The 71023-nt window shown below is 40.3% G+C and overlaps 6 protein-coding genes and 1 long non-coding RNA gene across 7 annotated transcripts in view; 2 read left to right on the top strand and 5 right to left on the bottom strand.

Annotated features, from left to right (window-relative positions):
- Positions 1–19121: 19121 nt before the first annotated feature.
- socs9 (suppressor of cytokine signaling 9) lies at positions 19122–22952 on the bottom strand. Its single transcript, XM_079353756.1, has 2 exons — positions 22769–22952; positions 19122–21162 (listed from the first exon to the last, which is right to left on the bottom strand). The coding sequence occupies exon 2, from the start codon at positions 20999–21001 to the stop codon at positions 19370–19372; it is 1632 nt and encodes a 543-aa protein (XP_079209882.1). The 5' UTR covers positions 21002–21162; positions 22769–22952; the 3' UTR covers positions 19122–19369.
- A 97-nt stretch (positions 22953–23049) lies between these two features.
- Positions 23050–37209, bottom strand: samd4b (sterile alpha motif domain containing 4B). The gene is made up of 13 exons (XM_079353755.1): positions 36886–37209; positions 34975–35500; positions 34361–34831; positions 33949–34191; positions 33686–33795; positions 33272–33358; positions 31975–32266; positions 31669–31754; positions 31350–31465; positions 30923–31121; positions 30326–30452; positions 27022–27105; positions 23050–25957 (listed from the first exon to the last, which is right to left on the bottom strand). Exons 2-13 carry the CDS (start codon positions 35168–35170, stop codon positions 25929–25931), a joined length of 2040 nt encoding a protein of 679 aa, XP_079209881.1. The 5' UTR covers positions 35171–35500; positions 36886–37209; the 3' UTR covers positions 23050–25928.
- On the top strand, positions 36126–41609 carry gmfg (glia maturation factor, gamma). Its single transcript, XM_079353758.1, has 8 exons — positions 36126–36872; positions 39426–39580; positions 40045–40141; positions 40263–40312; positions 40393–40444; positions 40586–40666; positions 40845–40918; positions 41301–41609. The coding sequence occupies exons 2-8, from the start codon at positions 39578–39580 to the stop codon at positions 41370–41372; spliced, it is 429 nt and encodes a 142-aa protein (XP_079209884.1). The 5' UTR covers positions 36126–36872; positions 39426–39577; the 3' UTR covers positions 41373–41609.
- Positions 41610–41623: 14 nt separating this feature from the next.
- On the bottom strand, positions 41624–46630 carry paf1 (PAF1 homolog, Paf1/RNA polymerase II complex component). Its single transcript, XM_079353757.1, has 14 exons — positions 46379–46630; positions 45774–45806; positions 45555–45647; positions 45352–45473; positions 45187–45253; positions 45005–45106; positions 44741–44846; positions 44420–44488; positions 44212–44315; positions 43999–44115; positions 43749–43877; positions 43420–43525; positions 42436–42514; positions 41624–42336 (listed from the first exon to the last, which is right to left on the bottom strand). Exons 1-14 carry the CDS (start codon positions 46423–46425, stop codon positions 41912–41914), a joined length of 1599 nt encoding a protein of 532 aa, XP_079209883.1. The 5' UTR covers positions 46426–46630; the 3' UTR covers positions 41624–41911.
- A 6183-nt stretch (positions 46631–52813) lies between these two features.
- On the bottom strand, positions 52814–65692 carry taok1a (TAO kinase 1a). The gene is made up of 21 exons (XM_079353385.1): positions 65572–65692; positions 65157–65442; positions 62447–62697; positions 61213–61284; positions 60997–61098; positions 60854–60899; positions 59395–59491; positions 59196–59309; positions 59013–59104; positions 58765–58858; positions 58536–58617; positions 58254–58418; positions 57905–58105; positions 57596–57724; positions 57035–57271; positions 56811–56939; positions 56512–56715; positions 56141–56380; positions 55733–55945; positions 55420–55602; positions 52814–55174 (listed from the first exon to the last, which is right to left on the bottom strand). The coding sequence occupies exons 3-21, from the start codon at positions 62576–62578 to the stop codon at positions 54641–54643; spliced, it is 3066 nt and encodes a 1021-aa protein (XP_079209511.1). The 5' UTR covers positions 62579–62697; positions 65157–65442; positions 65572–65692; the 3' UTR covers positions 52814–54640.
- Positions 65693–65813: 121 nt separating this feature from the next.
- Positions 65814–68910, bottom strand: LOC306830122. Its single transcript, XR_013779929.1, has 3 exons — positions 68626–68910; positions 67522–67615; positions 65814–67363 (listed from the first exon to the last, which is right to left on the bottom strand). It is a non-coding gene; the product is annotated as an uncharacterized lncRNA (long non-coding RNA).
- Positions 68911–70640: 1730 nt separating this feature from the next.
- Positions 70641–71023, top strand: part of tsr1 (TSR1 ribosome maturation factor) — an 8365-nt gene continuing 7982 nt past the window's right edge. Inside the window, exon 1 of the mRNA XM_079354503.1 lies at positions 70641–70855. Within this exon, the coding sequence (XP_079210629.1) occupies positions 70729–70855 (127 nt within the window). The 5' untranslated portion in view covers positions 70641–70728. The remainder of the gene's footprint in view (positions 70856–71023) is intronic.

Below are 71023 nucleotides of genomic sequence, written 5' to 3'. Positions count from 1 at the left end.
AATATTCAAGCTGACTATATTCTCATTGAAAACAATTATTACTTTTTAAAACTATGATTTAATTGAGATAAAGCTTTTTCTGCCTGCATGCTCCAACTAGCAGCAGCTTGAACAAAGAACCTTAATCCCAACTGAGACATCTACAAAATATATTGAGTCACAATTTGGCTGGTTTGAAAATGTGACAATGAACTCAGGGTTAGCATTAAAGAACGATAACTCACAGCCCCTCTTGATGACTAAGTATGCAGAATCTTTTGTTTGATTAACATGGGAATTATTTTTAGACCTGGTTTGTAAAGTTTACAACCTGCCATGGTGGTGCGTCTGTTTTCTATCAACAATGAAGCAGCTAAAAAGGTACAAGGCGAAGAGATAGTAGTAGTAGTAGGCTTGTTGTGTTAAACATACATCACAGATGAAATTACATTCCCCTCAACCCACAGTGCAAACCTGCAGTGCCTTTTAAAAAAAACACTAAAAAATAGCAATAGAAAACAGCAATACTATAAAAATAACATTCTCAGCTGCAAAACTTAACTGAAGACATTGGACATGAGATTGGACATAATGAATTCAAATAATCTTTGTCTTCTGATTAAAATTGTCAACTTTAACAGAGCAGCTCAGAAGGTTTAGTTTCACTATTGAAGCACACATTAAGTATGAATAATCTTTTTCATTGTCTTTGAGGATAGGAGTGTCCTCATGAGAAAGAAGTATCTCCCAAGCTGGAGATTTATCTTTATCACACCAAAGGTTAACATCACCAAATTCATATCCTGGAGGCAGAGAGTTAAATCTGCTACAACAATGACAGGAGTTTTGCGTAGAAAGCGTTCTGTGTGTAATCACTTTAATGAAAATATTAAATAGGAACGACATGAGGTCTAAGACTGGAGGCTCTGAAGACTCTGACTCACCCATGTAGACCAGGGCTTGGAATCCCTGCAGCCGTTTGACTTCTTTCAAAGTACAAAGTTTGCAAATCAAATACTTTTTTTTGGTTTTTGCATCTTGAATACTTTAAAACTGTATCTCTGGCTATCTCAGGAGAGCATTTACCAAAACATTGCAATTCAGAAAATAAACCCACAGTGCTATATTATGGATATTATTCTATTTCTAACATTGAATAATAGATGAGTTGAATTTGATGATGGAGCACTGAAGTCTATTCAAAACTATCAGGAGCCAAACATTCTTTAAAGCTGACAAGTGCACGGATTTGGTAAATAGTGCAAAATCTCCATAAGAATTGTATCTGTGATTTGTTTACCCAGCAGGAAATCTTTATAACATTGGCATGTCATTGATGCCCACACTGAAAGGGCTAAAGTGATATAATAATCAGGTATGAGCTTCAGCTGGAAACAAGTTTTTCCGCTGATTCAGGCAGATTAGATGACAGTTTTTGACTACTCAGCTGATCCAATGAAATTCTGAATATTTTGAATATTTCCTCAAGTCGAGTTCTAATATGAAAATAATTCCTGCATTTACAGTGATGAGACAGATGTACTGTTTGCACTGTATCAGCATACAATATCAGTATTGGCAGTGGACCTTATAAAGATGCTAGCATAACAGAAATCTGCATATATCCAATAAAGTGGATTTCTATTATTCATGTTATGTAACTACATTCTGATGATCAGCCGCATGATATGTATACCAACAACAGTTCACAGCCTACTTCCTTCACTCTCTCCAGTACCAAAGCATTACTTTGAAAAGAAAATGTGGATTCTACTTGTCTTGCAAAAAATACCTCCATAAAACATTTGTCAAGTCATTTTAATGCAATGCTGCACATTATACCTTTAAGTCTCACAGATAATGAATTCTTCCCTACTTGAGAGTGCCCGTGGATATTTAGTGAGTTGATAATTATTCTAGCAGACATCAAGCGACAGGTGCAGGAATTAAATGCAAGCCAGGAGTAAAAAGAAGAAAAACATCCTAAATCGGTAATCTAGTTCTGTGCTGGTGTCAGGTGCTTTATTTGAGCACTGTGTAGTTATGAATTTAAATACTATGAATATTCACTCATAGAGAATACTAATCAGTGCAAACACTGATTGTGAGGGATTAGCAGCACGCCATCATGAGTTATTTCCCTCTGACAGCAAGCTGATCAAAGCAAAGGAGTGTGAATATTAAGTCAGAAGGAATAGAAAAACATTTCTGGAGGTTCTGCAGGATGATGGGGGAGAGGTTTGAGCTTTATGAGGCATTCATCATCCATTCAATTGATAATGCATGTATTTCCAGGAAATCTGAAGTATTAATTAATGCATTAACTTTTTGAGAAAACAACAGCCTAGCAGACAGCAAGATAACGGCTGTATGCGGTGCAACATCCTGAACGTCACTCTCAGTGAGAACTCAAAAGAAAGACTGATGCCTTCAAGATGTTTCGCTGCACAAAGTGACTTCACAGAATCAATATGCTAACTGAGATAAGGCTTGACCTTGCACTGTAGGAGATTGCTGGACCAAATCCATGCCTAGAAAGAGCTCCACACTGTGAGAGACCGTCTTCTCAGTGTGTGTCTATATATGTGCTATATGTTATAGATTGGCAGAACGAAATCTTACTTTAGAGTTGAGGGTTTTGTGTGAGAGGCCCTCAGATTGCTGTGATCACATCTCTTCTCTGCACAAAACCGTACAATGGAAATGCTGAGACAAGGATGAATGACCTAATCTCATTTCATTTTAAAAGGTTGGCCCTTCTTTTTTTTCCCCTCCATCTCTTGGGCCCCTGGCCATCTCCGGACCAGCAGGTGTCCCATCTTTCCTTTCAAAGTGAGCCAATGTGCCCCATTTTACAAGACATTTGGAAATGTCACAGTCATTAGCGGTCTAAAATCTTACCTAACCTATCTTCTTCAGGAGGGGGGAAATGATAAAGACAAGCACACATGAAGTGATAGAGAAGATACTACAGCATATTACTTGACTTAATCCGGAATCCACTCATTCATCTATAACAGCCCCTATTAGCCATCTTTACACAGCATAAGCCATAGCAAATCCAGCTAGGACGATAATGTCATTTGGCATAAGCAAGATAAACCAAGTGTGTTGGCAGAGATCCAGCTTAAACTTGTTTTTTTTTTTTTTTGCTGAGGAATTCAATTTGGCATTATGCCACATGTGAACACTGGCCGTGATTTATGCAGTCCTCCCCCTTGACGCATGTATGAACACAATCATTTACGCCTGCAAACTGGTGGTTGGTGACACATTTCTGAACATAAATTTGCGCTTTGATGCTGCAGTCCAACACTGGGCTTTTGTATGGAAGGCAAAAAAATAAAAAATAAGCACCGCTACTACAACTTTCCACTCTAAAACTATGATATATAACGGATAAGGCTTGGAATATTATTTCATGCTCGATGATGCAGGACTGCGGTTGCGGTGTGACAGCTGTAAGAATTCTGGGACTTGCCACAACAAATAAAGACGGGAAGTGACATATCCATTACGTCTGTCTGAGCCTGGGAAGTGACCTTTGTAACTCGTACTGGTCCTGCACACGGATAAGAAAAAGGAATGCAAATTCCTCCATCCATCAATCCAATGTCCTTTATGTGCCCGAGTAATTAGCAAACAGGATTCATATCAAACAAAATGCAAAAAAAAAAAAAAAAGCATTTTTTCCTTTTACCTATTCCATGTTCACCCTGCCAGTTACTGCAGGAGAATTCAGGGACATGCTACAGTCTAAATCGTATTGTATCTGGAGGATATTTGGGGACAGAGACTCGATGTGCATGCCAGAAAGAGTAAAACCAGTCAAAGTGAAACGGTCAAATCCCTCTATGGGGCTGCAGAGAGGATATGCTAACTCAGATGAATGTAAGAGAGCTGTTGCTCTGCCATGAAATCAGTTTACCTTCTATAGTTGCAACTGTCTTTCAAAAATTCCTTTCTCCTCCAAGAGTTTCTGGATGCATAAGATCCCTGCGGAGGTCGAATGTAGAGCACATTGAATGGGAATCTATGAGTGATATTTTTAGTGTGAACTTGGTTTAATGTTTCACTGCCAATTAGGAGAAAAAGCAGCCAAAGCTAGGATTTGCTGCATTTAATCAGCTGACTTGAAGGGCTGGTTGTTTTGAGTTGCAGCAGCAAGGCCAAGAGGTAATTTGACTAGACGCACATAGGGCATGCTAATGACAGCCTGTGCTTCATTACCCCAGCCTGTGACTGCACGGCAGAACAGAGTAATACTGAATAGATCTCTCTATCATCCTACCTTTTTGTACGGCTTAAGCGCCCTCCTGCATCAACTTCCTCTCCAGTTTGGTGCCTAACGTTGTTTGCATATCTGAGACCAACTGAGAATGCCATTGCAATGTCATTACGACTGCCGTGCCACTTCATTTACCAAGCCTTGACTCGACAGCGATACACTGGAATGAGAGGCCCTGCTGCTGAGGAGATCGAGATAACAGGATGATTCATAGTCTTTCAAAAGAGGTCAAAGCTTCCTGTGCTTTCTACGACGAGAATTTGGGATTCCCTCAGTGCATGCGGCGAGGGCGGGATGCCAAGCGTCCCTGTTGGCATACAAAATTAGCTGTGGTGAGGATGAGGAAATCTTGCATGATCCTGCATTGCAAGTGAAACGTCTTTTTGATCCGCATAATTTGAACGAGGTGCGAAGACTCAAAGCCATAATATCAGTTCAATAATCAACAACAAACAATACATTTTCAGTAAGAGTGTCACAACAGAAAAAAAGACTTGCATGAAGTGAGACACATGTTGTGCAGGAGGATTCTAATAAAACAAGGGGATGTGAAGGTTAACTGTGAGTGCGTCCCCCATCCTTTCTGTTTCTAATTACTGTGCGAGAGCGTGAGAGAGCGGCGCTCCTGATTGCAGCTGCCTGGTGACTGCAGCAGAAACCAAATCTTCTCCGCTGTCTACGATAATGAAAGTGACCGGACCTGCAGGCACCATGTCAGTATTTCTTCAAGGGGAAAATCGGGCTCTGCGACAGCTTCCAAGTTTGACCTACCCACTCCTAATAATCTAAACACCGTCTTTATTTCGAGATCATAACTGAAGATAGCCACTGGGGCATAATGCTGTGTTAACAATGTCGCGTGTGCAGGGGTTGCATTCATGCACATCGCAACACTTGTAATAAACAATCGGGAACATTAATTAAAGCTCAGTTTTAATGAGACTGTCACTGGCAACTTGCTAACAACGTACACATCAATGTACGGCTCGTAGATACCTTATCAGTGGAAGCTGGAAGCCGTGGGAAACAGGATTTTTTTCATGTTTTTTCACAACACATCAATTGGTCTTATTCAGAACATTCTGCAACCGATTTATACTTTAAAACACAAATATATATTTTTTATCTTTATGTAATTTACATATAAAACAATGCATTCTCCACAGTGTTAGAGAAAAAATGGCATCACATAGCAGCTGCATATATTGTCTTGCCCTGAATGAAAATGAAACTTGTTATTAAAGGATGGATTTCAAAGGCTGATGCAAATCAAAAGCTCCCAGCTACAGGAATGAAACCACTGCGTTCAAATGTAATCTTATCAGATAAACTGAGTGGTGGGTTCAAGCATCAGAAAGTTTTTCTCTGTAGATTTAATCAGTTTGTAACTCTTCAAATTGTCATCCTACCAGGGCATGTTTGGGAATTGAGACGCCACACTCGCATAACAATAGTTTCTTATATGACACAAAGTTTGAGTTGAGTTTGAGGGGATTCTCTCTGTTTAAAGTGTTTTGGGTTTTTTTAATTAAAAAAAAGGTAAACCGCTCACTTTAGTGTATATCAAATGGTAAAATCACAAGACAAAAGATAAGAAGATTTAATTAAAGCTCCACCTTATATCTTGAGGTTCGGGTTTGGCTTCAATTTCTTACATATAACCAACTGGTAAATAGCAAATGTTTGGCAATTTTACTTGAAAACCCACTGAAAGATTCAGGGCTTCTTTGCAACCTATTGTCTGCAGTGAAAGTGAAAAGACAAAACTGTGGCATCGTGTCACATAAACACATAAGACAGCGTGAATCTCAGCTTCTGTTAAATTGCAATGGGTTATAGAGGATAAGCTCTGAATCAATCAATTTCCTGTTCGCATTAAACCATTAAACCAAGTGTATGTTCAAGAGAAGCTGGACACCCTGCAAGACGAAAAAAAAAAAAACATTTTCTGTGGCGCTGAGACACAGCAGATTGTCATTCAAACATTTAAATCTGTTGGGCAATTTAATCCAATCCACAATAACAACTGTTGTTTGGACACGATGACATGTGTATTCTACACACAACAAGTCCAAGATAAGCACCACACCTGCCCAGAGGCGGCTCAATATTGAGTCACACTGCCACACTACCCCATTAAATGTTACCTTTTATCTGTAGAAGAGCCTGCCCCCGTAATCTATGGTAGTTTAAAGAGCAGAATCTGAATAATAACCACTGACGGAAACTCCTTTGTTTCAGTCATGTGTTAACAATGTTTGAGACAATCATTCAATCATTCATGTAACTCTGAGCTAAGAGAGAAGTATGCTCGTACGGAATTTTTTTCACAGAAACCACACTGGATATTTTACTCAGTACGCTTAATTTAACACATTATCCAACTGTACTGCCAAAGAAATGTGTTTTTACATTAATACTAAACCTTGTCTGATATTGGCAGTAAAATAAGTGAATCCCTGATTTGGTGATTTACAACACTAAAGTACAAAAGTTTAGAAGAAAACGTGCTGTTTTCAATCAAGCTAATAAAACCCGCCCTTTTTCCAAAGTTGTCTCATATTTCGTCGCAGAATGGACTTGTGTTCTCTGACACTATCCTCACTAAACGTGCAGCAGTATAGGCTACAGTATAGAATACTTTCTGAGGGTGTTCAGGGCAATTATTAAAAGAGCATGTATGTAATTCTGACACGCAGCGTTTAAAATTGGTACTGCAGCCCAAATTCAAAACATTTAATAAAGCTGTCTCCCCCCGTCCCCTAACTTCCTCTATGTGCAAGCAGGTTGCCATGTCACGAAAACAAAAGCTTCAGTGTTTAGCCAGTTCAACCGCGAGGGGACCTCTGTATTAGCCTTGAAACCTTTCTGATCTCTAAACGCTCTCGTTCTTTCAAAAGCATCTCTAATATTTATCCACGCTTTTGAGTATTTTACCACGTTTCTGTTCTTGGAGCTTGCTAAAGGAATTCAGAGGCTTTCAAGGTCGGGTAGAATCCGTTATATCTGAACCAGTTCATCTCCCATCTTCCTTTGCTACCTACAACACCTGTTGGTTTGCTGTGTTAACTGGTGTCTGGTAAACCGAGGGGTGTCCAAAGCGGCTGTGTGGGGGGGTGCCTGAAAACCACCTCTGGTCCAAACACAGACCATTCTGGACCGGAAATTGAAGCTTAGAAGAAGGACAAACTGGCGGCTGCATTGTTGTCAGAGAAGTGACCACTGAGCCTGTCGCTTTACAACTTCGCAAAGTTTACACTTTATTCAATATTTTATAGACTATTCACGTCAGCAGGCCCGCAGACATAGCTGTATGCTATCATCTTAAACACATGCACATAGTGTTAGTCCTATATTCCTCAAGGATCTAATCACATAGAGTATGTTGATGAAAAAAACAACAACAATTGAGCCAATTTCAATTCATGCCAGCACTGGAATACAACTAAAGAGGACACCACTACATACTTGTTGCCATCTCTTTACTCTGTCCAGGTTTGGAGTCTCCTGCATCAAGGTCTACTTGTCTGTTTTTGCAATACACATCCACATTATCTGAAACTCTTATCTGTTGAATCCAGATCAAAGAGAAAGTTAGACTCCAGTATCCCACATAATTCCTCATGACTTGTTTAATTCAGCCAACAGCTGGCTTTTTCCTTTGATACACAAAAGAACACAAACGTTCCCCTCTCTCACGCACATACACTCATGCAAACACAAAACACATGCACACAAATGTGGTGTAACAATTTGGCACATTAATTGTATTGTTAATTCATTGTTTGTTACATCATCAAGCATGTTTTTTGGTGCTGTGCGAGAACATAACGTGGTTTTCTAGAGCAGAGTTGCTGAGTGGAGTGAGCCTTCGTGCATCCTTACTATCTCTGCTGAGAGGAGAGTATGCAAAACAGTCACTAAACTGGGAAGTAACAGGACAAACAAAAGCATAATGGGGGCTGCAGATGTAACACCACCTGTCAGCAGCAAGCAGCACGTACAGCTTAAATAAATTCAACAAATGATTTATTGCAGCTTTTGATGAGCTGTTCCGGTCATGACAACTTAAGTATCACACACATCCTCACTGATGGTCAAAAAGGCCCTGTTCATGCCTGTCAAAAGATGACATTGAGGTTGGTGGGAAATCATGGGAGTGTTTCAACTTGCTAGAATTACAGATTTCTCTATCTTCGATAACTAATGTAAGTACTCGATAACAAAAAAAAAATATATAGGTTTAGTCATTTTTTAATTAATTTAGATATTTTAGTGAAAAATTTTGACATCTTGTACTTTTACACCAAGAAATGTGTCCGTCAGCCGCAGCTGTTTATGCTGTCTAAAAAGTTGAGTAGTTGCGGGTTATGCAAACTGGAATCAATGTCACTATGTTGTCAAGAATACGTTTCTGGGGCCGCTGATGGCTCGCTCGCCTCCAAAAATGAATCTTGGGACATGCTTCTCATGATAAGTCGCTGTGCCTGACATGAGACAGGAAGTGATCAACTCCCCTCCGCGAATTTGCCTTGCGGTCAATTTGCATGCCCTATGTACAGAGGCCTGGAAACAGAAGGGCCAGGTTCAAGTCCAACTTTTGGCTCCTTCTTTCTTCCTGTATCTCTTTCTCTCTCCCTGTTAACTATGACTGAATACTTTTGGCTAGTAACTTAATCAGTACAGTTTAATCAGCGATGTTGCCGTGAATTAGTTTACAGAACACAAGGGGTAAAACCGTCACACTTGGATTCAATTACTGTGAGAAGTTTCAGGGGACAATTTGCAGTTTCTTAATGAATGCCAACATTCTGCTCAAACAGCAGAAGCTCTCGGTCTGGCTTACCAGAAAACAGGGGATGATTTATTGATGATAACATTTGGTAGAAGTAATCCCTTTAGTTCAACAGACACATAACTAAAACTGCAGGCTACAGGTGTACTGTGGGACTTGGATTCATTAAAATCAACATAACTTCTACAAATAGCTTGTATTTATCATACTAAAAACAGCATTATAACTAATCGCCGAATATACATTTAGAAGCAGATGGAAAAGATCATTTGCAGATATCTTTCAAGTGATGTAGCACATCTAAATGTTTAAACACTACGGGGCATTAAGTCGTATGCTTAAAGCTAGATCATAGTCTGATAAATACAAGACCGAAGAGATAAAATTATAGGATTTTCTCTCCATTGCTGAAAAAGAGGTTGCCTTATGACATTAATACTTCCTACAACTGTTAATCATGTTCTTATTTTTCTCCACATACACATTATTCAATCAAGCCTAAGTATCCATTAAAAACTCACTGACTAAAATCACTTTTATAATGTTGTCATATCACCATGTTAAGCCTATCATCTGCCGAAATTTCCCTCTAACTTGAAAAGATGTTGTGCATTATTGGCAAAGTCCGAGTTCAGTGCCATAATCAAGATGTCAGGGTGTCATAACTCAACTTCCCCAGAGATTTACCCTCTGAGTTTTTTTACGGAATGTTAAAATAAGAGACCCAATGATCTGAAGTTGTAAGCTGCACATTAAATCATAAAGGCACTACACATGTAATTCTGTAACTATCCTGGAATTCAACAACTCTCAGCTTCATTAAGATTTTATTGCCATATCTGCGGCTGTCAGTGAATCATGGAAAGTGTGCAGTTTGGTTAAAACATGCCTGACAGGCTCGAACAAATTGATTCGATTAACTGAATCCTGTGGACTCTACACCAGCTTCCAATTAAATATTGCACAAAATGCAACTGCTCCTTGCTATAAATCACAGCATGGCCTTGCATATGCACTTTCACAGTTAATATGATGCAGCCCTAAACGCCTGCATGCTCTTCATGGTCTTATATTATTGATCTATTTGTAATTCTAATAACAAAAAAAAAAAGACTATAAACCAGTCTCCCCCAAGCCCCCTTTGAGAAACCGTCTGTCTTCTCAGCTCAGCATATCAGAGTTTTTTCTTTATTTTATGGAGGTATAAAGATGTTTTACTGTATTCCCCAGTCTCCGTCATGAATTTCAGACCGCAGCCTTCACTTTTCCCACACATTCAAAGTAATATGTTAATTCTTGACTTCATGTTGTTTTTACTCTATTAGACCATTGAAGTATACTGAGATCACCATGGTAACTAATACTGAACACCTGGTTCTTGCAGTTTTTGTTCAGGACTAGAGATCTACATTTAAAAATATCCCCTCAGTGACCAATCAGATGTCTTCGTCATGCAGCTCTGTGGGTCGAATGTGAGAGGGAAGGAGGTAGAGAGAAATACTTTGTCATTCCAATGTGATTTTGCATAAACCATATAAATATAATAATAATATAAATATGTATAAAATCATCAGTTAAGATCATCAGCACAAAATTAGCCTCAATAGCATTTTTTTGTGCCGGTTCTTCCTGTATTTGTCGCTGCAGCTGTATTGATTTTAGTCTGTAGTTTAGTATGGGTTTATAGTATAGTATAGTTTGCTCAGTTTAATAAGATGAATAAGAGAAGAAAACTGCACTGGCCAGAGAGCAGTTTTGTCTTGGTTGCAGTAACCTGTATTTATCCGTGAGGAACTGCAGTTCAAAAAAAAGCCCAAGTGTGCACACCCTTGCTCACATGAATGACAGCACAAAACAAACATCGAAAGTGCAATCAAAGACCACTGAGTGAGTGAAGCGTGTAAGCCATAACAAATGATGCATGACAGATCGGCAATGATTCAAACGTCAATAACTGGTCAAACTCGACGCACAGCAAGGCGCTCTCTCTCTCTGTCGCCGTTACAGCGTCCTTATTATCCTTGTAAATAGCACAGCTTTTGCAAGATTACTATTAAAAAGATTAAGTTATCACAAAATATAAAGTGTTTGAATGATATATTGTTTTTCAAATCCCCACGAGCTTCTCTGTGAACAACTGTACATCTACAGAGGACTTTCTTTACACTGGCAGGGTGGAACAACTATCCATTAGAGTTGTTATTCATCTGCAAAATTTCCTATATAGCACCACCAACTCTTAACCCACCAGGTCTAATCAGTTGGTGTAATTAAAAACACCTGTGTGGGTACACTGGCCCTTTGACTGATTAGGGTCTCATACTTTACTTGACAGTAATGGGATGACTTTTACCTTACACTTTTTCCTTTAAGTAGTCTTTCATTTGTGGCTGTAGCAAAGGCACAAGTGCTACATTAATGATGCCCCTGTTATGTTCCAGCGTTTCAATATGCACGTCATGAACTCTCACACCAGAGCAGGTAAATAAAATTCAGCCACTATTTGCTTTTTAAATCTACGACAGTGTTTCTACTTATGTAACATGTCAAGATGTCTTCAGTTGAAAAGGCCTACAAAGACTTAAACCCCCCCTGAATCATCTTAGCTTTGGTAGCTAAGCTTCCCTCAAGCTCAGGAAGGATGGATTGATGATTTATTAAAGGGAATTTCAAAGAAAAAATACATGTAAAATGGGGGCCAGCAGAACACAAGCTTATTCACTTAATCCTTTTTTTCTTTACCACAAGGGAACTGTGACATTGAGGCGATGTGTAGTAACAATAGTAGCTTATAAAAATCCTGCCCCTATATATAGCCATGCATGTGAAACCTCATCCTCGTCAAAAGCGTGAACATGTCATACACTTCTTTTTGATTAACCAATAAACATTGCCAAGCTTTACCTCTAGATGAAAATCAATGTTTTGTTATGCCTATTATACATTTTCAGTGACTGAGTGTTTTCGGAAAGTATGGCAACAGTGAATGAGTTATTTTAGACAATGCCAGAGTCCTTTGCCAGTTTGAAATGTAGAAATAATTAGAGAGGTTTTCACACCTCCTGTGTCTGGTGGAATTGATTTTAAAAACTCTGATCAACATATTTAGGCTGTCACATTTAGAGGAAAATCTGTTTGGAGGGCTGAATCTTAGTGTGTGGACACACATTAAGTCAACTAAGTGTAGAAGAAGTCAGAAAAGTGCGAGACAAATCCCATGTCAGTATGACCATCTGCTGTCCAGCTATAGTGTTTACTGAGCCATTCTGTCCCTGTGTGTCTGTCTTTCCCACTTCAGTGAAATTGAAAGTAGTTGGGTCTGCAAATTGGTCTCCTCAGTTCAGCCAATATGTTGCCTGCAGTGCTGTATATTTTTCAGGTTTGATTCATCAACCAACCTGGATTCAGAGGTGGAATGAAACAATGCTTGTCAGAGTGATATGTGTGAAATAAAAAAGCAAAACAACCAAACATGCATGGCACACAGTGTTAATTATAAGGCTGCAAATCACAGTTACTTCTGTGCAACTTTTAGCTTTTAGACACATCGTAGTCCGCCCTTATTTGAAATGCATCGCTCAAAGTGACGCACCTCTCAGAAAGAAGCCTGGTTTGAAGATACCTCTGCCTTAAGCTACCACATGCACCGAAGGAGCAAGAAATCTACATTTAACAGCACTGCTGAGATTTACATGTGCAATACAGTATTCAGGCATGTCTGCGTGTGTGTGTTTTGTGTACACTGGACATAGATGATTGTGCCTTTAAGGTTAATCGGAGAGCTCAGATTTAAATTTTACATCAGTCTAGTAGAGATTATCACATCAATAACTATAAGCTCTCATGAAGTAGAACAATAAAAACCTCAATAAGCAAAACTAATTGAAAACAACAACCAAACAAGCTGTAGCACACTCCCAAAAACAACAGTAACCACATCAACAATGCTGATCAACAAAGCAAAGCAAACACCACCCACACACACGTGCAAAAGACAAGAGCATAAAAACAGCATACAGTACAAAGCTCATACTCAGTACAAAATGTTATGCAATATGAAATTTAACAATTATTTCTTACTGTGTCCCAAGGCGTTCAGGAGGACCTGGGCGGGTTTCACTTCATCTCTTCTCATAGCACACCTTCATTATCGCATTATAGAAATTGTCCATTATGTGGGGCTTTCAGAGGCATTAGTGTATTCTTCTCTTTATTCTCCATTGTACATAGCTCCTATGAACATGCGCCATTTATCGAGCACTCTTGTCCATTTTGACTCAGGGATGGAGCAAGCTTTGCAGTCCTCACTTTCTGCCACGTTCAGCTGCTCTGACTTCAGGGCCCTCGAAGTTAGTACTTGAACGTTAGCGTCAAATCATAAACGTCAATCATCGTTGTAACCTACTGCCGCAATCAGCAACAGGTGGTCTGTTGTTCAATTCAATTTAAAACACTTTATTTGTCCAATTGGCAATTCAAGGTCACACAGAGTAGCTTATTAAATGAATGACAGTACAGGTAGGCTATACTAGAATTTAACCAAAGATAAAAGTGTCAAAAAGTGCGAAGTTAAAATAAAAAATATATATATAGAAAAAGAGGGTATGAGTGGACCGTGATCGGACTTAAGATGTAAACAGAAATATATGCAGTAAATTGGAAATGTTATATATATATATATATATATATATATATATATATATACTTTTTCGTCTTGCTAAGTCTCAAACACTGAGCTAAAACGGATAAAGCTAAAAAAAAAGCACAAAAAAAATCCTTTTTCTAATTAAATAAGATGTTTGTTTTGTTTTGTTTTGTTTTGTTTTTACCAATTTGTCTTTTTGCTATTTAAATGAAATAATGCCTTCAGGACTTGCCTCCAAAACAAATTACATTTCAAAAATTTCAGCCATAATCTTTATCATAGCCTACAACAGTAATGACATAAAAGCCACAGACAAAGGCTGCCATTCTTTAGGCCTACCTATAGCCTAACACCACCAATTTAAGACTTTACTCAAATCAGACAACCCGCACTCGTTCTTAAATAACATCTGCCTATATAATGGGTGATAAATGCATCAGCATATGAGTTATGTTTTGATTAGAGACCAAATCATTCAGGCGCCTGAGCTAGCATATTCCTTTGCAAATTAAATGTGTCTGCTTTTTGAGAAAATGTTAAAAGCATTGAAAATGAATGTTTGAAAATATCACCACGTCCGAAAAGTACCCCTTGTGAGAAATGACTCTTAGTTGCTGGCAAGGTCTGCACATTTCTGTCATTTGTGTTTTGTCAGTGTAGCAATGGTCAATGGGAGTGTTGTTCAACGCATAATTAGTCACTGAGAGTAGGAGTTATGCAATTGAATTTATCATTTATACAATTATACATTTTTACTTCAGTTGAATCGATGATGGGTCTTTTTAGCAGTCAATGTGAAGCCTTACTATAATTAATTCTTCTCAGAATAAACAATGGTTATCTATAATTATAGCCGTGTTATCTTTAGCTCCATTACAGTAAGATGATGGACTAACAATTTATAATACACATTAATACTGCATCGCAACATCAAATTACACGATATGCTAATTTGAAAAAATCAACCAACCATAGTGTATAAAGGTTATATCTCTGCATTATTCTGAGGCTGTTGGTTAATGACTTTATGGGCTGGAGCCATAGGATATAGGATGTTGTGTGTAATTTACACTGCAATCCCATCAATCTGTGTTGTATCCATAGGCTTAGCTGTGACATGCCCAACACCCCCATTATTCTATCAACAACCTGTCAGTGTAGGGGAGAGTGAAAAACAGCAGCAGCCAGAGACTGTGCAGGAAGAAAACAAACAGCTCCAAATTTGAATACTGATGTTTTCTGTGGCAAAGGCCTAATGTGAGCCCCTACATGCCATGGAGTGCATTTGGATTTTCAGACGAGAGGAAAAGGAAATATTGTGTTGTCAAAGGCTTGCTTCCAGGGAAACAAACATCAAACGTATGTGTGTCAATGTGTGGCAATGTACCTCCTCGGGGGGGGGAATTCTGACACTTTTATGAACTGAAACTTTATTAAGTCAGGAATTACTTGGTTTTGACAATGTGTGTTTCATTTGAAAAGGGGTGACTCGAAATAGGCAAGAAAGTACCCATTGATGTTCAAGGTTGAAATTCCGCTGATCAAAAATAACTCCTCCCCTCTGCTGCAGTGCCTCCTCTGTCACAGAGATGTGTTTCAGCCTCTCTGGAAAGAAAAATCACGTAGAGTTGTGTGCATCTAGCAAAGATTTAAAATCAGTTTGATAAACCCTCCCCTGAATTAATGGCCTAGATCTAATGTTGACTTCAGTGTCTGGGTCTGCATACAGCAGTCAAAAACTCAGACTCAGCCCCAAATCATGTTTTAAGTCTCAAACAAGCCAAGCAAGCAGATTCAAGGCCTTTTTCAAGCATTTGTTAGATTATGACCGGCAGATTATTTGGAAAGTAATTGTCCCCAGGTGTTCCAGGCTTATTCTCCATCCCCTTGATGCTCAACAGTAGAGATTAGGCTCTGAGGAAAATCTCTTTCCTCAATGGACGGGAGGGAAAAAGAGGTCCAAACAGGCACAAACACACTAAGTATGTGTAGCCAATCAGCTTTCTGCTTTGCTTGAGCATGCTCTCCCTCTGGGCCCACTGATCCAGGCAGAGAAAAGTCCTCTTTTTCCCGCAGGACCCGTAATACCTGCATGATGACTGTTACGGTGCTGCAGCAGCAGCAGCCTCACTCAATCCCACCATCTCAGTACACCACACACAGACACAAAGGCCTGAGAGCAGAGCTGCTAGTGCAAAACACACTGAAGCTCTATACAGCCACCTGCTGTGCCTGATGTAATACAGCATGTTGAAGTGATGGAAACGCTGTATGACATGAAAATAATCTGTATGTGCTGTTCTATGAACATGAATAAATATCTATGCAAATAATTAATGAGCTATATCATTTCCTCCCCGAACAGCTCATGGTTCCAGTGCAGAATCATGGGCAACTACTCTAGGTTTGAGTAGCTGTAACCATATTTAGGTAAAATATCTTACAGTTATATTTGGATTAGAGCCATCTGTGTTTTGTAATAAAATGTTTTCTGAGAATGAAATGTATCTCTGACATTTACGTGTCAAGGTGTATTCTTAAGATCTATCAGACAATATTCACTCAAAGTACTTGTACATCAATTATATTAATTTATAATAATTCCTTGCTCCAGACTTAGGCTGTCTGTAACTCTTTGAGTCTTAATGTTTAAACTGTAACGATTAAATGATAGGATATTGTTAAATCCTAGTGCCTGATCATTCTATTATAGTAGTTGTCTGACCTCAGGATACATATATCATAAAATAATCCACAGTCTGTTCAGTGGTTTCATCATTAGATTTAGACAGCAGAAACAACCCCCACCTAACTATTAGCCCAAGGAAAAACACCTTACACTGGATCATCATCCATCTGACAAATAAGCTATAGAAAAGGTCCAGAGCCAACTCAAGAAAAAAATAGATTTTTGATTTACAACCAAGTATAATTTTTAACTATTTTTGTATCAACATTTTTTTAAACAATATTTTATGATCATTTTATATTTGTGCACAAATATATAATATAATACATTTTTGAGATTTGATGATGAATTCAGACCTATAGTGGTTGAGCCTATTTTTCACACAGAGATATCTGCTCTATTCCCTCCTAGTTCCATATTGAATTAGACTTTCTTTTTCATGAATTGTATACTTGTGTAAACAGTACGAATGTAACTTCATCTACTGTCTCATAAAACCTTTTAGGTTACCCAAACAAGAATAAATTGTTGATTGGAAAAGCACTGCCTGAACCAATAATTACTTCCAAATTACTCTATCCCATAAATTACAGGTACATATTAGCTCTTTATGATGAGGGAATTTGAAAACTTTGGGAGATGTAAAATGAATTGTTTAAAAATCCAGAACAGACATTTATCATTGGATCTCTTCTGCCAGGGAGAGAAGATTGCAGAGCAGAGTACTCTGCTGGGAAATACAAACACCTTGAGCTGCCAAGAGGCTGAAATTGCTTGTGTAGAGGCGCCATAGTGTTGTCCACAATTGTGTATGCATGACAGGTCAAATGTCCTCCAACACAGTAAATCTTTTTTTCATAGTTAAGATTTTATAGTGACTTAATGAAGTATACAAAGGTCAAAGGTCCTGACATTGTGTTCTAAATGCTGCCTTTAATGCTGCCTAGGAAGTGCAGTTTAAATTACGGCAGCTTCATTAACGGATGAGTGCTTGTCATGGATGATTTGCATCCTGCATATCAAATCGCCCATCTCAAGGAGAAAACAGCATCACAGCGATTCCGAGGATGATCTGGGATCCATTGGCCATGCTTTCCCATTAACACCGGAACGGTTGTCTTTTGCAATTATTACTTAGCGAATACAACAATTAGCAGTGCCGTCTCTCTTGTGTGGATTCATTAATACAAAATGCTGTTCACACACACAGCAGCAAATGACCCAAGTGCATCTATTTACAGTGAGTCTAAGAGTCAGCCTGAGTCAATTGAAGTCTGTTAAGCATTAGGTGCGTGTGTTGAATTTGCACATTTAAACATGCCATTTAAGAGAATTCAGAGTCAGATGCACCATTTACACTGTCAATACATAGAACCTTTTAATTGAAGTCAATAATGTCTTTCTAGTTTAAAATTAAATGCTTATTGCATTTAATTTAAAAATCTGGAGAGATGCTGTAATGAGTCTCAGCAACGTCAGCTGCCTTCTGCCAAGTACAGTGTTCATATTGATTGTGCAAGGTGAAATCTCAAGTTAACCTGCCAGAACAGCACACATATTTTTCTTATTAGTTTTATGAAGCATTTCTTCTTCTAGAGAAGGGATTACGGCTACATCATACAGTATATTCCACATCAGGTACGAGTGACTCAGTGTAAACATTTCTTAATCTTAAGAAGTGTCAGCCAAAAAGAAATAGGGGATTAATGAAATGTTCAGTGACCTGACACAGTGGCAGGTGAGGAAAAAAAGAAAAAAACCTAAAAGGAAACGTGGTTTCTTTGGGTGTTATCTCAGGACGGATTCCTCTTCAGAGAGCTTGTAGATTTGGTCTGTGACTGAATTATCACGCTGCAGAAAAAAAAAGGCTCAAAACCTCTTTTCGGATTCTTTGAGCCAATTCAGAGTGATCAGCGTTACTGACTGTGATCAATTTGTTACTGAACAGCTTGAATCGATTCGACACCTCTTTAAACTATGCACTGCAAGTAACGCAGCAAAAAGATCATTCCTTTAAGGATGTCGGTCTTTACGTCACAATTACATGTCAAGAACCAAATTAAAACCTTCATAGTAAGAGGGACTACATTTAGAAGAGCAAAACAAGGTCTACAAATGTTCTATAATCCTTTGCATTTTGGTGACACAGCTTCTTTACCTACTGCTGACAAGCTCCTAAAAGTCGCATTTGATCTTCTAAATCAAGACTAGCTGATTCCTCTGGCAGTGACTGCATGCATGTTAATCTCACAGGTGAAACCACAGATTGATAATAAAGGGGGAAACAAAGCAGCTGAAGGATGTAGAATCTGAGCACTAGACATCCCATTCTTTAAAACTGAGCACTGAACTCTCATGTGCACATTTAATCAAACGTCGACGTGTGAGAAATACAGTTTCCATACCGGTGGAAGCCTTCTCCCTATTTTATTAATAAGAACAGGTAGCATCTGCACCCACCTCTCACCCTTTGTAATCAGCTCTGACTCAGTGCGGGAACATATGATTAATACCGCAGACGTGCAGCACTTCCACACCTCAGTAGCAAGACGAAAAACACAGTCAGTGTGTGTTCCACCTTCTCAGCACGTGACTGATTAACAACTCTATTATAATCATCTCGATTCAAGCTGGGACTCCCCCCCCCCCCACCCCACGCTGATTGAGTCACACTTGAGCACGCAGTTGATGTGTGAGGGTGATTCTGTGCACACAAAAAAAAACATCTCGATAAGTTGGTTTAATTTGAGCTTAAAAAAACTTTTAGTTTACAAGGTAAGTGAAATTACAAGGTGTCACATCATTGGAGTGTAGTACAATTGATAAACAGATACAGCAAGAATTAAATAAATAAGAACAGTGCAGTGTGGGTTAGTTTCAGCCAGATACGAATGAAGAACACGAGTGTCCAGTTCAGGGAGTGTTGTATATGTATTTAGTCTTTTCTTTTAGTCTATATTTTTTTGTGGTTTGTCATTCCCACCAGGTGTCCATTCGTCGTACTCGGACTCTCTGCTTATAGTGGTATTCTTTCAAGTGCTTTTTCAAAGCATTCGGAATGGGAAGCATGTTAATGCCATCGTAGGTGGTGCAGCTGCTTATGGCCGCTCTGCACATGTGCTGAAGGGTGAAAGGCTGTGTGCGGTGGATGGGGTTGGACAGCAGCGGCTCAAAGAACATGCAGGAGTTAGGGTCCTTGTAGTGCTCCAGCAATCCCGTTACTGTGGGGGCGTGGAAGACGCTGGGGTCGTGGACGTCGAAGCTGAAGTTGTGGTTCCACTGTTCGATGCGAGCGTGCAGCGAGCGGCCGTAGCGGCGGAAGCTGACGGAGAAAAGGTAGTCTTCTTGGGCCGAGTCGCGCAGAAGGAATGTGCCTTCCGGTTTCCCCTCCAGCAGTGTCTCGGCCTCGTATCGATCCATGACCCCCCAGTAACACGGGAGGTTGGTGATCTGCAGCAGGTCTGGCACTAAACAATGAATGTAATCGATTTGGGTGTGGATGCGGTAGCTGTCGGGGGATTTTTGATTCTCCGTCTGAGGAAGTGTGGCTCTGGAAGGGATGCTGGTCACTGTAACCTCTGGGTCGACCAGAGGGTCCGAAATAGAATCACAAGCGTGGACAGAGGCGGAGGCGGAGGCCGTGGCCACCACCTCATCCAGAGTGTCCAAACAACTCTGCAGTAGGAGCTGGTGCTGCTGCTGTCTTTGGAGGAGAATCTGCTGTTGTTGATGAGCAGATGCTCTTTCAGCCTCAGCTAACTCATTCATACCGTGTGCCAGCTTCGGGCCGTGCTTGTAGAGCGGGTTTATTTGGGCCGTCACTTCAAACGTGTGGATCTCTGCATTGGGTGGTGGCTCGACACCTTGCTCGATGCTGATGCGCCTGCGCTCTCGCAACCTGTCGTCTACGTCCTCCACCACAGTGGCCATGGCCGAGGAAGGAGCACTGCACACTACTGCAGAATCCAGCATGGGGGGCTGGGTGATGGGGGCTGTGTGTTGCTTGATGAGATACCACTTCTGAGCCAGCTCTGAGCCTACAGGGAAAGGGCAGTCGTCCAACATCAACTCACTAAGATGGATTTTACGCCTGGAGGATGCACAGATAGTTGGCGATGGAAGAGGTTGTGGAGGTTGCACGGGTGCGGTCGCACTGTGGGACTTTATAGGGAAGCACTGCCCCATGGCGTCCTGGATTTTTTGACGGAGAGTGCGACTGCTGCTTGAACCTCTTCCCTCACCTTCACTGTGTGCCGGCGAGTCTGCAGCAGAGCTTACAGGTCCTGGCCTGGCTGTTACCCGCTCTTGTCCGAGTAATGAGGCAGCTACTTCTAAACCCTGCCATCGCCAGTTCTCCCTCAGAGGAGAGGAAGACGTTTGATCCTTGGCCTCAAGGTCACTCAACAGTTCTCCATACTCAAAGCCATCACTGACGGGCCTCTCTGCAACTGGTTCATGGGAAGTGAGGCCTTTCTTCTTCCCCTTTCCACCTTTCCTTCCACTGCCAGCATCGCGTCTCTCCTCTGACCGGCTCTGTCTCACCTTTGGCCGGGCTCCCCTTTCTCGGTCTTTCCCTCGGCTCCCTGATTCCTTTATCAGTGACATGTTGGATTAAGTGGTGAACCGACAAAAGTTTTGCCACTCCAGGGAATTTCTAAGGGATGACTTGTAACTGCAGTTAGCTTCTGGCAAGAACTTTCCCATCCACATGTTTTGAGTCAGACGTCAATGTCCATGCATTATTGACTCTGAGCTTTAAGAAAACCCTGTAAAACAAAATGGAAGTATTATTTTAAGCCAGCTGTTAACATGTAAGGAAAAATATCACCATGTTACCAAAACTGATACAAACTGTACTGGCCCAGATTTCATCTCAACAAAGGGGGTTTTGTAGAACTTTTTTGTTTAAGTGTTTTTGTCAGAGCTACAACTCACAAAGGTGGTTTTTTTTTTATTCTTGTATTATTTTCCTGATGAGTACAACAATATTTTACACCAATTCAATATCTTAAATCCAGTACGGAACTGTAATGACATAATATTAAAAATAATAATTATTACTATTATCTAACAGTCTATAAAAACGAGACTTTGTGCTTTGAAGCGTGTCTTACAGAACTCTCTCGTCCCCACATATAGAAAAAGAAATATGAGGCGTTGGGGAAAACAACTAGGTTCAAACAGATGTGGCTACCACATCACACTTTTAAGAGAAATGACAACTCAATAACCTTCAATTATATGAAATATTTGTTGTCATATATTTTTCTAACACGTTGTATTTGTACAAAGGGATAATCATAAGAACTTGTCAATTAGAGAATGCCTCCACACTGTTTTTGTCTTTTTGGGTTTATTTTTCCCCACTTACATGAGTAGGGAGAGGCAGGGGAGGAAGGTACTGTTCGTGTTTATAATCCTTTAAATGTTGCGACTGTTCAGAAAGAAATAGACTACAAAGTAAACCAATATCCTTTTAGAAAACACGAAGTTAAAACGATGAGAAATTAACAAACATTTGAAAAGCTACCCCTACTTTTGCTATAACAAATAGCTTAATTGATCAATGTTCAATAAGGTTGTTGCTGATTGTCAATGCCAGACATTTTGACTTGTAATAAGTTAAGATGAAACACATAAGCAGTTTGTATTTGTAACATACAAGAAGAAAAACAAACGGGTTACTTGGTGATCTAGCTTTGGGAAAATAGAAAACTCATTGTTTTTATGTCTTTTAATCTGTATGCTGCCTGTTTTCAAAATACTGAACTGACAACACTTCACGTGCATATTTGATGTGTTCAAACCATATGCCACCCCTTGACAGTGACTTTGTTATATGTTCTCTGCTAACAACCCCTAAAGTGTGAGGTCTTTTATAACTTTTCTATTGCTAAAGTTGATATAAAACAAAATGAGTGACCTCCCAGAAAGCGGTTTAGAAAACTTGTGATTTTCAAAATAAAACCAAGACTTTAATGACAATGAAAACCTCTTCTTGTCCTTAAATAGATGAGGGATGGGTTTGTCTTGACTCTCTATAATCACTTCAAATATCATCAAGAGGAGAAATATCTGAACTTTTCCCCATATAACAGTTTCTGTGTTTGTTAACAGAAGTAAAATCCTGAAATGTATCTACTAAACAAGACATATCAATCATTTAATGTAACATATCAGGCACTGATATTATACTTGGCTCCCCAGCTAATATCGTTTAGCGAGCAGCTGTTTATGGTTGGTAGGCTACGTTAGCATGGCAGTTAGCTCTATGCTAACTTGGGCACTGTTTACTGCAGGAGTAAAGGTTAAATTATATTTATGACATCTTGAATGTGTTTGTCGCAACTATAACAGAAAATATGAACATACCTACGCGGTTGTTATTAATTTTCCTGACGAAAGAGCGCTCCTTTCCGCTTAAACAAACTAATGACGGTAACAAAAAAGGTGGCTAAGCTCACATTAGCTCAATACTGCTAAAACAACCCGGAAGTAAAAGTTATTGAGTCATATCCCCGGAAATGTCGGCAAATGAAGGATGTCAGTAACAAGACGGATAGCCTACCATACATGTGACAGTTGAGTAGTATAGCTGATAAAAGTTATTCATTATGTGCGACAAAGAAAACAGACACAAACACAGACCACAGTTGAAATTGCAAAAAGAACTGAACCTCTTTTATTGGGACCGTCAATGGACGAACGCTGCACACTTCTGACCATTCACACGAGTGACAGTAAAAAAGTACAGAGTAAGCATGGGATGCAAAAAGTCTCATAAAATATTAGAAAATGTCAGGGGATTCATGAAAATTAAATATAAATTGTACAAGAGAGATATATGCAATGTAGCCTGCAAGTTGGCTACATTGATTCAATAATAAAGCCTGGCAGGGTCAATGACATGATCTGTGGACCACTTGGTAGAAGTCTCCTTTTGACACAGGCTCTGTACCTCCTAGTCGATGCTTGCTATGTGAAAATGCACAAGGCTGAAATTATGAAGTGCATTCCCCCTTCCACAACTCATTACATGCATCACTGGAATGTAAACATGGAGTAAACATATTCCTTGGCCTGTTATTAGTGTTCAGTTTACTCATAATCACAAATTGTGGCTCAGATAAGCATTGTCACCCCCTGCTGCATCTTCATTATGCATAGACACTTGCAGAAATGTTGCTGCACTGTACCTTCGTGTCTATATGCTGTGAAATACAAAGGCTGTCCGAAGCTACAGAGGCCATGAGAAGGATAATCTGAGCCATTTGTAACATAACACAATTGATATACAGTAGTGAACAGTGAAACAGAAAGCCAAGTCTTAAAGTTGTCAGCATTGTTAACTCACAGAAGTCCTTTTTGGGCATAAGTGTGATGCATTTAGTAAGTCAGATCTATCCAAGAGCCTGCTCTGAAGAAATCCATGACTAGAATACTACTGAAGACATTTAATTCGGCATTTTGAGGATGCTGAAGCTGTGCATTTCAGGCACCACATGAACAGTTTATCAGGACATGACAGCTAATGGTTCTATCACAAGGCCAGGGAAGCTATTCTCTCTTTTCGCTGCGTGACTAGAAAAGCAGGCGTTACATGCCTCATACAGTTAACCACAGGGGGTAGAAGGCTTTTGTATTTAGGCTCTACCCAGCCAGCTCATGTGCGAGAAGGCGTCAGTTGTCTAATGTGTTACATAGTGAGATAATTAAGAATTCATGACATCACATAACATGAAATGGGCATTATCCCAGAGAGATGTAAACAGTGACATTTAGGCGATATAAACATACAACATGAGTTGCAAGATTTTTTTTCTTCTCTCTGGCTGTTGGTGACTCTATCTACAACAGTGCTGTATTAGTGTGGCAAAAAACATGCGATTATAGAAAATAAGCATAATTTATCAATATCAAGGGAGAGTAAAAAATACAATTGAAAAAAGATATCTGTAAATAACCATCTTTACGAAACAGACTTCCTATGGCTCTGCTGAAATAAAATGTGAATGGTTATCCCTGCCTTATGATGCAACCAAAAGTGATCCAAAAGTTAAGACCATATTTCACATACATGCACCTCCGCTCTGCCACATTCAAAGGCAGAGGCTGTGTAAGACAGTTTGGGATTAAACACTGATACCACATGATAATGTTAGGGTTCTGAGACTGAAACACATTGAGACACAAACAGAAAAATATGGACATCGTTAAGCACCTTGAAAATCATGATTCATCAAATCGTCATGCTGGCCATTTGAGAAGAAAAGGGCACTGTGAGGGCTTTGCGCTGCGCTCCAGATTATTTATAACAGGATCAAGCTTCATTTTCCAGAGCCAATCATCAGGGGGCCAGAGGGCTGAGATGGGTTTCATTTAGTTTTCTCACCCAGCATTAAAGTGTAAATTGAAAACACTGGCCCCTCCTCGCTTTTGTCAATTCTGTATCAAATCAGCTCTTGCACAGTACAAACTCAAACTCAGCCTTTATTTACCCCTCGGGGGATTTCTCGGCACAACATGAGATTCATCATCATTTATGTAGTTGGGTATAAAATAACAGAGACACATTGCAGCTGGCATAAATTCTTTGAACTGCTGTTCTTTAAAAATATCATACCATTCTGTTGCATTTCACTGCAAATATCCATCTCAAAATAACAATAGCACAACTCTTCTCTTTGGCTTTGTAGAAGTTTGGAGGACAGTTGCTTCTACTTTGATTATGTGTTCTGGGAAACCAACCGAGACAAGGGGTTTGGTTGGATTACAAGCTTTTCCTAAATCCTCTTGGACCTCTTTGCCTCTAAAAAAAATGTTCTCGAGAGAGAATAAAAAAAAAAAAAAAAAAAAAAAAAAAAAAAAAAAAAGAACAGAGGAAAGCTTTTTCGAAGTTTCAACCAACACAAGCCCTCTCTAGTGGAACAATTTGAGCGGTTAGAAGAGTGTATGGCTATCAGTATATCCAAAGCTGTCTTCAAGAGGAAACTCAGTGAGTTCACCCCAGGGCCAATTACAGTTTGATAGCTAATGGAGATAATTTCACGAAAGTGCCTTACTTCAGCCTGGAAATATTCTGAGTCTACCCACAATGGTTGCTGGGGCTGTGACTGTCAGTATGTTGTGGGAGGAAGCCTTTCTCCGAGGCAGGAGGAAAAGAAGAGTAAACTAACAAGGCAGAACCTCTTTAAGACAGCACCAATCCACCGTTTTTCTCTCAGACCACGGCAAACTGAGCCTCTGCACATCTTGTCACAGTCCTGCATGTGACAAGGAGCAGTTAGCTTTTTGTCTTCTCTGCCCTGCAATATAATAATCTTCTGTATTCAATTTTTTTTAATAAACTTAGTTGTATATAATAAAGTACAAAAATATTAGAGAACATATACACAGTTTGTTTTGTCATTTTGTAGTGACTGCTTTGCCTGGTTTTCTTAAGCATACGTATATCTTTGTGCTGGGTGACGAGGAACTTGACAGGCCTCAACTGAAGGCTGTTTCTCATTTTCTTCTTTTTTTTTCTCATTTTTCATATTGTTGATGTCCGATCTGTTCCATCTGAGGAGGAGATAAGAATTAACCATGTTTGAACAAATAAACAGACATAAACAGTAAAATACAAGCTTCTTTTTTTTCTTGTTTCTCACAGTAGAACAGGTTATTGATGCCCCTTTTATGTGTCCTCTTGTTTTCTACATTTGCTGCATTCTTTCTTTGCCTTCTTTTAGAGCACCTGCCATCGAGCAAAGCATTTCTTACGTTTATTAGGCGATTATAAGGATATGCAGCAACTCCTTTTCAGAAAGTTGAGAAAATACAACTAACTGCTGGAGTAAGGCGTTGTAAAATGCTCAGTCGCTACAGTCTCAAAAAAACGCTGCACGTCAGTCCCGTCTCTATGACAACAGTCAGTTGACAATGGCCGCCTGAAGGCCAACACGGCGCCCTTACTTTTTACTGCATGTTTTTTTTATTTTTTAATTAAGTTTATTTCCAGATCAGATACGGAGCGAAGAGGATGCGGGTACAACAAACGATCTGTAGGCGGCAAAACATCATGGAAAACTCATAAATTAGCAAAATATTGTCTGCGAACGTCAACAGCGCCTTTTTTGAAAAGCTGCTCATTCTCTCCAGCTGGCCACACGCTCTCTCTCTCTCTCCTCATTGAAACGCTGGGTGGACATGGGGCCTGACTCGGTAAAAAATGATCACAATCACACAATTCTCGGGACACAGCAACAAAAAACAAAAAAAAGCCAATGAGCTTCAAACTCCACACTATGATGCTAATGTTGACAATCAGGCACACAGTACGATCCGATGTGTTTGTTTTTTGCCTTTTGTATAATTTAGATGGTATTAAATATTAACATACAAATATGCCTAATGAATGATGAATAATAAACAGAGCAGACTTGGGTCTCTGTTTGCCTATTGGAAAGTGTGAATGAACTTATTGTGATGCCGTTCTTTCCTGAGAGAAACAACTCGCTAATAAAAATCCTTCCTCTCTTTGCATAGTTGGAAAATATTATGGGCTGTTGTCGTTGACTTGGTGTTATCTGTGTGAGGTTTGACAGCCACAGTGTGTTTATCACAGGGCTGTTAAGGACACGTACCCCCTAAGGCATGCTCCGTCATACTGAGGCACAGTGACTCCAGCGTGGGGTTGATCTCCAGGTCGGCACCTGGAACTTGGCATTCTGAGGGAACAGGGACACACAGGTTCAGACTACGAGAACAACAAGGGATCAAGACTGCAATTCAGTTTAGAAATGCAGCAGCTACAGCTACTTAAAAAAAAAAAAACAACAAAAATCTCCCAGAAAACATTACATTTTTTATTTGTTTTTAATGTCATTTTAAATATTGAATGTTTGACGGAACAGAACCAAGCTGATCAAATCAAACTCGGTACTTTTTTTAAATCCATGATTTTGTACAAACTGAATTTCTGTTTGCATATTTCAAACTTAATTGCCGTTCTGTGTTAGGGGGAGAGGGGACGAGGCATCGCTTTCTCTCTCAGAAATTTCTTCCAGTTTCCCCGTCGTTTTTTCACCGATATGATTCAGGGCTCTCAGAGAAGATGGTGTAGTAAGCGGTGCAGACAGTAAAGCCCTCAGAGGCGAATGTTTGAGTTGTGATTTTGTGCTCTGAAAATAAAACATGACTTGACTTTTCTCACATTTCCTTAAAACAAATACAGAGCCAGAAAAGATTAGACTCAAGCCCCTGTGCAACAAATTCATTTGCACAGTGTGACATGATGCTTTGTGATGTAAATGTGGTCTGTCTCAGCACATGAGTGGGTGAGCCGGTTGACAACTGAAGTGAGTAGGGATATAATCATGGGTGGACAGAGCTTGCTTCAGTATTTCTCACAGACGCGGATGTGATCAGAGGCGGTCTCTAAAGACACACTTGAGTTGTGATCTGGTCTCCGGAGTTAGGTCAGACATGTTGCTTTACTAATCTTCAGAAGAACAGAGGGAGGCTTAGTTTAAAAACGACACCTGTGATCACCAGCTGAGGATCCACGTTGTCTTCATTCTGAACCACCAGGAAAGACACTCAGTTAAACGTGTAACTTGTGTAACTCTTGTCTCCTCTTTATTAGGGAACACGTATTTAGAGTAGTCGTCACAAATAAACTCCTTAGGTTTTTTTTTTATTTTTTTTTTTATAAATGGTATTATTTCTTCACAAAACAAGAAATAATTTTTGGATTCTTTTTCTTCTTTATAATTGCCTGTTAGAATAAACAAAAACAAAAAACATGACATAGGGTTTAACTTCGCAGGAAGATTTTTCGCATCAAATTTCAAGGGAAGGTTCAAAATGGTTCAAGATAAGCAACTTCTAAAACGTCTCTTTCAACAGTTTTTTTTTAATTTGTATATTCTCAATAACACAATTAATCTGATGAATTGGGGTGGTTTGTTGTATTTTTTGGGAGTGCGGTTACATAGCGGAGCACCCAGATGGTTAAAAAGCCGGTGTATTTGCCACATGGCAGTGACATACCTCATTAAATCCAGGCCATAGACCTGTGTTGCGTGTTACACCTAGTGGTCACTGTCTGCTTCTGTTCTGCCAAAACTAAATATAAAGTATTCACAAAGGCCAAAATGATCATAAACCCAAACAACACCTAGCTGACAAGGTGTAGGAAAGCATGTTGAGGGGTTGTGAGACGTGTCAGTTTGAGTAAGTGAAGCATGGCTTGAAGAGAAAGGTGTAATAAACACATGTCAGCCTATCAGAAGCACCTCAGTGGTTGGATTACATCATTGTCCTCAACCACTGCTCGCAGTCACAGCTTTGCCTTTAACAGCAGCACTGGATGGCAGCAGCTATGGGATGTTGAAACATAACCGAGTTTGAATGCATGTTCTGCTTCATTTAGGACGGAGTTTACACACTGCTCACACTGAAGATAAGATAAGACTTTAATGAGCCTCAGAGGGGACATTCGGGTGATGCAGCAGCACAAAGACAGAAGAAGTAGGTAATACAAATAAAAATAAAAATAAAAAAAAATCTTTAAGGGGGTCGCACCAACTCAGAAAGCTCCAATGTGGGCATACAACTTAAATGTTACACCTTATTTTAAGTAGGATTTAACGAGAGGTATTTTCAGGCATTAGCCTCTTTGGATACAGTGAGACAATGTGAGACAATGTCCGAACAATTACTGCATTAAGAAAAGAGCTTTCACTGATTGACCACTTTAAGTTCAATTGTAATTTCAGAAACAACCTATCACATGTTAACTTCGGGTTACGGTTTGAGTTTACACCACCAACTGAAGACAGAACTTATACATAGCAACAGGCCAGCAATACTAGCCAAGTACTGAATCCCCTTTATTCTGTTTGGGTTTTGAAATAGATTTGACTGAATATGAGACTCATTATTAATTTAGTTATGGTGTTGTGAAGGTCAAGGTTCACATTTAAAATGAAATAAACTTTTTTTTTTTTTTTAAACTATGTTACACTTCTACCAAAACTGGTAGTGTAAGCATTACCTACTCTGATACTGCCTAAAATACCGTATTCCTCAGTGGTAAGTTTCTTCATCAATGCAAGAATCTTAAGCACTAATACAGATTCCCACCCCCCAAAAAATAACTGATTCCAGCTCATATATTACACTGTGTCTTTAACACTGTGTATATCAACTCTTCTGTTATGGCCAGTAGTTTTAGAAGCCGTTAGAAAGAGACAAAGCTGTCGAGGTTAAAACTCAAAACACTGCTTGCTCGCTTCATACATCTGTTGAAGTGATCGACTTTTGGCTTTAACACGGAATGCTCTATTATGCAAATGTCTTGTTGATGACAACTCGCTTTATAAAATGACAGAACCATCATGGATGAATTTGCAGTGCTGCTGTGTGGCATCTGGCACACGAGAGCAGGCGACTGAAAGGTTAAGTATATGGTAAGAGGTGACAGATTGTTTACCACAACATGCCGCTAAGCTGTCTTGTTATATTGTCCTTGGCACAGACGGAAAGCAGCTTACTGTTCTGGCGCCTGACCAAGTGGCATCTCTGTCTTTCTCTCTCTCTCTTTTTTTTTTTTTTTTTTAAGTGGTGTAAAAAATAAACTGTGGTGCTTATGTTGCTCACAAAACCCACTGACAGGGTGGCAGTTGTCACTTCCATAAAATCTCTATTGGAAATTCTATTGAAAATGCCCAGTTAAGCATAACAAAAATACATAATATATCATTCAAAACGCAATTCAAAAAAGGAATAAAAATTCTGATGCAGCAAAACGTAAAAAACACCAGTGATGTAAAACGTAATCTGGAGGTTAAGAGGGAAGTCAGATTAAGGAACGCAGACAGAGTAGATCTGTAGGCTGCTGAGTACAATCATGAAGAATAGAAGAGGCTTGACCTCATACAATACCTTGCTGCTGGAACATGAGCATGGTTTGTGGGGAAGTGTGGACAGGGAGTGAGTGGGTTCGCTGCACAGAGCTGCGACTCTGACTTGGCATGCTGTTACTGCCCCCGGGGTTGGCAAACCACAGGCTCTACAAAGGAAAACACAAGTTCTCATTACGGATATGCCACTCATCCTGAGAGGGGAGAGAGCGCGGTTTGCTTATCATTCAGCTAAGTCAGTCAACAGAAACTCTTCAAGCGATGAGAATGGATCAATTCATATCCAATTTGGATACCTTACCATTGTTTGTTCGGTCTTGGGTATGCTGCTTAAACGGCCAAAGTGTCCCGTTTTAACTTGTTTTCCATTCGTAACAAATGTCTAATGATGTGTGTTCAGGTTTTTTGTCTTACATGTTGATACTTTCAGAGTCAACCCAAAACTTGTGCGATATCAAAGTCTTGAAACAGGAAGTGTCTTCTATCATCTTTGACTAGTCACTCAAGTTTTGTAGAGTCAGCTTTTGGGACAACATTTGTTCCCTTCAATTCAAATCCTTGAATCACCAAAATGAGAAAATGTAAGATTATTGATAAATATATGAACAGCAGGACCAACCTGTCTACCCTGGCCAGCCAGTGCAGGACTGGTGAGTGTGTGTCTTGGAGATGCTCCCCCGATTCCACCAGGACTTAGAAGACCCATTCGCCCAGCTGGAAGTCCACGGGGGGTCATCTGGAACTGCCTTGTGCCCCGCCGCGCTACCCCTCCACTCACAGAGCCTGCTGTGGGAAGGGAGTTGGACCCATATGTCCAGCTGGAGAGAAAAATACAAAAACAAATAAAGCACACTCACTGTTACTATTAAAGAAATGTATGTTTCCTTTTCTCATTTAAACAAGGAAGAGAGAGTGACACTGAAGACGGGAAGGTAAAGAGAATCAAAGTAAAACATTACACAGTTAGGAGGAAAACGGGGAGAGTGCAACATTGGGCTGTTTTGACAGCGGCCTCGCGAAAAGAGGCAGATCAAAGGAAGCCTCACCCTTTCTGTCGATACACAGGCATGTCCAGCATCGCTTTCCGAGGGAACAGGCGGAGGAGTTTGAGGACCTGCTGCTTCCAGGACACCAGCCTTTTCTTGTGGGTTTCTGTGAAAGCCTGACACAGGCGAGAAGGCAGCAGAAGAAACGTGGCGTCAGCTTTCGAAGTGCACGAAAAGGTGTTCAGCAGACGCACGTGGAATGATGAATTTGAAAGAGACGATCAAGCTTCTTTCAGGAGAAAAACTATGGATTCTCCTTTATTAACATCCAGCCATCATCTATGGCACTTTTTCCACACATGAGGGTTCGAGTTCTCACCTCATGTGTCAGACACTTCTCAATGAGCTGAAGGTAACAGCTGATATTTTCCTCATCTGGTCTGGAAACTAGCAGCTGGGTGCACACTGAAACAAAAATAATATACCGAGGTTATACGAGTCTTCTTCAGAGAAATGGATTTTTTAAAAAGTATATAAATACAGAGAGGGTAGACAATGCCTTTATACAAATACAATTCTAAAACAATGCAATGTATTTTAATGCATTTTTAAGAAGATCTATGCTGTTTGTTTTATATGCGTTAAACCTATTTCAATCAGGGAAACTCTTCTTAGTAGCTCTTACCTTTCCCCATGACACGGGTGAACTGTCCTGCAATGTCGCCGTCTGAGATGGGTGTGACTGAAGAGTCTCCATCACAGGGTGGTGGGTTGTGAGTCTGGAAGCCCTCTGAAGCTGGCTCTTTGTCTGCGCCTGTTTTTGCTGCTTCTGACGGGGACGTGGCTGCGTCCGAGATGGCGGCTGTGTCTGAGGCCGTCTGCGTCACACTCACTGAGCTGTAGGCCTTGATGGGTGTGATGATGATCTGTTGCAGCTCTTGGAGAGCGTTACGCAGGTTTCCCCCTTCCAAAATATCCTGTCAAGAGATGGTTTAAGGCTGTTGTTATGGGGTGGCGCGGGAAACTGGTTTTACAAGCAGTAGGTTTAAATGTTATAATTTAAATATTTTAGGTGAAAAAAAAAAAAAAAAAGTGTTAAGACTCTGTTTTGTTTCAACGCCAAGAAGTACAGCAGGTATTCCTTAAAGAAACAAAAGAAGTTCACACTAAAGAGGACGGCTAACCAAATGTTTTCCAGCTTTGGTGAAACTTTTGGAACAATGACAGAAATACTGAAGGTCTGTCATTTCTACCTATACGAAAACTGAGGACGATCCAGTGTTGCATTACGCTAACGCAGGGAAGCACAAAAGTATATAACAGCCATGACTGACTCCATCTTGGTTAGTGTTGCATCAAATCCATCCTTATTATTATGATCACCTGCTGCCATCTCCCCTGACGTATTTGATTACTGTCAAGTGAATACACATTTAAAGTTAAAGTCCAGGACCAGAAGAAATGTTTGAGCGAAAGGCAAAAAAACCTGTTTTTTTTAATATACCGGTATATACTTTTTATTTGATAGTCTAAAAACCTGTAAATTTTGTTTAGTTCAATGAGTGTCAAGTAAAAGTTTTGTTCATACGTCATTTGATCTGCAAAATTGCTCCGTTCATATTTGCTCGTTTGCAGCTAAGGGATACTGTGTTGTAGCGTGCTCCACTGTTTCAGCTGGAGAAAAAAAAATAAACATGATAAGTGAGGGTCATGGGGTGTGGATTTCTCTCCATGTGCCTGGAAGAATCTTCTCTATATAACATATAATTGTTTTATAATCTGTTTTGTTTTCAAAATCAAACGCTTTTAAGTGGTTCAGATTTCTGAATCGTCAGAAATACTCAAATTAAGATGAGTGGCAAAAAACATGGCATGACGGACTTTTTAAGACCTCTTTAAAAAACGACAGGAACAGGGAGGCTCGACTGACTCATCGTTATTTTTTTCCCATGACAAAACTGACATCGAGCAATCTGAAATACCTTTTCTAAAGACTTGAGCACACACTGCCTCTCTCGCAGCTTTTGGATACTCAAGGCAATCTTGTGCCGTGCTCCTTTGGTGACGTTCTGGGAGAAAGGAGAGACAGAAAGATACAATACTGCACAAGACAAAGGACAGTTGTTTCTTGTGGGAACAGTTTGCAATTTCTACAGTGACTAAATATCAAAGCTAATCACCATTTGTTTCATTAAAGCCACGAGGCTGACACCGGATCACACTATTTGTATGTGTGACTGGCTCAATGTAACTGCAGGGTGTGTTGCTTAATTTCATGCCTCATTGAGAGTTGATGTATCATCAAGGTTTGGGGACAGTAATATTCACAAATGAAAAGGAGGGTGGAATAATCAAAGCCCAGTCACAGTGTGTGTAAAAGAGATGCTTAAAAAAACCTGTGACTCCAGGTGCTGCTCTGTGAGAATCATCATCTCCTCATAGGTCATCTGGGAGAAGAGTGATGCATATTTATGAAGGCGGAGACTCTTCAACCATGCGGGGACATCTAAAACAAATACCCACAGAGGGACGAAAAAAAAAACAAAAAAAAAAGATGTCACATCTCGGCTTATGTAGCCACAGCTGTTAGCAGAGCACACCTTTTACCCGAGCCAAATGTGGAGAATGCAATCGGCTCAGTGAGGGAATGAACCCTGACCTTTCATGCCACTGCCGTCCTCCTGGAACGTGTTGCGACTGGAGCCCTGGTCTTCCGTCTGCTCGCTACCCGAGGATGCTACGCTGCTCTGCGGTGAGAGGGGTGCGTGATCGGTGGAAATGAAATTCTGCCGACCCCCTGCGTCATCCTGGCATATCCAATCGGAGCCACAAGCCTGGGGACTGGAAGGAATGATAGACATGACCTTCTTCAGAGGGCTGGGCTGCAGCTGCCCACCCACACCTGGTATGGGAAACAACAGATTCATGAGGAACAGAAAACTAGATTACTCACTCACTATAAAAGAAGAAGTTCATGTTGAAAAGGCTTATGGAAATGTAAACCATTTGTACAATGCATGGATTATAGCCACAGTGGCCCCTTTTCTCGTCATGATAATGCTAAACATCACCTGTGTTATTGCTGTTGATGGGAGAGGACATCCCGACTGGGAAGGACATGTGTCCGTTCTGGCCAGCCGGAGACGTGCTGGATGAAGGGGACTTTTCGTGCCAGGCGTGGCCAGGATCCAGACCTTCAGCAGAGCTTGGCCATTCATCTGAGCCCTGGCGAGGGTGATAGGGGCTAGATGGGGCCCTCGGTGCATAGCCACTGGATAGGTGCTCCTCCAGGTGGTTCAGCCACATGGCCAGAGAGGTGCGGTCATCCAGTGTGGTGGCAGGGTGGATGAGCGCGTAGGACAGCAGCTGCCTGCTTTCCTCCACAAACAGGCTACTCTCAATCGTGTGACTCAACACCTTCTGCAGCAGCTTCATGTACTCACATTTGGCCTCGCTGTTGCGTGGCTGCAGCAGAGGCAGATGGGACAGCAGCAAGGACACAACCTTCTCCTTTGGCTCCTGATGCCACTGGCTGACAATTGCTAAAGCAGACAAAGATAAGAAGAACAACATTTGAATTTTTCTATTTTGCTTCTTTGTTAAGCTTACTCTTTTATACTACAAGGAATGTTAAAATAGCCGTGCTGAATAATCAGATATTAAATAAAATTCAACACTCGCCTACCTGCATTGTTGGCTTCAGCTTCCAGGATGTGGATTTCTGTGCAGTCTGCCAGCCAGTGCTCGAGGCAGATGTGTAAAAAGCGAGCCTGGGTGCGGGAAACCCTCTTCAGGAGGGACAACAGTGCCACCGTCTGTTCACACTCATTCCAGCCCTTGAACCAATCTGTCAGGATACCCACCTGGTCTCGGAACATCATGGCGCGTCTCCTGGCTAAGGAGACCAGGAATGTTAGGACAAGAAGGTTCTACTGCAACGACTGCTCTCTCAGACACAGTCAGGATGAGTCCAACCCCGCACAGCGGGGTCGTATTTGCAACAGTCCTGGGATCCCCTCAGACTGGACCGAGGGGCCCTCACATGGTTCAGCTCCAAGAGGAACTGCAGACAGACGCGCTGCTTGGATTGTCAGGAATATATCTCGGGAAGTGATGCTGAGAGATTCTGTCAACTGTATGTGGTAATGACTCAAGCAAGAATCTTTTTTTTTTTTTCACTCCGGCATGTTTGGGCTTACATCATCCGCAACCTATTAATAAAGAACAGAGAAAACCAAAGATCATCATTCACCAACAAAAAAACCAACAACTTTTATGACAAGTAATTGATAGCAATACTACTGAATTAGAATACAAACTGTGTTTTAGTTCCTTACAAAGTTAAAACAATTGACTTGTATTACTTGAATATGAGGACAAAAACAGATGCACCCAAAAAATCTGATATACAACTGTAAAAGTCATAACTGGAACTGTAGGAGTCTTATATAAGGTCACACTTCCTTCATAGGGACTCATGTCAATCATGCTTGCTTTATTCATATAATTATAAATAGCACAAGTCACTCACTAAAGGTGTGCCAAAAACAAAAGGTATGAGCCATGTAGGTAACGCTGGAACCAATGCATTGGCCTGTCCTGTATTTACAGCAGCTAATAATAGTGCACTAAAACGCTGCTGTAAAAGTGGAAAACAAAATAAACCAACAAGAGTCATGCTACATGACAAAAGTGCACTACCAACACTTCAACATGATAGATAGATAGATAGATAGATAGATAGATAGATAGATAGATAGATAGATAGATAGATAGACCCCTATATGACTAAGAGTCAACAAATCTGATAGATAGACTCATACTTGTATAAAGACATAATATGAACATGCATGTGTTATTTAATTGAGCCCATTGCATAGCCATTAGCCTGTTAGCTTGACATTGTGATAAAATGCAGACACAGCAGGCTGTGGCGTTTTCAAAACGAAACAAACGTATTAAGATACTAAATACCTCGATTTAGCAAGCAAAAAATAGAAATAAAAAACCAAACACTTGATCACATTGACCGAGGCCTCGTTAGAGATGGAGCGAGCTGCTGTGTTGAACACAGTCAGTCACAGTAAAGGACTGTCGTTACACTGTGTCTAAAAGTAATTATATTTCATACACAACTCACTATACACATGAGCTACCAGCAAAGCAGATAAACGACTTGTCTCATGACTGTTTCATCACAGTCTTAGATTTAATCCATCGACACAGAGGCCATATCGAGGGCTTGTCCAACAGATGTCGCCACTTTTGGCCGTGTATAAATGCTACGAAACAGTGAATCAATTTCAACGCGATTGTCTTGACAAAGCGTCAGACTTACTTAATACTGAATAAAGCTTTATTTAGACAAACACCAGCTTGCTCGGCCTAAAGCTAGCCGGTGAGAGGGGAGTCGGGGTTTGTATTGTTTTTTTCGTTGCTGCCCCTTTTTTCTCTTTCGTACTTCAATCTTTGCGCCGCGAACAGGGAGGTTAAAATCCGTTTAAAAAAAAGAAAACATAGTCTGTCGCTAGTAGTCTAGATGAAGTTAAGTGAGTTGCGCTGAACAATATAAAAAGCCAAAAGGTTTGTTGTTTACCTTTGTCAGTTGTCACTGGGTAGCGGGTTAGGCTAAAGTGCTACAGCATAGCTAGCCCGACGGTAGGGTAGGGACAGCTAAGTGCTAGCGCTAGCTTCTCAGCTAGCAAGTGTTGCTAATAGATGCAATAACGTAAGCTGAGCTGAAAGAAGGTAGATTTCGATCCCATACGAGGTGTCCTTAATTATATTCCTGTGCGGCGACAAGCCCCAATACTATGTCAAAAATGTATGTACAAAAATGTTTATTGCAGTGCAGAAAATGAAGAGAGTACGCCTGGAGAAATCTACTTCGATTTTGAGTTGACGTACGACGTGTGTACAACGTCATACGTCAGGAAGGCACGTAGAGTTTTGTTCAACCCTCTGTTTTATTCATTCAGAAGGTATCTATCTATCTATCTATCTATCTATCTATCTATCTATCTATCTATCTATCTATCTATCTATCTATCTATCTATCTATCTATCTATCTATCTATCTATCTATCTATCTAAAAATTTTATCATTAATAAGAAGGTTGTCTACTTTTATTTTTGGGAAACAGATTCATTATATTCATTGTATATTCCTAAATGTAATGTTTCTCAATTATTTTTGCATCCTAGAAAAACTTTTCATTATAAAGGTGAAATTTCACATCCATGAAAGTACCTTTTCCAGCAGGCCCTTATTTTAATGATTTACTTTAATGAATTGCAGAAATACATAAAAGACATTCAACACTCACAAAAGTCCTCAGCCTTGAAGACTCATAAACATAAAATGCTTTTCCTTATTTACCCATTCCTATCTTCTCCTTTTCGTCTAGTTTCGGCTAGTTTCATATACTCTTTGTTGACTGTGGCATGTGGTTTTGTTCGTGAATTTAAATTTGCCATTATAACATTGTCAATGTTTACAATAAAGAGCCAAAAAATCTCAGCAAGGCTTTCTCTGCCCTGAGCTTGCCAAAAATAGTTTTGCAAGTACAACAGAAAATGCACTCACTCAATAGTTTAAAAAAAAAGTATTTTGGTAAGAACAAGTGTGTGTTTATTTTTGACAGCAATATCACTTTTTTCATGGTGGGGGCTTTCCTTTTCAAAATGGCATGTTGGTGGGGCTCCAATGAAAGTTGAAAACCAGAATAGATGATAACCTGCTAACTGATTATTCGATAAGTGAGGTATACCAAAATGTCTCCCTTTTATTTTCCCACTGGGAAGGCCCTTTCATTTTTGCCTAACCCTAAGTTTTGTCATTTCTCACATTTATTGAGTAAATGCTGCTTTTTGAGAAAATGGAATAAATAAAATGTTTTCTTTATTGTTTACTCAGAGGAAAGGGGATTGTACCACATACTGTAGCATTAATAGCAAACCACATTCTTTATGGAGTAGGAATAACTAGTGTTGAAGAAAAGGGTGATCAATTGGGTAACTTTAGGACATAGGCAAAGTCTTGTATAATAACAAACGGCAGCAGCTTAACAGGATAGTGAAGAAAGCAAGCAGAATCATTTGGGCCCCGGCCCCTCTCCCCTGCTGGAGGCTCAGATCTGTTCTCCCAAGGCATTCAGCATCATAAAGGACCCCCACCATCCATCTGACAAACCCATCTCCCTCCTACCATCAAAACATTCCTGCTAAATCCGACAGAATGCTCAACAGTTTCTTTTCCACAGGCTGTCAGGACCATAAACAGATGGAGCAGTGCTGCACTTGGCATTTAAATTCACTACATGGTAGACACAAGCTGAATGACTGTGGTGCTAACTAGGCTGCCTGTTTAACTTCTTGTCTTTTTTTATTGGAGTTCTTTACACTACTTTTAGAACTGATTTCATTCCATACGAGATTATTAGGCATGTATTTGTCTATATGTTACAGCATTGAAAATAAAACAATACAATGCCATGTATTCAGATACATGAAAGAACTGACATATAAACAGAATCTTGAATATTTTATAATAAGTAGCAAACAAAGTTGAATTTTACGGATGTCAAGATTAGATTTAACACTGCTTTACATTGGTCTTAATGCAATGCAATGTATTCACTCAGAGAACAACCTGCCCCTCCAGTTTCAGTAAAGAAATTTGTGGAATGTGACTTAGGCGGAGCCATTTTAAGTTTGACATGTAAGAAGTCATCTGTAACACAGTCGTAAGAGATCCATAGGGTTGTTCCTGCCACAATAAAACAATTGAATACAGCCTGTCATACTGTGACAAACGACTTGCAATGTAACAATTATATAAAGTTATTTTTTTCATTTGTGGATTTGCTACTTGACAATATTACAACATCTTTTCAAACTCTGCCAGTTTCCATTCAATGTCCTTTCCTGTTTATTAAGGAGAAGTGAAAGTACCTCTAATAATTTTAGTCATGGTGATTGACAGACATGGTAACATAGAGCTAGTTAGAGCATATGGTCAAACAGCTTGTATTCACAGATTTATTTAGATTTTTTCCCCCCTTGATGGGCAGAATGTTTTAGACTTGGCGTGCTCACTGTAGTCATCTTGTGTTTTTTCTTTTTATTTTGCAACAGGAAGCGGCAATGAAGCATGCATTAGTTTTGCGACCGCCCTCCCCTTAACATCTAAAGGAGGATCTTAACAAACGGGAGTAACTGTCAGCCAAACTGTTTCAGCCAAACAGCGTCACCTTGAACACAAGAAGACAGAAAAGGATCCTTTGAGAATGGTAGGTAAAGCTGATGCAATTGCTAGAAATATTTTGCTTTTTTGATGAAATGTACTGCATTAGATAGACTGTCATTCAAATATATATATATGTGTGTGTATATAAATTGCTTACTTACACTTGTGACACAAGTCTACCATCCCCCGTGCTCTACCAGACAGGAAACTACATTCTTACATGTTGCGGCAAAAACATTTCCTGCCCTCAATATGTCAGAAGAGTGTCATGAATGTTTAATGCATCCATGCAAGCTTGATAGAGACCTCAACATCTAAACAGAATGAGCAGACTTCTACTACCCCCTCCACCCCCCTTTTTTTTGTTTTGTTTTGTTATTTCTATTCAGTCGACCATTTCCAATGGCTTTATCAAAAGCAAAGATATACCAGGATGTGTTATTCACATTTCTTAAAGTTTCAAAATAGGAGATTTCTTTTTCCCTAAAAATAAATGTCGTTTTGCAGTCGAGCTCTCTGGTCGTATGTGAGGTGGATGAAAGTCTGAAAGAGAAACTGGAAAAGTTCAGATTTCGAAAAGAGACCAACAATGCTGCCATATTAAGTGAGTATCACATTTATTTGAGTTATAGTGACACATTTGTAACTTTATAAAGACACATTCTTATCCAGCATGTTAAATAATGTAGCTCAGAAGAAGATCTTTCACATTTTGTCTTTCATAGTGAAAATAGACATGGTGAAACAGCTTGTTATCCTCGAGGAGGAGTATGAGGCAAGTCGAATCTTATATTCCTTCATGTATTTAGATTCATTCTGCATTACAAGCCACTGAAACACAACTCTGTCTTTCAGGACATCTCACTGGATGACTTGAGAAATGAACTTCCAGAGCGGCAACCCAGATATCCTGACTGAATCTCTTCACAAGATTGGCAAATTCACTAAATGTGTAGAGACAAACTTATCTTCCAATGTTGTGCATAGATGCCATGAGAAATGGTCTTCACTCTTGTAAAAGTTGACCTTCCTTGACAGCAGAGCACATTTATTGCCTACAGCTACAAATACGTCCACACAGATGGCAGGGTGTCTTACCCGCTTTGTTTCATATACTCCAGTCCAATGGGTAAGTCGATACAGTGCAACAGTCATCAGCGGGCTCATTATGTTACTTCTGCCATTGTACTGATATGAAATCAATCTTATGTTGATGCATTTCATAAACCGTGTGTTCTTTAGAGGAACTGTTAAGATGTGCATGATTGCCAAATTGAAGAATAACTTGAGAAAATGTGATTAAACAGGATGTAAGCCGGAGCAGCAGATGATGTATGCAGGCAGCAAGAACCAGCTGGTCCAAGCTGCACAGCTCACCAAGGTAAAAAAAAAAAAAAAAAACGTACACCAGTTTATCTTAACTCTTGTTCAATGCTGAGGAATCATGTTTAGTATTTTATCCCCACACAACACTTAAGATATTGATATTCTTTTGGAGACCTTCAATGATACATGTAACATGTACTTTCATATATTAAATATTCAGCAGTTGAGAATTATGTGATGGAGAAAATCCTATTTCAGTATTTTCAGAATTAACTGGCAGCCTGTTAAGCAGGATATTCATACCTTGAAATGCGTTTGTTTTGATTCCTCTTAAGAATGTATAAACCGCCAGATTAGATCTGAAGGAGTAAGCATCTCTACACTCGAGATGTCACGTTGTTCCGATTCTGATTTCGACACTTTCTTTCACTCTTGAGGTCTTTGAAACGAGAAGTGCTGATGAGTTGTCAGAGGAATGGCTCAAGGATCAGCTGGCATTCTTCCGCTAAATCTCAATCCGAGAGATCTCCATGACTTCCAGTCTTTCCCTTCAGGAAACCTGGCTGTATACGTGATAAACTCTGTAAGAATAGTGTTTTTGTCTTTCTTTTGCATGCAATAGTGATTAACTGTAATTAGTATTAGAATGGAGTGCAGACGGTCCAGTATATCTCAAGGTGAATGTAAAATTGGATGCTACAACTTTGTGGTTCTTCACTTCATTACAAATAAAAGAACAAAAAAGCTGAAGACTACTGAGTTTCTTACAAAATGTCAACTTTTTATTAACAGGTCAAAAACTGGGAGAACAAAAATTTTTTTTTTACATGATCTTGTACTGAATATGTGATTGACAAAAAAAACAACCCCGCCAGGAATGGCGTACACATAGCTACCGGTGAGCAAGGGACGTCTACAAATAAAAAACTGTGTTGAAGAGATCATCACGCATACATATTGTATCTGATTTCATTTGCATCATCAACAAGCTGCAGTCCAAGACTGAGATACTATCACGGTCAGCCGTAGAGCCATACGTACACAGGACTTATTCACTGTCACTGGCATCGCTGGAATCTGAGCCTCTGTCGCTTCCACTCCCGCTCTGATTCCTCTCCGAGTGGTCGCTGCTGCGGTCGCTCCGTGCCGGAGACGCGCTGCGACTCCTGCTGCCTCCTCTGTTTCCTCCCTCGTCCTCGCTCCCGCTGCCCTCCCCGCCGCTGCTCCTCGCCGAGTTCTTGGGCTCGTTGTCGTCGCTGTCGTCGTCGCTTCCGAAGATCTCTTCCTCGTCTCGCATTTCTCGGGTTCTCTCTTCGCCGCTCTCGCTCCCGCTGACGCTCTCCTTCCTCTTCCGCTTGCCTCTCTCCTCGTCCTCCTCGTCTTCTCCCCTTTGTTCCTGCTCTTCATCTTCCCTGTCAGATTCGCTGCCAGAGTTCTCAGCCTCGCTGCCGCTGCCTTTGTCTTTGTCGTCGCCTGAAGGAAACAATTCAAACATGGCAGAAAGGACATTAAAAGATGAAACACTTCTCGTCAGTACAGATGCAGTGGTAGAAGAAATCAACAAACACAGACCGGAGTCTTGCATGTCCTTGTCCATGTCTTCCTCTTCGTCTTCAGGCTCATGATTCTCCAACTGAGCTTTACGCGCGTCCTGAAAACCACAATAAAAAGGTAATTAGTCATCTGAAAAGGACTACTTTATTGAAGCCAATAGATAACAGCATCATTGTTCCAGTCATTAGTCTACAGTCATGATGGAAAGTAATGTGTAGGTTGAAGAACTTCTGAAGTAACAGCCCGTCTTAATAAACTAAAGATGTAGTTTATTAAGACGGGCAGTGAAAAAGTGTTTCCTTCTCCTTTAAAACCACAAAGTGCTGTCCAAAAGTCAAACAAACAAACAAATACAGTGTTCAGTTAACTAGTGTTGGAATACTACAAATCGGTCTTAGTCTGAAGAGCTGTCTCAAGACAACTTTTTGAAAGTCTTTGAAAGCCTTTTTTTTTTTTTTTTTTTATTTAAATTCAGAATCAGTTTTACTGGCCAGGTTTGTTTAACACACAAGGAATTTCACGGTTCGGTAGACTGAGCTCTCTGTGTGCAATGTCAACATTAAACAGTACCAATAAACTAAAAATATAAAGTTATTAAAGATTAATATGTACAAGACTAAATAAGACAATAGTGCAGCGGTGAGTAGTGCGAAAGGATGATGGAGGTAGTTACCATGACAGTATTTACATTATAGAGTGTGTATATAATCATTTAAATTGAAGAAGAGACAGTATATTATGTCATTTAAAGGGTCATCTACAGTTTGAACAGTTTGTGTCCAGGGTGTGGGGCCACTCAAGACAACCACTGACCGGCTCTTTTTCCCCCCTTCATTCATCATTTCATTTTGACGATGACTTTCTCTGTGCTCTTAACGCTCTTTGTCTCGACTGCCCTCCATCCCTAAAATGTCTGGTCTTGGGTATGTCTCGGTGTCAGGTTACTGTGGCCTTGACTACAACACTAACAGTAAAACGTGTGGAAGGGAACCGTTCACTCACCTGGGCTTCAAGTTCTTTCTCATTCATATCTCTGTGCTTACACACCAGCACAGCGTTGGTGGTGGACTGTGCTCCAGCCTTCGCTCTCCTCTTGCTCAGACGCACTCTGAAAGGACAAAACAAAAGCTTGTAAGAGTAAGAAGCCTAGAAGACCTCTGATTAAAGTCCTGCAGATCAAGGTGGTACTGCACTTAGTTTGGTGAATCACATATTCATGTCTCTTTTCTTTTTTACAGATTCACACTTAAGACAATTCAAAACACGCCAGCTGCATTTTTCCTGTTGATGTGAAACAACACACAAGACTCCTTTTCGAAACGACGACGTACCTCGTCTCGAGCTCATTGTAGTAAACGCCGTCTCCGTCTCTGAAGATGAAGAAGTAGTTCTCTTCGTAGCCCTTGCTGGCTTTGTTTTTCACGTTCCAGTTGTACTCCCTGGCTATCTTGTAATCATACCTGAAACACAGGGGGAGGATGCACGATTAGAAACAAGAAAAGCAAATGAACAACTTCATTCCTCAAAACTAAAAAAAACTAAAACGATCAGGTCTTCTTCATTCTAAAATGTATCACTCACAGATCTTCAGGCATGTAATCGATCCCCTCGTCGCAATCCCTCTTGCGCTTACGAATTGTTTCTTCATGCGGCAGGAAGTAGGCCACAAACTGATTTCCTTCCTCGTCCATCATACCTCTGTATTGAAGAGACAGTAAACGTACTGTGAACCAGCATTCATGCAGGCATGAGTTACTTCTAAAACACAAATCACCACGTTCATTTTGAAAGTACCTGATCATGGCCTGAGACATCATTTCCACTCCTGCTGGTGCCGATTGGTCCTTTGGAGCAGGATCAGAGTCAAAGATGACCTGAGCGCACGGGTTGATCCACATCTGGGGAGAGGGAAAGGGGATTCAATACCAACCCTCTAATCCATGGAGTGCCTTTGATTATCTAGTCAAAGTGACAAAAACAGCTTTGAACAGTTATAACTCACCTTGAAGTCGGGGAACACAGGAAGTACCTCCACTGGGGTAACTCTTGGCTTACTGTAGTGCTGTGCAATCTGGACGACAAAAAAAGAAGTTAAGAGAATACATGCACGTTATAATCTAACGTGTCCATTTGCATCTCACAGCTGACTCTGACAGTCCTCTACTGCAAAGAGCCGTTACGGCATGACAGGAGGGTTTGATTTAACCCAAGTGTTGACGGTTATTTTTTTGCCTAATTCACCCGAAAAACACTGGAGCTGCAAAGCTGCACTGTCTCCCAAATACTGCAGACGCAACAAGCGTTCGTTTTAGTCTTCACCCACCGATTTCTGTGCATCTTCAAATGTCTTCTCAATCGCAGAAATCTGGCTGTCTCTGTCCTTGTAGATTTCTTCTTCAGTAAATTGTTGTTTGACAGATACACCGATCCTGAACACAAAAATGCTCGAGGTTATTCATGCAATTACACACACACACACAAAAAACAGCCCTTACACTTTACCTTAACTCTAAATGCATTCGTTTTCTACACCCCCCCCCCCAAAAAAAATCATGAGCCTCTGCACTGTTAGGTTTTGCATACTTACTTGACCTCCACTTTCTCGTTGGAAACGCCATATCTGTTAAACTCTGTGGAAATATATTCGGTCTTTCTCATCCACGGGACAACTTTGGCATGCTGCTGTGACCTTAATTGGAAAAATGAAATGTTAAAAACTAACACTCTCCACATTAAAACAAATTAAGGCTCTCTGTCAAGTAGGCTTACCTCTTTGAACTGGATGGAGCCTGGATGTCCTCTTCCAACAGCTTTTCATCAGCAGGATCCAACAGAACTGACAATGACGAATATTGGTTCAGTGAACTCAGACAATTATAGTAGGATCATAATAAATAAACACTTGTGTGTAACATGTAACAACTAAATACTTACTGTTAGGGTCAATGCGATAGGTGTCTGGGTTGATGAGGTCAATGGTCACCCCGAGGTCTGGTTCAGTCAGGAGCTCGTGCTTGTGCTGCTTCTCAAGAGAAGTGGCTTTATACTGTACAAACCTGCCACACGAGAAAACTAATGTAAGTGCTTTGTCTTGCGTTTGTCGGTGTGTGTTCTGTGGATCGAGATCAGACGTTTACCTGTGCTGATCGAATGGGTATGTGATGAATTTGGGGTCAAAGGGGATGTCAGGCAGGCTGTTGCAGTACTTCACCCTGCAGACCACTCCGGACCTGTCATGGGCACAAATAAAAGGAAATGCACTTTAAGATTGTCCAGACACGTTTGCATACCTTAAAGAGGCACACACCAGATGACAGAATGATAGTAAACACAGTGGGATTAGTGCTGAATCTTACCTCTCCGGAACAGTTCTGTGTGAAGACTGACGACTGGAAGAGAGAGAGAGAGAATAAAAGACATCCATCAGACCTATGACCAACTATCAACATGCACAGATAGATGTTTATGTAATAACTCCAACAGATAATCCCTTTAATTCTACATATCTTTATTCACATAGTGTCTATATTTAATAAAGAAAGAGGGAGATGTACATGTCCTATTATAGACAGAAGCCGTAGTTTACCGTGCTGTATGCAAACATCAACAAGTCTTCCATTTATTTATGATAATTTTATTTATTATGATTTTTTTTTTTCAAACTATCGTAAAGAGGGGTAAAAAGGCTCTTTCGACTGAACTGTTAGCCTGAACATGAACATGATGATTAGACAGATTGTATTTCTTCATTTAATCGTTTACTGAGACTGAATAACAACGTAAGTAAACGATCAGAAGCAGCTTTGGTGCACTCCAGGTTAGGCATCGTTAGCTACCGCTGTAAACAAGTGACAAGAGTGTGATCTCATAAACTTGTTTTCACGACTCCGATGTAGATTATTATAAACAAATCTAAAATCAGAAGTGAACAAACAGCCTGCTGTTGAACTCGTTAACTCACCTGTGTCCGTCTTCTCGCTGAGCTTGTGTCTGGATGGTTGGAGCCATGTTATCGCACAACTGCAAGGTCAATGTTTGTACAAATATCCAACGCAGATAGGTTTACAAACAAAACACTTATCCCTGGTTAAACAATGAACAGCTACCAAGACTTACATTACAACCTTAACTGCATTTCTTTTTTTTTTTTTTTAACCCGGGCAAGACAGGATGATAACCCGGTAGTGTTTCGACTTTCATACATCTAAAGGCTTTGTTGTATAGTGGGCGCCCTCTAGTGTTCTGGCATAGAAATTACACACTGCACAAAAAGGGACCGCAACTACGCTGTTTGTTCAAAAATAGATCCTTTAAAAATCAATAATCTTATTGCTTGTACATGTGCTTTTTTTTTTAAGGTAGGCCTATAGTCTTACTTGCATATCATTTATTGGATGTAAATTAAAAACATTGCGAAGTAAGCAGATTTGTGTCATTAGGAACGTTTTCAGACACATTATTACATCTTCTAAATTCTTGTCTTTTTTTGACACAAGTCCAATGTCAGAAGATGGTGCTTTTCAATTTGCCATGATGACGTTTTAGTTATCATGTGATCTCGTAGAGATCATAAGTACAATAAAAACAAAAGAATCCATCAGCCCGCAAAGGAAACAAGATACACCACATGAAATCCATGACAAAGAAAATGAAGTACAAGTGTATGAATGAGCTTTAATACTTTACTGGTGTTGTACATGTGATCAGTTTGTCTTCGTTAGGTGAAGGTTCATGTGACAAGTAAGGACTCCAGAAGGAGAGCATGAAATCATGAAATCTATTTGCTTAGTTCAAAAACCAAAGAACATGTCTCCAACACCTCCAATATGCAATCATTAGCTCACTGTTAATGGTTGCTACATCAAACATACACCAAAACTTCCTTTTATCGTCAAAAACATTCACACGGCCAACCATCCAACAGATTCCATTCAACCGGATGTCTGACACGATATGTTGCTGCAGACAGAAACAGCTGTAGTTGCATAGAACGCCAGTATGATCATAACGCCAACTCTGTGGAAATCTAGACTGGAGTGTAAAGAAACAATGAATAACTGAGCATATCTTTTCTAAGTTGGCTTTTTTATGCTACTGACTTTGTTAAATGATGCAGCGGTGGCTGTCACACATTAAAAACTGAGGCTCGACCTCTTAGCTCAGTCTTCATACATGCAGCAACTCTCCACTGCCTAGAATTCAGTGGGTCTACTTTGACTAAGCACAACAATGTGCAAGTCATTTGGTGCAGGGTGGAAACAGCTATTGCTTTTCATCATGGTCTTCAGTCGACAGGAGCTCAGTCCGTAAGGACTTGGGTTGGTAACGGAGGGGTCGATGGTTCAAGTCCTGGTGCGGATCAAAAATATGGAAATCTGCTAACTGGAGAGGTGCAAGAAACTACTCCCTGGGCACTGCTGAGGTGCACTTGTGCAAGGCACCAAATCCCCCCCTCTAACCAGCTCAGGAGTGCCTGCCGGGGGCCGCTCCCTCTGACATCTCTCCATTAGTGCATGTCCATAGAGTTCTGTTTGTGCATGTCTACTGTATATATCCACCTATGTGTGTGTGTGTTGCATGATTAAACAGAGTGTAAAAAGATAATTTCCCTTCGGGGATCAATAAAGAAAACCTTCTTCTAACAGCAACAGCCATCCATTTGAGAGTCCTTCGAGCCCGGCTTTTAATCTCTCTCCATCTCAGCTCTCCACATCTGTCTGCATTTGTGAATCGACTCTGTGGAAAGAGAAAGGTTGAACTTTTCAAACAAACAGACCATTTCTATTTGGAATGATTGAGTCATTTATCAAGAAAAACAGTCCTACCTGCTTAACATGTAAATCATGTGTCCAGGATCATCTGAAAATAACCTGAAACATCAAAAACAGTGGTCCCTTTAAAACAAAACAAAAAAATAAAAAAAATAATCACTAACCTGTGAACCAAGTACTGAAAACACTGATTTCATATTGTACACAAACCATTAAGCTTTGAGTATTTGAGTAATCTAATGATTCCGAAAAAAGCATGATGGCCTGGAGTGTCTTAGTTTTGGTTCTTAAAAGAAAAACAGACATTTTCCTTGTACATATTGCTAACTGAAGGAGGGATGGTAACGCTCCTGTTACACCTCGTCTGCAATGTGTCAGGCTCAGAGGCAGAGTGGTTGGGTAAAGTCAATCGCCCCCGATCCATCCTCAGAGGTAGTAACAGAGACCAAACAGAGGCAAGACGTTGGCAGGATGTAATCTCAGAACTGGCGGGCTGGGACAGCGCTGTGTGGGTATTTAAACTCTCGCTGTGTGTTCTCAAGTTGTGCATCAGCCTCTTGAGCTTTCTCAACGCTGGAATACAATTCATGATGACGCTGTTGCAGAATCCCAATTTGAGTTTTAACTTCAAATGCATGTCATTCCTCTTCCTTCTTTTTCCAGCACACAAAGTCCTAGATCTGGTACTTTGACAACAAGTTTGACTCATTCTGTCTCCTTTTGGGTGTCCCCCAACTTTACTGAGCCAAACAGTTACAATCCAGGATGTCCTGGACAACAAGCATCTCAAAGCTACTGTCCAATTGTTCAGTTCTGTGTGACACTAAATTTAATAACGCGAGATTTGTAAGCATAAGAAAACCACAACATAGATGGGAACACTTTGTCTTGTGGCTTTAGAATAGTGAGAGAACATTTTAAAAACTATCTTAAATTTAAGATTCACATGAAAACAAGTTAAAAGCAGAAACACATCTCTTACCCGTCTCCCCACTGATAAAACGCTCTGTCCTGGTAAAACATGGACAGAAACAGCCAAACACTTATCGTCTCCACCCAGAAGATAACAAACAGGAACCACAGTGAGGACAGCAGGACTTCACACAACATCCTGGAGAACTGGAAGGTGAGCATACACAAAGTGGGATTAGGCTTTTTAGTTCAAGGTTTACTGTTTCACTAAGAGAATTCCAACTTTCCATTTCAAGTCGGATGGAGAACACGGATAGAGTTAGCTAATGCTGTACGTCATGCGGTTTAATGAAAAGAAAGTAGCTGTTCCAAAGACAAAATATGGCTTTTATCAATAAGCCTTTTTTTTTTCTTTAAACTTCCTGTTTGTTCTTAATATGATTGCCTACGTGCATATGCTATGTGTATGCTTATGAATATCACACTATTGCTTTTTGTTTGCATGGACATAAGAAAAATAGTGGAAATAATATTTTATTATATCGAAAAACATTTTAAAAAAATTAATTAAATGAAACACACATTTGCTCACATTCAGTTTTGTTTCAAATATTACAAACAAGACAATCGTAAAAGAGTATTGATGGTATTTAGACATCTACATTATAAATATCTGCATAACATTTTTATTTCGACAACATGATTGAATTAACATAACTATTAAAGAAAATTAAACCAGCATGTATTAAATGTATCACATCCAATCTTAATTCAGTAAACTTAGCATTCAAGTTGAAAACTGTGTGCAGAATAATGATGCATGCGTGTGCTGCTTGGCTGCTGACTAAACAACAGCAACAAATCACGTTGACGCGTCGAAGAAGATGAGGGGAGAGTGAGTATTAAAAACGTAAATATGAGCAAAAAGTGAATGTGCAATACATGAATAATAAAATGTAAAAAATGTGTTACAGAGTAAAAACTATTCTGGAAGGCTAAAGTACAGCTGTCCGTACTATCCTGCTAACTTATCCACGTGTTTTAATAACAAATTGAGCTTATTAATACATTATGTCGACTCCAAACTTAGAAAATGTGTGTTTTTAAATTTTACATAAACAGTAAGACTAAGTATTGACCTGACTGTAAACCTATAATGCCACCAGACATGAACAGTTTAGTATTTGTCAAATAAGTGTCACAGCCAACTTCATCAATATCACAACGACAAAACACGTAGAAAGGTCTCCATACTTGTTAGACTATTCACTTACTTAATTTTGTTAAGACGGCATTCCTTTGCTCAGACAGACGAGCTAACTTCACCTTTGTTTACAATTCACGTCACACGTCACGTTGCTTTTGATTCTTCTTCTTCTTTGTTTTTTTTTTTGTGGCAGCTGGCATCAAAGAAGTGCCACTACTGCCCCCTGCTGGATTTAACTACCCTTTACATTCTTAATCCTCTTCAACAGACCGAAACTCTGAACAGATAATTAAATAGGCATCTTCGGCCTCTCCCTCTTCAACCACAGTCCAAAATACTTTTGAAATCTCTCCCTCTTGAGTCCAGCTCTCTCCATTTCTGACATCCTGCTCTGTCTTCGTGGTTCCTTGCACGTTCTTTTGTCACTACTTTCTGGTTTGATCGGGTTCAGTCGTGCTGGTGCTGGGGGACTAGAGAAAGGGGCCACAAGTATTATTTGAAGTACTTAATGACACCATTTTAATATCAGGTGAGATTATATTGTTTTAATGTAAAATGACAGAAAGGGGGGGTAATTTTCCATTTTCAGGTTTATATGTTTCCCATCATATTACAATATGTAATGGTCTGGCAGAATGTTTGCCCTGAACCATACAGTACATTCACTAATGGGGCCCTTCTTGGTTGTTCCAAAGTCAAGGCTATAATCTGAATGAGATTATGCTTTTGCCACCAGGGTCTATAGGAACTGAACATCTGTCTGAGGAGATGACACATGCAGGTTTGCGGACATCTTTCTAAACGCTTTTTAGAACCTTTTTTATTTTTGAAGAAGTCAAAATACAAAAAGTTCTTGACAGTATTATTTAAGTTGTGTGTGTGCAAAAAAAACCCGTGTCCCACAAGCGATTCTAACACAACAATGTTAAAAGCATGCAAGTGTAGAAGAAATACACGAGACAAGTTATACTAAAATTACTTTATTACAGCTGATTTCTGTTCAATGTCCCTCTGCCAACACAATGGTAAATATAATACAAACAAAAGAATAAATTTGATCCTATTCTTATTCTGTTTTATGAGTCTTTATACACAATTTAAATCCACTTTTAGTACTTGACCATCTTTTGTGTAGTATCTTCATAATCTCTCTGACATTCAATAACAACTTCCACCATCTATACAGTTTAATACAGGTTATGAGTCGTAGTGGTAATGTGCCAACGAAGAATACTGACATCTTCAAAGAAATGCTATCTCTTTTCATTATTTGCCTGTCATCCCATCTTCTTTTCAAGACTCTTTTTGTTGTTTTTTCTTTGGAACTAGACCAGAACCGATGTTGTCTTTAGTTGTCTTGCCACCGGCCCCTATGATTGGAAGTTGAGACAATGCAGTGGTATCTGGGTTTGGCAACTCCGGTATGGCACAGTGTTTGACCATAGAAGAAGCGCTTCCTGTTGCCTATTCATTTTTAATTTCTCCACCTTTTCAGTCAGTAGAACAACAATTTTGAAAAAAACAAACAAACGTAAATTAAAAAATTAACTCAAACCCAGGTTGGAAGAATGGTTTCTTGACTGACAACATTATCGGGACTCCCTCACACACACACACACACACTCTCTCACACACACACACACAGACTCTCACACAACACTGACATTAAAGTGAACAAGAATGGCGCACACAAACTTAAAGGTTGGCATGTTTGTGAGGTTTGATTGGCCTAACATTCAAACTCTTGGCTGTGGTTGTTGACTAAAGGGTTTTGATCGTTATAAACACATTCCCATTTTCTTACCAAATAATAAATGTGACCAGAAATGAGGACTGTGACCTGCTTCGTAACAGTCGCAGGAACACGTCACTTGGCATCTAAGAGTTTTTGGGGGACCAAACCGCGTGACTTGATACAACGCAGAACTCTCAGGTAGGATACATACATGTGGAAGTTAAAATCTCACCGAGTTAAGAAAGAGACCCCAGCATTCTTGTGCCCTCTGACGTGATAGGAATATATCACAGTGTTACTCAGAGAGAGCCAGCATGTGAGAAGTTGGCTCTGAATCAGAGTAGCAGGCGGGAGGGGGGAGGGGGGGCAAAATGTCAAACGGGTGCCGCGATGGGAGAACAAACTCTGCAGTGATGACACCGAGATGAGATGGCTGCCTGAATAAATAAGTGGCATTTAAAGAAGACGACAGCAAATCCATGCGCATGAGGCATTCTGTCTGTGCACACAAAACCAACAAATATCGTCCAATGAGCTCCGTCCAGACAACTCGACGGCTCTTTCACTTGGAGACTGAAATGTTCGGTCTGTCAGTTAAATAAAGTTAGTTTTTCAGAAATTATTTTCTTCCAAAGTGAGTTTAGTCTTTAACTGTTTTTCTTTAATAAAATATACACATATGAACATTTCACTCCAGCTTTGTGATTCAGGGGAGTTTCTCTGGATCGTTTGACATGAAGGCCTTTGTTTACATTTTTTTTTGGGGGGGGGGGGGCTGGGGAAATGGAAAGGTGAACTGAGAAGCGGTTGAAAGTTCCCTGACGACATTTAAAATAAAACCAGAGAAAAAGAGAGAAGAGAAACGGATAATATCAGAGGTGCTGTTAAAGAGAACAAAAAAAAGGATGAAATGAATACCTAAGTGCTTCTAAATTAGTGTTTGGCTGTTCTCATAGAGTTTCTGTTCAACTACAATTTAAACCAACATGACTGTGTGTCACCCTAATTCTTGGCTTGTGGAGAGAGATGTAACATTTACCTTATTGTAGTGTTAGTTAACTGGGCCCAAACTGGTTTTTAACAGTGTTGTAGTTATGCTAGTAGTGCCGAGCCTGCTGTCATGGTCATGAGGCTAACGTTAAATCTTTCTGCCTGCACATAATGGATGTCTCTTCTCGATGAACTCTTTGACCTCAGCACCCTTTTCACCCTCAATTCAGTGACAAATTCAGAAGCAACACTAACAACAGCGAAATACTTCCTCTCACATTCTTTATGTAGACATACATAAGGTCTTGTATGTACTTGGGGAGGTGGGGGTTTGCTCCTTAAATAAATCACAGCACAGTTAACTACAGGCGTACCGACAAAACACTCATCCACCAGGAGCTGTGAAGAACTTACACATATCTAGCTGTATAAAGTGCTTTTAAAAAGGCAGCAGTTTTAAAAAGGCACTAATAAAAATAAAAAAAAACAACAGATCAATGCTAGGATTGTTTTTCTTTTTTTTTTTTTTGAAGGCAAAAAAAGTCTCTCCTCATATCCTTGTGAATGTGTACACTTACATTCTCTGTAACGCAGGGGTTCGCCCCCCCCCCCCCCCCCCCCCCCGAGTGTACCGCCGCTCTGAAGACCCTTAAAAATATAGTAACTCATATATACAAGTCATTTTCTGTTTCTTAACATGTAGACGACTCGAGCTAAACTTACTGCAAACAGTGAATGGAGCTATTTGAGAGAAGTGTTTGGGTCCTCTGGAAGTACAGAACCATTCTGTGACCAAAGATGCATCGTCACGGATTAGAAACGGATAAAATCTTTACATTGAAACTATAACATCTGAGCAAGGTTTCAATCATCAAAGGCTAGAAGGCACAGTAGTAGTGTTGTAGGATAAGCCTGAATCACTTCAGAGGATTTTATTTGGCTCTGCATTTTGTGAAGTCTGATTTTTTTTATTTTTTTTTTTTTATTAAGGAAAACGCTTCTGAGATTCGACTGATGTCCGAGGGAAATCAGGAGAAACAGAACGGCTGATTAGAAGGAGGCGTCGAGTTTCTCACTATGACCACACCAGCAGGCTGGTATCACAACAGCACAGCATCTTTTGATAGGCCTGCTGCATTTAAAAAAACATCAACCAGTGGGGGGGGGGGGGGGGGGGGGGGGCTAAATAAAATCACTTTCCTGTGATAGTTTGATACCACATTGCTTAAAAGGACATGGTGAACACTTGATGTGCAAATGAGAGCAATGGCTGCAAATAGCACAAAAACATATAGGTTTTAAAATTCTATCAGAGAGCTGTTAATAAAAATCAAATGGGAGTATTATATGTTGATACTCAAACTGCTAATGTAACATGGATTTAAGGATCTGCATGTGTGCCGATAAACTGCCGTGACGACGGGCTGCATCTTTTCCAGCCCTTTTGACCTGAGCAAAAAAAAATCTTTTTTTTTTTTTTTTTTTTGATCACACATCCACATCTGTACATGGGGAGAAACTGAGGCGCAGGGAGTGACAACTCTGTTCTGCTGTGTTTATCGGATTCTCCAGCTCTCCGCTACAAGCTCCAGGGCGGGCAGGTGATATCTATGTGTAGGAAAGGTGTGACCCGTTGGATATTTGAGAGGTGACACTGGTGCTCCTGCTCATGCTCTGCTCACTGTGCCCTCCTGAGGGTGTCCTCCCCATCGCTTGGGGGCTATTTTGTACACCTCCACTGCTTCGGGATACCAGGGCGGCTGCTGATGGGTGGCCCCACGGTGACGGAGCCCCACCTCCCTGCATGCCCTGCCCCCAGCCTTGTTGCATAGCGGCCCCTCCTGGACTAGAGTGATAGTGGCGATGGCCACCTTGATGGCTCGCGCCTGACCCCCCGCTGCCCCAGTGTGGCCCTTGAGAGCTCCCTGATGGGTGGAGTTGCTGATGGTGACTCCAGTTTCCTGGAGCACCGGGAAAGCTATTGCTGAGCCCCTCCGAGGAGACGTTCGATAGCACCATGTTGCTGAAACCCAGGCGCATGCTCTCCGAGTCAAAAGCCTCCACTTCTCTGGCTTGACGCTCCAGCAGGCTCCGGATTCGCTCCAAGCGTTCGTTCTGGAGGGACAGCATCTCCTCCTCAATCTAAATAGAACAAAAAGAAATGTGTAATTATTATTTTGATTATAATAATTATTTATATAATGATTTTTGACACTTTTTTTTACTTTTACAAGTGCATTTTTTGCAAACAAACCAAAATATAGCAGGCCTAATAAACCAGAACAAATAAAAACACGAGTCATTCATCTGGGTGTTTAAACTACATCCCACACATTAACGTGACGATGGAGTCCACTGTAAATAAGCAAGTGAAAATGAATGCTGACCTTTTGTTCCAGCAGGGCTCTGCGGATCGACACCCTCTGCTCCAGGTCCTTCTTCTCGCGCTCATGCTGGGCATCCGTCTGCATCTTGATCTTGCTCTGGTAGGCGTTCAGAAGCTCAAGCTCCTGCTGTAGCTGCATTCTTAAGGCTTGGCACTGAGCCTCCTGAGTCTCATCCAGACGAAGCTGAGGACATAGAAAAAAAAAAAAACGTACACAACTATAAAAAGGATTCAAACGTGTCAATCTAGTGGAGCCACTGTTGTCCTACGTTAAACCCTCGCTGATTCTAAAATCTTGCCCTTGATGGACTCACCGCCTGAGTGGAAAGCATCTCGTTGATGGAGTGGTCATACTGCTCCGCCAGGATGGCGAGTTTGCGGTGCTGCTCCTGCTTCAGCCGTTTAAGGACTGCCTTGTGCTCTGACTTTGGTGTGGTCTCCAACAGATGATTCCTCAGCGCTTTGTACTGCCGGGTCTGGATCTTACACGTGTCCTGGAACTGCTTCTTGATCTGTAGCTCTTTGGACTATGTTGTAGAGAGAAGGATATAACCCAAGTTGTTTTTATATTCACAGGAAGAGAAACGTGAGCTTCCACGTTTTAACATTTAGCAAAGGTGGTTAAAAACCTGACTTTTTAAAACGTAATTAAATCAGCAGTGAAATTAGAACATCTTCTGATTAGTCAGTATATATGCATGCACATGAGGTGGAGTCGTCACCTTGAGGCTCTTGGGCTGCTGGCGAACCTCCATGACATGCTTGCGCCTCAGTTCCCTCTCTCTCCTCTTGTTGTACTCTTGCTGGTTGGTGAGCTCCGTTTGGTGCTGCAGCCGGATCAGCTCAGCCCTCGTCCTTTGGATGGTGTTGAGCTGGCGGAACTCCAGCTCCTGCATGGACTCGTGGTGCCGGAGAAGCATGGCGTGTTCCAAGTCCTTCTGGGTCTGACGCTTGTTTAGCTCCTAATCATGTGCAAAGGGAGGGACAAAGAAATGAGATGAGATTGTGAGGCCATCAAGATGAGTCAATTGGAGATTTTACAATATCCCCCCCCACATGTGTAATATTTAAGACAGCAATACAGTGAGCTGACCTCTCGCACTAAGTCCTGCTCAATATTATGGCGAGCGATCAAAATCCGCCGTTTGAACCTGCGGCACTCAAGGTCCAGGTACTGCCTCTGTCGACGCTGCAAGTTGGCCTCCTCCTCCGCTTGGAAGTGTTGGAAGTTCTCTTTCTGCTTCGCCAACCACTCCTGCTTCTCTTTTTTGGGTGTCGACTGGTTTTCATTCAACTCCTAAATCCGAAGACAAATCAGAGGTCAATAATTTGAACGGAGCAGATGGCACATAAAGTATGGAAAGGGGAAATGTTTTTGGGGAATCCTCTTACCTCTTTGAGTTGTTCCTTGCGAAGTTTGTACTCCCGTTTCTGGGACTCCAGGAAGCTGTTGAGCTCCTTCTTCTGCTGACTCTGAATGTGTTGTTGGAACTTCTTTTCATCATTGCTAAAAGTTTTTGCCTAATGGAACAAAAAAGTACAACAAAGTCAGAATGCACTCGCCTTAAAAAAGTGTGAAGACATCTCCTGAATACATGTTGGAGCTGAAAGCATACATCTTTCTCCATGGACGCCTGATGCTTCTTTATCAGTTTCTCCATCTCCTGGGCAAAGCTATTCCTCTGGTTCTCAAGCTCCTTGTCCAGACGGAGTCGGTGCTCATCCATCTCAGCCTTCAGCTTGTTTTCCAGAGCCATCAGCTGTTTCTGGTGCTGCCGCCTCATGCGCTTGTAGCCCAAAATCTGTTCCCTTAACTCAGAATCCTGCTCGTGCTCTTTAATCTGCCGAGTGAGCTGGAAAAGACGAGGAAGATCTTTTTATTGTTGCAGTGGAAGGAAAAATCACCTGTTCGAGGAATTAGAGGAAATATAGTTCCAAGTTCTTTTCAAAGGCATTTTTTAAGAACATACGAGATTACAGCTGAATCATAGATCTGCTTTTGACTTCATATAAAGTTACTTTTGAGCCTCAAAGCCAAAATTAAAGTTTTTAGGCCAAAGATCGACCCTTGGATGTGGAAAATCCAGCAGATGCATGCGCCGTTGTCTCGTTTGGTTAGCAGTCATTTTGCTATCTTCCGTGTTTGATCTGTGAATAAAAAAGATCTGTTTAATTACCACTGAGGCGGTACGAATAGTAGCAAAGTGCTCGCGGTTGCGTTTTGGCCGTGGAGTTTGAGCCGGCTGGGACTGGGCCTCGGTTGGCCGGGTGTTAGGCTCCGACTCTTCATTGTATGTCTCTTCCTCCTGAAAGGTAGAAAAGATGTGTAAACAGCATGCCAAGAGACTGCAAATCAATCAATCAGATGATGTCTTATATTGTGTTGAAAATAAGATAAATTCGGCAATCACTATGATCAGTTTTACTCATTGAGCGCCCAATAAGACAACAAAGCTTTCAGTCAGACTGGAGGCTGAGCTTCTTACTGGTTTCAGGTGAATCACAGAGCTGTTGGACATGACTGTGTGGTCTCCCTCTATGTCCACCTCACTCTTGTCGTCTCCGGCATCTGTCAGGCTGTTGACTGAACTGCTCTGCGAACTGGCACTGATTGACATACTGGGTATGGACTGGTTGCTCCCCACGCTGTTCACTGTACCCGTCCTACTCACACTGTGCTCGGGCTCCTGAAGAAATAAACCACACATGCAGAAAGTAGCACAATTACCACAGCTCTCTCTTGAACAACTCGAGACGACGGAACACAAAATACTGACTGAACTGGAGTCGATAGAAAAGGATTTCATGGCGAAATAAAAAGCTGTCAGAACGGACCTCCTCTTCATCTTGTGCCTCGGTCGGGCCGTTGTGGGCTTCCTGAAACAAGATCTTCTTCATTTTGCGATACTGCAGATTGTCCAGTTCCCGCACTGCGTCCTTTGTCCGACTTATCAGGTCGATTAGAACCGATTCTGGTCGCTCCCGTTGAACAAATGCATGCTGGAGGACCAACACAGAGGAAACGTCTTGTATTAAAACACTGGATTCTAATTCGATTTTAGGGATTACACAAAGAATTATGCAAGTCTTTGATCGCCTTTTTTAAATCATTGTCACCTGTAAGAGCTCCTCGGAGTTCGGCCTATCCTGGGGGAATTTCTGAAGGCAAGAATCTACAAAGTTTCGGAAATATTCTGTCCTAAATGTTTTTAAATGGAGATAAAAAAGAAAAAAGAAAAAAAAGATTTTATTTGTAATTTCAGCAGCTCAGGTTTTGAAACAAGAAGAACAAAAAAATAAAAAATAAAACAATGAAAAAGAGTGAGATGATTAAAATGCTACTCACCATTCACTGGACTGCAGCATGGGGCTTTCATTCTGTGCTATATGGTATAAGGCACTCATTGCATTCATGTTGAAGAGTGGCGGTTTCCTCTCAGCTACACATTGAACAACAAGGAGTCCCATGTTGCAGGACAATCACACAAGGAAAAAAAACAAACAACGTTATTCAGTTATATATTGTCTACGTGAGCTAAATGCATTCAGGCTATTGAGATGTAAATGTTCAAAAATAGATGGATGTGACCTTACCCAATTCAATGCAGGTTATTCCCAGAGACCAAATGTCCACCTTTCCGTCATACTGACCCTCATCCATAGCTAAAATGACTTCTGGGGCCATCCTAGAAACACAAATTCAGGACAACTGAATTAGAAATTCATCCAACGTTTGCAATGAACTCTGCGTTAGCTAAACATTTCGCTGTATCGTACCAATATGGAGTCCCGACAAAAGAGTTGGCAGGGCAGGCGATAGATGCAGAACCAAAATCGGCTAATTTGACCTGGCCTGGCTCCGTCAGTAAGACGTTTCCAGCCTTGATATCTCTGTCAAACACACAGAGGAGGATATTATTACAGCACGGCACAAGACGACTCAAAACAGGCCCTCCTCATCCCTTCGAACGCTCACCTGTGAATCATGTTGTGGGAGTGAAGATAAGCCAAGCCTTGGAGAGCACCATGGGTAATTGCAGCGATTTCCACTTCTTGCAGAGGTTTCTTGTGAACTGGAGCGGAGACATTTGACAACAGTGATGTAAATCCAGACAAAAATGTGACTAGAGGGCTGGCCTCTCGTCTCGCACTCGAGCATAACGAAGACTTTGGGTGTGGTGCATCTCTCCTTTACAAGAGACAATTTGATTCTCCAGGGATACGATTCATTCAATTACACAAGGTTGTGTGTGATTCAGTTGGATACGATTTGATCCAATATAAAATGATGACTGAATCTAAAGACTTTTTTTTACTTCATGTAACTGAGAAAAAAATGAGAGCCAATGTGTCAGCTGAGAAAAACCTTTTTTTTTTACACTTTTTAGGAGGTGTTTTTATGTGAGGTTTTTTCACACACATGCCCAGGTGTCTCTCACTTTGACAGGTAGCTCAGTGGAGGAAATACATAGATACACAGCAATCTTACATGTTGTTCTTCACACTTTGTAAAGCTTGGCTAACACTTGAAAAAAAACAAAACAAAAAAAAGAGACAGAAATGAAAGCCAATGTAACGGTAATCTAAATAAAATAATGGGAAAAAAAAACAAAATCATCATATTTTCTCTTTCCAGAATGTCTTCGATTGTCACGTTCAGGCTGTGATGGACACTCGCTCTGCATCACATCACTCTTGTTTAACTTCATTGTTGGATGAATGAACACTTCTGGAGTGCTCTTGGCAGTATGAAATATCTTGTATTTAGACAAAAATATATTAACTATGTCACATGAGACAACTACTCCCAACATCACTGTCAGTTTGTAAAGCTTACTGTAGCATTACCGGCTATAGATGCTGTAACTTTGGCGAGTTGAGGCAGAAGAAAAGTGTTTGGGTTTTTTTCAGAACTGCTTGGGCTACTACTTGCTCATGTTCGTATCCTAACCACAAAATTTACTTTGCCATCACAAAAGGTGAGATTTGTCTTTCTGTCGTTGTATTTAATCACTTATCAACAAAGGGTGCGGACGAGCAGACTTTTGGAAAGTTTCTCTTCCTACACATCAAGTCCACATGACTTGATTTCTGAGGTGGAGGATTGTAAATATCTGTCAGGGGTGTGGGCATTGTTGTTGTTGTGATCTAACTAATCCTAACTGGCATGCTCCCTAAGTTCACGTTAAACTGGTGAGGGGGGGAAAAGGTCAAACTCTAACTCTTTTGAGATCAAAGGCACTAAACACAGTTCGCAGAATAGGGAGAAAAACTTCAGTGAACCAGTTCATAACTTTGAGACCAGCACATCTGCAGGTTCGCACTGACGCTTTAACCGAACCTTTAACGTTCAGATCAGCCATCGCTTCAGATCTGTTCATCTTTACACCCCTCATTAAACACGCATTACAAGTTAAGAACGTTTTCCAACTCACCTTCTAACAAATCCGAGGCGGAGCCCAGACAATACTCCATGACCAGCTGGAATAAAACGGGCAGTGGGTTAAATTCATCCCTCTTGATATTATTCTGTCAGTGCATTTCGGTTGTTCGCATCATCACTCATGTAAAAGCTCACCCAGGCTGTGTGCTCTCGCAGGTAGCATCCTTTGTACTCTATACTGTTAGGGTGTTGTATTCTCTGCAGGAATTTCACCTCCTTGATTATATCTTGCCATTTCTGTAAAAAAAAAAAAAAATAATAATAATCTGGACGTACAGAAAAACAACATGAAAGAATACAGATTTTTACAGCTTTTTCTGACATGATGGGGATTTTTCATAGCGAACATACCTCTGTTGACTGCTTTCCACTATAAGACATCTTCTTGATGGCCACCACCTCATTTGTCCGCACATCCCGTGCCTGAAGAGAGAGCACATTACACATTGTTATCTTCACAATTTTCATTTCAAAATGTTTTTGATGATTTCAAGTCCCCATTAAACTGAACATCGAGTCTCTGACTGCAGCGTGATGAAGCATTGCCAACTGAAACGGCAACACAACACAACCAATCGCAAGACAGAATGCGGGACATATTGTTGGGATAAATTTGATTGGATCAGTGGCTTCGACACTTCGACAGGTTGAATAATTAGTAAAGACCGCAGTTTGAAGGATGAGTCATCAGAAACGTTTTACATAAAAGAGAAGATATTATTATTGTGAGACAAAAACTGTCAGATAACGCTTCATTCAAAATGAAAAATGCAGACAAACACCTAACAGGGTTTAAACCAGGAAAACATTTCATTTCATGGCGAGTCTAAATTTTCATTTAGTGACTTAAGTTGCATAATCACAGTTTATATGTTTTTTTCTGTTTAACTGTCCTGTGAAAACTTCAGACTGCACTCATAAACTCAACATCACTGTAGGAGACTGTTTAGCCCAAACCATTATGACATCATAATCTGCATTAGCGAATCAACTACATGATCCTTGTGAGAATTCACACTATGTCGACTTGATGTAGCTGTTTGGGGGAAGAGGTGTTACGTAACAACAACAAATAGGTTCTACTCTGTAAGCTGACTGAAGCGACGCAAAGATTGTCTGAAACAGGACCGTCCTCTTTCTAGGACAGCGTGGCCATAGCCACCCTGTTCATCTTTTTTTTTCTGTCCCAAAGATCTGAACAATAATTTTTTTTTTGTTTTTGTTTATTTGAGCAGTTGTAATTCTGCTAAAAAGGAGTGGGCCGAAGCAGAAGCTTATAAGTGCCCACCCCCAAAATCATTACAAAAAGAGTTTACATCAAAACGGTACAAAAGAAGAAGGTTACAATGTGCGACACACAGGAACACACATATCAATTAGTGTAACAGGGTGCCATTCCAAAAAAACGTGTGCTTGAAGTCATTTCATGAACTTCATACAGTAAGCTCTGAGGGCTCTTTAACCTTCTGTATGTGTCCTTTATGTCTTTCAGCCTCACCAATAGGAAATAGGACAGATAGGGTTTTGGTGCGAGCAGAATATGACAATGATCTTGGACCAGAATCTGACATTTGGAAATACTCACAAAGTATACAGCACCGAAGCTGCCATGTCCGATCTCACGTAGGTCTGCAAAGAGCTTTTCTGGGTCCTCCTTGAAGAACAGATCAGCAACTTCGGGGTCCTTCAGGCTCCCCGCCCGACTGCTGTTGGGCATAATGGGGAGCGAGGGGGGCGATGCCGCTGCCGCCCGGGACTATCTGGGACTGCGACAGCGACTGGTCAGCCCCCACTGATGGCTCATCTGCAGGACAGTGGTCTCATATGTGGTCAGAGCTAAAAAAAAAAAAGAACAAGAACTGAAAAACAAACCAGCAGTAGAGTGATACAGCCTCATGTAATCATGGGTCTTTCCAGTTTTAATCGTACCACATTTCTGATAATGACTGGAGAGCAGAGAAGTGCCACATGCTGACATAGTGCTTAGAAACGTTGATTTGAGATAAGAATACTACAATGATAATATTATGCTGTAACATTAATTGCGCTGTGTATGACAGTAAGAGGCAGCTGTCAGGTGAAGCATTCGTCAGCACCCAACCAAGCACATAAACTTACTCATGCCACGCATATCATGAACTAAACCATGATCTAAGGTGCACATGTGGAGGATGGTCAGTGAGAAATCCAGTAGTCTTCTGTTTCCATAGTAACAGCAACTCCAGTAAGAAAATCATTGGGCTGTGTCCTAACAAACTTCCCCTAACACCTTCAGTGACTGGTATGTGAACAGACAGATGTGAGGAGGAAACAAAGAACTGTGCAGATGACAATCATCAGCTGTTTCACCGAGACAGATGTCTGAACTGTAACAAAGCGTTCCAGTGATTAGGCTACTTGTTAAACCTGTATTAGGTAAACATACATATCAAACATACCAAACATCCATAAAACCTTCCTGCAAGCAATCATAGGGTTAGTTAACCCAAATCCAAAACACACACACACACAAACCTTTTCCTGATTAATCCAGAGTGTATGTTTCCAAAAACAATATCCTTCACCCAGGATAATCCAACAAGTTTACTGTAACAGTTTAAACGATTGTCTTCTGTCATTTAAACATACTGACAGTCCGTTAGGGTGTGTGGATTAACCTTACCTTCAAAGCTCAACATGTCAACCCTACATCTGTGTGACAAGATACCACTATCTATATACTATCTTCTGTTTTTTTCTTTTTTTCGAATTTGAGGAAAACTCATCCTTTTAAATGACAGACGTAACTCCAACATCCGGTACAAACTCGAGACTTGTTTTTGCTTCCCATTAAAAACGTGCTTTATAGCTTTTCTGCAGCAGCACAGAAGTACACTGTAAAAAAGATCACGGAGGGAAATTTAACTGAGTCCATGTTGCTCAGATGATCAGCTGCAAACAGATGCAGAGCTGACGCTAGAGTCACAAGACTTCTTTCCCAGCCGGGCTGATACAGCCCCCAGTTCAAGCAGACGTCTTTTGTCTGACAACAACACTGAACAACTCACTCTCTACCACACAGATGCAACCACTGCGTTGAAATAAAGCCTCATTACCATGTGGGACTGTGCCTCTTTATTGCCATTGTCCCTTACTACATTGTTGCCCATGAATGAGCCTTGTTGTCATATCCCATGATGGCATTTTCAACCAAGGACACATGATCACAAAAGTCAGTGATGATAACCGATACCTCCATAAAACAACCTCGCGTTCTGACTAACACAGACTCATACATGCACAAGAATGCAGCAGGACAGGACAACAAAAGCTGGAGGGCTGGAATTCCCGATGTCCTCACTGCACTGCATTTCACAGCATTTCCTGTCCGTAGAGCTATATGGAGGTAGGAAGGGGGCCCTGGTGACTGTCGATTATCTATCGGTCTTGTCTTCACATTGATGGCATGTAGTCAGACATGCAATCTAGGCAGTCAAATACCAACTTTAATACTTTACTATCAATCAGAAGAGGTTTACTTTTCAGGAATAAGTACATGTTTGTAGAAGTAATTTTGATCTGTCAAGTCATGATCATAACAAAACCCCATTATAACACAGTATCAAATACTAGTGAACCTTTTATCTTGACAAAAACTGTTATCTTTCAGCCAGTTGAAGTTGCATGTTTATAGACAGGCCCACATTACATGGCACACCTTCAGGGTTTGACGATGAAGAAAGAAAGAGGAGTATCACCTGAAAGTGAAATGTTGTAAATAGTTTTAAATATGTAAGGCATTATAAAAACAACCAAAGCCTGACAACATCCCCTAAAATGATCATGTTTTAAAGAAGGTAAACTGGCAGCCTCACATGAAATGAACTGTGGCTCATTTAAGTAACGCTTCAGTAATGTTGCAACACAAAGTGGGATTAGAGAAAGGACTTTTCTCAAAGTTATTACTTCACCAAAGCCGTCACAATAAGCAGTACGAGTCTGAAAAGTGAAGACCCAACAACACTCCCAAACAAACAAACAAAAAATTAGAGGTTTGAGGAGCTTGAAGCTAGCCAGCGTTGACTGTAAAAATTAGCTGAAGACTCAACTTCACGTTAGCTCAGCCAAGTTACGTGTCATAAATAAAAACACTCAGAGAAACATTTACAGCGTATGAATTCAGCTGACAGGTGAACAACTATAAAAATGAACAGAATTAACACACTTTAAGAGGGATTTGCAAAGAAAGAGCTCAAATAGCAGGCTAACCTCTGTGATGTTTGCTAAGTTAGCTTAGCCAGTTAGCTGAAACTCACCCTCTCTCTCTTGACAGGCCAGGTTTCAACACTGTCGTGTAATTTATAAACACTTTGGGATAACAGGAGAATTAAAACTGTTTTAATCCCAGACGCGCTCATTTGCGACACTAAACACACGTGGTTCCTTATGTTGTCAGTCGATAATAACGTACAGATTTGGGGAAATATTAAAGGTTAAAATCCCCACCCTCGAAGTATCTGGGGTGCCAGAGAGTCGTATCCCACTCCCAGGCAGATCCAAAGATGGCTGCCGAGCGCTCCACCGCCGCCTCCCTTCGTTAGGCTGAATATGAAGGAAGTTTAAAAAAAAAAAAAAAAAACCTCATATAAAACCAGGAAACACGCCGTGTTAGTGTCCACAGCGTTGATGGGAAACTAGAGATTCGAGCTAAAATACTGGCATGACATCTACCTGCTGTTTTTTTGTTGTTGTTGTTGTTGTTGGCTGAGGCTCTCTGAATGTCCGTCTTCCTTCGACACTCCGCAAACAGCAGTTCCGCCCTGCAGGCTGCTCCAGCTGCAGTCAACTCTCCCTGACCCAAAAACATCATCCAGAGGCAGATACATAATTAAAAAAAAGACCCAATAACATAGTTCGGAGGCAGACAACCTTTTTTTTTAAATTGTTGAATAAATAATCAGCAATGTCTTAATTTAGCCTGCACATTTCTTTGAATACTTACAACGAAGTTGTTTTATTATTTTGGTTCAGTTTAATGAATAAATATGAACTTGATAATCTAACTGAACAAGTTTAAAACTTGTTTAAAAGTGTTTATAACGAATGACAGACTGGTATGTTAAATCGAATTAAATCTATAGTCAATAAAACTATTTGATTATCAAACATGAAATGAAATTCATATTCATGAGCAGACAATGACTCTGCTGTAGAGGTCAGTTTGTCTACTCTTCCTCAACAAAGGGGTAGAGTTAGAACATTTTGCTGCAACCCTGCTCTGCCCCTAAGCAACAAATTTCAAAACCCGGAGACACATTTACAAGATAACACTTTAATGGTTCCTTATAGCAGTAGAAAAATAGCTTACAAACAGTGTATGCCTTCAGTGGTGATTCTAGACTACTTTTACTGAGGGGGCCAGGCTGGGGCCAGTTGTTTTGTCAAAGGGACACATAACCCAGGACAAATAGACCAATATGATCTAGCTTTTTTTATTGTTATACCAAATGATAGCGCTCAGCATTAACTACCACAACCTATACTCCTGCAACATAAGTCCTTTCCAGGGGTTGCAGTTTGCATATGGTACTTACTTTAAACAGGTCCATGCTCAACCTTTTTTATGAACATTTTGAAGGTCGGCGGTTAAGATGTAAAAAAGAGATACACATCAACTAATCAATAAAATTGAGGCAACAGATTGCACACATTAATTAAATCTAATTTTGTCAAAAGTTGAGTTAATATAACTCAACTCAGTTTTTAAAGAGTAACCCGTTTAATTTGATTAGATTCAAATACAGCACACAAACAAATTAACCACATTTGATCAAAAATACTAAATACTAAGTAGATGTCAGGAGCTGGCAGCAGAGGTGCCAAGAATATATCATGCATTTGTCTTGATCTGGATAAAAGATGTCAACCAGTCGAGGGATGATAGTGGCAATAATGATGATACCCCTCTGATGTTTTCGGGCGACATTCGCTGAACTCGCCTGCCTCCCACACCCACGATGGAGGGCTGAGACAATAGAGACGGACTGGCTTTGTCGCTGTCAATATCTGAACATATGGGCGACTATGAACAAGTTTTGCAATAATGCTGCAAATGTAGTTATTAAAAACATAGATGTAATAAAGGCAGATATTTTTCATTCTAATATTACATTTTATTTCCTATAAGTGTACCATGTAGTATGGAGAAGAGAATATTTTTCTTCATAAATTGACTTTATGACTAAGCAAACAAAACAAACAAATTGTCTTCAAAAAATATGCAATCACTTTAGGTAAGTAAATGTGTAGCAGGTCCGTTGTCACTGCAAGCTAAGCTTCATTAGACCTTTTACAAAAGTCCTTTGACCAGATTGTCAGGTGGTTTGACTTCAGGAAAAAGGAAGGACTCTGTTTTAGTTCATAGCTCCTGTGTGAACTACTAGAGTCTGGGTGTGTTGAGAGGAGAGATGACTGTCGTATGGCTTGTCACTGTTCCTCTCTGCAGCATTATTCCAGTGTCAATCTGTCAAACAACACAAAACTACATATTCATAAATCAGAAATAAACAATATATACTCAAAAGCAATACTTATAAATATAATACAAATTCTCAGTGACTTAATGTAGCAAAGTCAGACAATCGAACACATGGAGAGAGAAATGAAAGAGAGCAGACTGACCTGTGCGTAGTCCCATTCAGAATCAGGGGGTTTCTTCAGTAGCATGGAGACATGTTGACTGCAGGAGACGATGACATCTGTCTTCTTGGAAAACCTTTGAACCAAATCAACAGGACATGTTAGTTTAGATACACCAGCCAAAGCGGTCGAACTACAGTTTGAGAGGACAAGGATGACACTTGTTTGTAAAACTCCAGCAAAACATAGTTAAACTTTAAATTAAGTGTATTTTTATAAATTCTCCTGTGCCACTAGTTATTAATGCAGACATGTTAGAAAAAAAGTTATATATACATTTTACACACGTCTGCCTCCTACTCCCAATGTTGGAGAGCAGAGAGGGATGATGCGAGAGGTCGTGGCGAAACATAGTTGAAATCTTAATAAAGTATACGTTGTAATTGTTTGAAAATATACATAGTTTTATGCGTACACAGAATTTTTTTTTGCGCGACCTCTCCCGACCCCACGTCACGCCCACTGGGGGGCGGAAGAGGGTGAGGGAGCCGCGACCTCTGCCTGGAAGTTCTCATCATGTGATGCAATATGACGCTTTTTGCATCACATGAAGAAAACTTTCAAGCAAATAAAAACACATTTCTCGTCTCAGGGCAAAATGAGGGCTGGATTCACGACCATTCAACACTACAACCATGTTTCTAATGATACACAGCTTCTTGTAAATGGGTGAAGTATCCCTTTAACTCCCACAGAGTTGATTTCAACACCTTTTCAGGGTTTATACAGCTCCACACTTTTTAGAGTCAAATTAACACAAGACATAATTGGTTAATAAACAGCAGGCAGCCACTCTTTACTTATAGATAGATACTTTATTGATCCCGAGGGAAATTCAAGGCATTCAGTAGCAGTATACAGACAGGCAGGACACAAGACATTAGTTACAATACACACCCGCTGTCCCCCCTCCCCTCTGTATACAATAATCCCCAAGCAAGATTTAGGAGCACCCTATGTGACTAAGATGCAAACAATACACTTGAAAAGTTGACAGTTAGCACTTTAAATTCCTCTTTAAGCCTCAAAATGATGCACTTGGCTTGGATCACAGTCAGGTTGAAATTGAAGCTCCCATGGTCTCACCCTCCATGTGTTGATAAACTTTAATCTGTATTTCATTGACTTCATGAAGTATCAAAAACAGTTTTCAGACAATGGCCTCAGTCATTCCCCTTTTTCAGTTCATTATTTTCTGAGAGAGAAAAAGAACACAAATGTGGTGCTAAAAGCCAACACAAATAGGTAAATAAATGCATCACTCATACTTGTGGCCAAAAGGGAGGGGGCAAAGATGACTGCCATAATGATTGGACAGTGAAGTGAATAACAAAAACACAGCCACATTTGCATCAACTTCAAAACATAAACATAAAAGTGCATACTTTCATTGCCAAAAGGTTTAAAAGTTATTTGTATTCATTGATAGTTTAATGATTTTAATGGTTAGCTAACAACAAGATACAGCTCGCTAACATTAGCTTGTCAATGTGACATGTAACTGTAGCCATTTAGTTCATGGCAATAAACAAGGCCCTTCAAAGTACATATTCTGCACAAATGTAAAATGTTACAGTAGTTCAGCGAATTAAATTAATTCACTTAATTTCATTAAATTAGACTGTATTTTACTTACCATGTAGCACTTCATACCTACAATGTGAAATGTGTGGGAAACCTGGTGGTGCTAAGCGATTTACTAACTCTGTACAGAGTGAGACTAACACCATCGGCTCAACACTGAAATAACTTCAACACCAAACACCATTTAAATCAGAATGAGTTAAAACAACACATTGGGAGTTAAAATCAACTCAAATGTTTAACCCTGAAATTTCAACTCTCCATTTGTGCATGCTAAGAGGTGAAGACACAGTTAAAACAACTCCTCCAAACTAAAACATGCTCATTTTACAAGCAATAAAGGAATTATATTTCATCTCAGGTTGAGTTGCAGCTTTATCAGCCTTTGAGACTAAGCAGCATCAGAATAATTAAAATAAATATCATAAAATACTCTTTACATTGTTACATACCCTGCCTGTATTTTCTTAAATAGTTCAACTTTTCTAGTCATAAAAAAACTAATTATTTTAACATTATACAGTAAGCCTTGATTATTAATTAATCCATCATTAAAACATACTTCTGATTAGAAAAAGGGGGGGGGGGGGAATCCAAAAAGTCTATTTAAATTTGAGCTACTTTTGTATTTTTACATGAGTACATCTTTAAACTGGTACTTTTACTTGTTTAAATAAATGTGTTTTTAAGTAACAGTATTTTTTACTTAAGTATAATATTTTAGTACTCTTTCACCTCTGCTGACTTACCTTTCCTGTGTATTCAACAGGCCGGTAGGCCCTCCTTTATTCCTTTGTAAAAATCAAATTAATATTTGCAAGAAAAAAATTAATTAAGCAAAAAGTGCAAAAACAAACAAAGAGACTGAGCTCTAAACAATCCCACTGTGGGCCCTCGCAGCTCTGCACACTCCTCAATTAACTGTTGAAACATACCAGCTCTGCTCCACTGCAGCTCCAAACTGAACTACCCAAGTGGCTCTCAATCGTCCTCTTATATAGGAGCTGGAACCAACCATAAGGGGGTGGAAATCAGTTTGCTTTCAGGTGAGTATTACCTGTTCTACAAACAACCCAAACTATCTACAATGAAGCAAAAGCATGTAAAAATACATTTCAGTTAAGTAAATACTGATACTGAAATACTAAAACTTCATTTTAAATAACATTTATAATCTCAACAACCTAAACATCCTTCCACTTCTACCAAACATGGCACCTTCCACTTGACCCTCCCCCCCAACCCCCCATATGAACCCAAGGCATGGTTCAGCTCTGTTTGACACTGCCTGGTTGAGAGAGAATGTCAGAGCTTCTTTATTTGGGTAGCCAATTTTATGTAATGCTATATTTGACATTATGATTCACATTTTCATGCAGTTGCCTTCATTGACAATAAATATAAAAACAAATATTTCCACGGCTCTATTTTGTAAGAAGAGCAAATGAGTGAAGCAATCCATCGCACAACGCACAATAAAATTTGCCCTTATTCATTAGCTTGACTTTTATTTTGAAGAAAAAACTCTCCGAAAAGTTTGAGGACGCGCCTCTTGGTGACGTCACACAATGAGTGCGGAAGTATATCGCCCGACTTTTCCCCCACATGGTGAAAATGGCTGCGAACGGGGAAAAACAACAGGGACATAGAGCCGGCATATTTAAGCAGAAAAATAAGGGCCACAAACATGGCAAGCACCGGACGAAAGGTGAAATTGAGAGAGAAAACAAAGGTAAGAATTGTATTATTAAAAAAAAGAAGTAACCATGTTAGCTCCGTTGTGTTAGGTTGTGGTGTTGGCGGTGGCCCTGAAAACACACGTGCTGAGTTTTCGTGCAAATGAAGGTATGTCTTAAGTTGTCAGGCATAATTGGAGTTAGCATACAAACGAGTTTACATG

The sequence above is a fragment of the Symphodus melops genome, assembly GCF_947650265.1.
Source record: "Symphodus melops genome assembly, chromosome: 10".
Lineage (NCBI taxonomy): Eukaryota > Metazoa > Chordata > Actinopteri > Labriformes > Labridae > Symphodus > Symphodus melops.
Note: the sequence above shows the minus strand (reverse complement) of the source record. Positions and strands in the feature narration are given on the sequence as shown.

Excerpts from the sequence above, each read along its gene's own strand:
- samd4b (XM_079353755.1), bottom strand. The coding sequence starts at position 35,170 with ATGATGTTCCGAGACCAGGTGGGTATCCTGACAGATTGGTTCAAGGGC. Across the intron at positions 34,832-34,974 it reads AGCTGAAGCCAACAATGCAG|CAATTGTCAGCCAGTGGCAT; the intron begins GTAGGCGAGTGT and ends TGTCTGCTTTAG. Across the intron at positions 31,466-31,668 it reads AGAAGTGTCTGACACATGAG|GCTTTCACAGAAACCCACAA; the intron begins GTGAGAACTCGA and ends CGCCTGTGTCAG.
- socs9 (XM_079353756.1), bottom strand. The coding sequence starts at position 21,001 with ATGTCACTGATAAAGGAATCAGGGAGCCGAGGGAAAGACCGAGAAAGG.
- gmfg (XM_079353758.1), top strand. Across the intron at positions 40,313-40,392 it reads TCCTCGAGGAGGAGTATGAG|GACATCTCACTGGATGACTT; the intron begins GCAAGTCGAATC and ends TCTGTCTTTCAG. Across the intron at positions 40,445-40,585 it reads TCCAGAGCGGCAACCCAGAT|TTATTGCCTACAGCTACAAA; the intron begins ATCCTGACTGAA and ends AGCAGAGCACAT.
- paf1 (XM_079353757.1), bottom strand. The coding sequence starts at position 46,425 with ATGGCTCCAACCATCCAGACACAAGCTCAGCGAGAAGACGGACACAG. Across the intron at positions 43,878-43,998 it reads GATTACATGCCTGAAGATCT|GTATGATTACAAGATAGCCA; the intron begins GTGAGTGATACA and ends CCTGTGTTTCAG. Across the intron at positions 42,515-43,419 it reads AGAAAGAACTTGAAGCCCAG|GACGCGCGTAAAGCTCAGTT; the intron begins GTGAGTGAACGG and ends TGTGGTTTTCAG.
- taok1a (XM_079353385.1), bottom strand. The coding sequence starts at position 62,578 with ATGCCCAACAGCAGTCGGGCGGGGAGCCTGAAGGACCCCGAAGTTGCT. Across the intron at positions 59,310-59,394 it reads TCCCACAACATGATTCACAG|AGATATCAAGGCTGGAAACG; the intron begins GTGAGCGTTCGA and ends TGTGTTTGACAG. Across the intron at positions 56,716-56,810 it reads GCAAGGAACAACTCAAAGAG|GAGTTGAATGAAAACCAGTC; the intron begins GTAAGAGGATTC and ends CTTCGGATTTAG.